The following is a 72,089-nucleotide window of genomic DNA, read 5'->3' as shown; positions in this document are numbered from 1 at the left end:
TCATAGAGGTATCTGTGTGTTTGTGTGTGTAATTTTGGGATAGTGCTGATAAAGTGTTGTGAACAATGCCTGGCACATAGTAAACATAATTTTCAGCTATTGAAATAATCCTTCCTAATGGACCCTAGTTAGAGATCTTAAGTAACCTAAGCCCAGGCTTAGCTCAATGGGATCATGAATCAGGTAACATTTCTCTTGAACCAATCCCCATCCTAACCATTTAGAACTAATTCTGCTTCTTGGAGAAGAGTTCTTCAAGGCCTTGTAAAGAACAGGGTTTTCTCTGAATGTGTTGGATCTGACTCTGCTCTGCACTGTGTGGGGGCCATGCTACCACAGCAGGACCCAAATCAGTCTAATGCTGGGGGAAACATTATCTTTTTTCTTACTATACTTGTTAGAATTTTGTTGGCATCACAAGAGTAAGTGACAATGCAGGTTACTTTTCAACAGCATACAGACAGTGCTAAGTTCTGGCTTAGTCCTTGGCTAACTGATTCCTGGGCAAGAGACCATAGGCACTACTGGTCTCTGGGAAGGAGCTCTTAATGACAGGTTGGGCCTCTGCCATGAAGACCTGAGTACTGGAGCCCTGGATGACTTACACTGTAGAATTCCTTAGGAAGCCACGTAGTATCCTTCTCTCTCTCAACTGTTGTCACAGACCATGGGAGAGGTCTTGGGAAAAGCCACAGACAGCGTGGACCTGAACAGTATCTAATGTATGGGAGTGAACTCATCTGAGATTTCAGACTTCATTTCCATATCTGAGTTAGAATATATTTTCCTTCTTGTTGGGCCTCAAGGGCAGAAATTTAGTTAATAATGTTACTCACATGCAGTTAATACATGTTATCTTCTATGGTTCATGGAAGGCTCATCTCTTGTCCAATTTATCCCCATTCCTCATATCCCACTTCCCTTTGCCTATAAGTAACCATTCCATGTACTTCCTACAGATAATTTCATTGTGCCTGTTCTTATTAAATACAAAATTTTGTTTTGCATGTATGCATTTTTAATTTATGTAGATAGTAATGTGTAAAAAAGTCATTGTGTTTCTTTTAATTTTTGGTCAGCACTGTGACTTTAAGGACCACTCATATCTCCAAATGTATATCTTCTGATGTTTTAACATCTGTATAATATTCCATGGTATGCATCCCTCATGTTCTACCTGTTTATTCTTCCAGGCTAGGGCTGGATATGCAGTTTTTGTTTGACTCTGTTTCCACAAAAGCATCCTTCTACATGTTCTCCTATGCACCTTTGTGAGATCTACCTATTTCTTTTTATCTATCTATCCATCATCTAGTATGTATCTATCTATCCACCTACCTATCATCCATCTCCTAGTGTGGAATGTGGAGTCAGAATTTGTACCTGTATTTAAGTGACTAAAGGCTTCTTAGAACATGTACACCAGACTGCGCTCCAGCCAGCAGAACACCGAGGGTTCTTTTATCTACTAATAAAAAACTCCAAAGCTGGCATTATCCAGATTTCCAAGTTCATTGAATCTCACAGAGGCAAAGTGATATCTCACTAATGTTTTAATTAGCATTTCTCTGATAACGCATGAGTGTGATTATCTCTTTATATGCTCACAAGCTTTCCCGGCTTCCTCACTGATAAGCTGAACTTTTATTAATAGCCTTTATATTTTAGAAGGGTTTTAGATTTAGAGAAAATTGACCCAATAATACAGAGTGCCCATATTCCCTCCCCACCTCGATAGTTTCTCCTAACAATATTTTACATTAGTGTGTTACATTTGTTACAATTAACAAACCACAGTTTATTCAGATTTCCTTAGTTTTTACCTAATATACTTTTCCTTGTCCAGGATCCCATTCAGGGCACCACATTACACTCAGTCTTCATGTCTCCTTAGGCTCCTCTTGGCTGTGATAGTTTCTCAAACTTTTCTAGTTTTTGATGACCTTGACAGTTTTGAGGAGTACTGGCCCAAGATATTTTGTAAATGTTCCTTTGTTGGGACTTATGTGATATTTTTCTCATGAACTGTGGATTTTTAGGAGGAAGACACCAGAAGTAGAATTTTGTTTTCATTCCATCACATCAAGTGTACATACTATCTACATGATTTATCACTGTTGATGTTGACTTTGATCATCTGGCTAAAGAGAATTTTTCAGGCTTCTCGACTGTGAAGTTTATTTTTCCCCCTTCCTTTTCTATATTGTGCTTTTTGGAAGGAAGTCACTAGGCAAAGTCTACACTTAAAGAATGGAGAGTTATGCTCCCTCTTCCTTTAAGGAGGAATATCTTCATAATTTATTTGAAATGCTTTTGCAGGGGAGTTTTATTTCTTCTCTCTCATTTGTTAGTTTATGTAATCATTTATTTATATTAGAATGAACTAGTTTATGGACATTTAGTTTATACTTTGGGTTATAATCCAAATCCAGTGTATCTATTTTGTTCCAGATATAACCACTGGAAACTCTTTACATTGGTTCCTGTGTCCCTTTGACTTTACCCCAGTCTTTATGGGTCTTTTCCTTTTTTTTTTTTTAGCACTTTCATTCTTCGTGGCATTACAAGAGTCTCTACGTTCATTTTCAATACTTCCTCCCCTAGTCCTAGAACAGCCATTTCTCCAAAAAACTGTTAGATCCCTTTGTTGGAGAATGGTATTAGAAACCAAAATCTGAGTGTTGGGTGTGTTCATTGCTCCTGGACTATTATTTCCTTTAGGCCTTCTCAGAGCAAACAAACACAGGAGTTTATACCACCCTCTGTATAGACACACATGTATAAATATTTCTGTGTAACCATCTGTTGTTGTTTAGTTGCTAAATCATGTTTGACTCTTTGCAACCCCCTAGACTGTAGTCCTACAGGCTCCCCTGTCCATGGGATTTCCCAGGCAAGAATACTGGAGTGGGTTGCCATTTCTTTCTCCAGGTGATCTTCCCAACTCAGGGAACAAACTTGCGTCTCCTGCATTGGCAGGTAGATTCTTTACTGCTGAGCCACCCGTGTGTGAGCTTAGTTGCTCAGTTATGTCCAATTCTTTGTGACCCCATGGACTGTGGCCCACCAGTCTTTTCTGTGGAATTCTCCAGGTCAGAATACTGGAGTGGGTAGCCTTTCCCTTCTCCAGCAGATCTTCCCAACCCAGGGATTGAACCCAAGTCTCCTACATTGCAGATGGATTCTTTATAATCTGAGGCACCAGGGAAGTCCCTAAATTAAACATGTGTCCTACTGGTATCTTCAACTCTAATCCAACACTCATCATTTCAGCCTCCTCCTCATTTGCTTGTAAACTTTCACTCCAACGGTGAGAAACCTCATTCCTGCTAACATCCATCTACTTATTTAATTGTTCACTTTCAGAACACCTGTATTGCAGTATCAGAATTGTTAACTCATTGGTATATCCCCAATGGGAAATAACTTTATCAATGCAACTACAGTGCTTATGTGAAATTCCTTTTGCCTTTAGTCCTAAAGACTTCATTAATTCTAAAGTTATGTAGGTGAGTATCTTTTCCCCTTATCCTTTAAAGTGGAGTTGTTTCATACATGTGTAATGCAGTCAGATTCTCTAGTCACAGTCCTTATTCTTTCTCATGATCCTTGACCTCTTAAGTGATGACTTTAGAATTGTATATGTTATGGTTCATTATTTGTATTTTACAGTTTTATGAGTTTTGAAAAATATATTAATACATCATTTATTCACCACCACAGTATCACACAGTAAAACACTTTCACCACCCTAAAATTTCCCTGTGCTTCAACTATTCAATTGATGTATTTTTATTCTCTGTGGATTTTTGTCATATTTTCTAGATTTTAATGCCTTTTTGGTTATAATTTAATTTAATAATTTAACGATTTTTTTGATGGTAGATCATTTTTAAAGTCTTTATTGAATCTGTTAAAATATTACTTCTGTTTTATGTTTTGGTTTTTTGACCATGAGGCATGTGGGATCTTACCTCCCTGACCAGGGATTGAACCTGCAACTCCTGCCCTGGAAGGTGAAGTCTTAACCACTGGATCACTGGGGAAATCCCCACCTTGTTGGTTTTAGATTTGCAGATATATTATTCATCTGCATATGTCTGTGAAATTTATCCTTTGTTGAACAGAACTCCTTAACACTGATTTGGTAAAATACATCAGCATTTTGCCTATGATTTGTTTTTTTGAATCTTTATTAGGTAGTTCCTGACCCCATTTTACAAATATATTTCCCTACATTTTTATTGACTCCAGAGAATTATCTTTTACTTTAAAGCCTTTAGACCATTTGCATGCAGTCTATCTTTGCGTGTATAATTGGTAGGGTTTCAATTCAATTTTCCTACACAATTTAAAAATTCTAAGCCATTTACAAAACAATCCAACTTTTTCACATGGATTTCTGGTGTCATTACCATCATGTTTTAGGTTTCCATATACATCCTGGATTCCTATTTTATTCTTTCTAACTCTTTGTATGTTATTACACTGTTAATTATTTGTATGGTTTTGTACTATGTCTTTGGAGAAGGCAATGGCAATCCACTCCAGTACTCTTGCCAGGACAATCCCATGGATGGAGGAGCCTCGTGGGCTGCAGTCCGTGGGGTCGCTGAGGGTTGGACACGACTGAGCGACTTCACTTTCACTTTTCATTTTCATGCATTGGAGAAGGAAATGGCAACCCACTCCAGTGTTCTTGCCTGGAGAATCCCAGAGATGGGGGAGTCTGATGGGCTGCCGTCTATGGGGTTGCACATGACTGAAGTGACTTAGCAGCAGCAGCAGCAGCACTGTGTCTTAACATCTGGTTATGCACATTCCCATGCACTATGCTTTCTTTTTTAGACTTCTTTGTTGTAGACTTTATATTTCTACATCCATTTTCTTTTTTTAATATCATTTTCTCTATTATTTATTTTCGGCTGCACTGGGCCTTCCTTGCGAATATGGGCTAATCTCGTTGCGGTGCCTGGACTTCTCATTGTGGTGCCTGGACTTCTCAGTGTAGTGGCTTCTCTTGTTGCAGAACATGGGCTCTAGGTGTATGGTCTCCAGTGGTTGCAGCATGTGGGCCCTAGAGTGCACAGCTTCAGTAGTTGTGGTGCTCAGGCTTAGTTGCTTTGGGATCTTCCCAGACCAGGGATTGAACCCATATCCCCTGCTTTGGCATGTGGATTCTTTACCACTGGGCCATCAGGGAAGTCCACCATTTTCAAATAAGGATTTGGAATGACTGATAAAAAATTCATTGGGAATTTTAATGGTGATTGCATTTAATTTATAGATAAATTTGAAGAGAATTGATATTTTTATGATAGCAAGTCATTGACTCTGGGAGCATAGACTGTCTTTTCATTCATTCAGGCTTTCTTTTATGATATTCTTGGAGTTTTAAACTTTTCTGAGTGCATGAGCTGAGTTTAGAAGCTTTCCTCTGGCTTTCTCTGCCCAGGGTTGAAACCATTACAATTCAACCTCCCTCTCCTCTCTGTCCCCAAGTTCAAGATAGCCTTTAGGGGATCCTCCAGCCTTCAGACTCTCCAGGATTCTCATAATTATCATTATGGTTGTTAGTCCCTCAAATCATTTTCATTTTCTTTCACAATTTCCAGGCTTGATTCTGGAAGAGAGAGAGCCAGTAGCTTGCTTTAAGTCACCATCCTGATAAGCCTGGGTGTAACTTGTTGTTGTTAAACCTGTTTGGGTGAGACAGCTGGAAACTGCTTTTAGGTGGTGGGGGAGAAAGGGAAGAAATCATTTAATTGACTCATTTTAGTAGCTGCAAAATACAGAGTGGACCCAAAACTGCAGGCCCAGGTGTAAGAATCCAAATGGAGGCCCACATAGCATATGTCTAAATATTTAAAAGTTTGAAATTAAGCTAACAAACTGTTAAATAAATAAAATATGTTCTATCCTCCTAGTTTGGCAAATATGTCTTCATAACAACCTGAACATCCGGGTTTAAGTTTAAAATCCTTAGAGTCCTCTGAACTCTATGATTGAACTTGGCAGAAGGCAGAAAGCCAGCCTCCAGCCCATGACCTGTCACTGTTTCCTTGCCAGGTCCCATCTGTCCAGGTCTCTGATGATCTCATTTACACGCATGTTCAGTCCTCAGCCCACGTGTCTGAACCCTGTCCACATCTTCTGCAAACAACTCCCTCTTGGCCCGCTGACAGTGCGGTCAGCCTGCAGAAGATGCCTGTGTAGGTGCTGGAATTTTGCAAGTCATTCTGCACCCTGTGTCCTAGAGCAAGGTCTGGAAGGAGGAAAAATGGATTCTTGGGTGTGCATGTCCCTTTGGCCCTATGAATGCCTGGCCCCACGGGGAGGGCCCCGGGCTAGACGAAGGACAGATACATTGAAAAGTGTCAAATATATATAAAGTATTATTATCACTGTGATTTGAACACTGGAAACCCTGTGGAGAGTTTGAGTAAAAAGGAGAATTAAGTAACAGGTACGAAAGAAAGTCCAGAGCTGGTTATTGATGACCTTGGAAGACATATTCTGTCTCATTTCTGTTTATCCAGAGCCTGATTGTAGGTGTGGCAGCATGACTTATTTTAATTACTATTTTTGGTGTGTCATCTTCCTACCTATCACTAAGGTAAACAAACTAACAAAATAAAACCAAACAATTTATGGTGATTTTTCAACTAAAGGCTGATGATTGATGTATCATTCTCATTGTCCTTCTGAACTTCAATTGCCAGCTGGAATTTTCAGGAAAGATGACTTGGCTGGTGAGATGCAAGAGAAGAAAAGACAGCATGCTTCTTGCATGGGCAAGGGGTATTACAAGGTAACCTGCCCTTGAGCTGACTTAATTGCAGAGAGCAGCATCACCTTCAAGAAACTGAAAAGAAAGAGAAAGTGTTAGTTGCTCAGTCATGTCAACTCTTTGCGACCCCATGGACTGTAAACTGCCAGGCTCCTCTGTCCATGGGATTCTCCAGGCAAGAATACTGGAGTGGGTTGCCATTTCTTTCTTCAGGGGATCTTCATGACCTGGGGATCGAACCCAGGTCTCCTGCATTACAGGCAGATTCTTTACCATCTGAGCCACCAGGGAAGCCTTCAAGAACCTGTGCTGATGCTCAGATGTGGAGACTCGCCACTGACCAACCCTTACCTCTGCGATTTCCTTTCTTTTGGGGATGTCATTTACTCTCTAGTTTATGGGTATAGATGCCGATCTTTCCTCTAGAGTGGAAATTCCTCTGACAGTGGGGAATGTCCTTTGTAAATGCTGGCCAGATGCTCAATAAATGTTTATTTAAAAAGTAATATATTCTGCAAAATGTAGCCTGGGTAGATCTGATTTCCTTGTGGAAATGGGATAAAGAGAAATATAAATACAGGCTTTTCCACTTTTTAACTTGATAATTATGGTTGAGAATACCCTTTGGGATATCCTTTGGAATTGTCAGTGTCAATTTCAGTGTCAATAAGATATGTATATAGGTTAAGAGTATAGAATCTGGAGTCAAACTATGTGGATTCAAATTCTAACACTGTAAACTAGTCACCGACCTTGAGAGCAGTTATTTAACCACTCTGTGCCTCAGTTTCTCCATCTGTAAAATGCGGATAATAGTGGTTCCTAGCTCATGGAGGTCAATGAAACTAACAGTGGTTTTAAATATCTACAAATTATGTGATACTCATTCAATTAAAAAAAAAAAATGCTATTTCACCTTCCCTGGTAACCGAATGAGTCTTTTCACTGACTGTAGAATAGAATGTGGTAGCAAGGATGCTGCCTGATTCCTGAGGATCGATTACATGTGCCATCATATCTCGGGAAACTCACTATGAGAACTTTCAGCCCCCTGGTGCAAAGTCTGGCTCCGTGGAGGCTGCCAGGTGCTGCTGTGCTCAGCCGCTCAGTTGTGTCTGACTCTTTGCAACCCTATGGACCATACCCGCCAGGCTCCTTTGTTCATGGGGTTTTCCAGGCAAGAATACTGGAGTGGGTTGCCATTTCCTCCTCCAGGGGAACTTCCCCACCCAGGGATCAAGCCCCCATCTCCTGTGTCTCCTGCATTGGCAGGCAGATTCTTTACCACTAGCGCCACCGTGTGGAGAATACCTGAATAGACCACCTAGAGAGAGAGGCCCAAGGAGTTCCACTATTCAGACTCCAGCTGTTGGATTCCTTTCAGCCCAGGCTAGTTTATATGAATGAAAAACTTGCAAGATGGCCCCAGCCCCAACCACTGCCTGACTGTCACTGTCTGAGAAACTCTGGGTCCAGTCAAACCCCAGATTTGTAAGCATTAATAATGATTGCTATTGTTTTAAGCTGCTTTTTCAGGGTGGCATGTTACTAAGCAATAGAGAAGTGGCACAATTACAAAGCAGTATGTGCCCTAACTGATTTAAGGAAGGTGCTAAGTAAATTTTGTTACTGTTAGATCAGTGTTCGTGATCACTGTTAGATCACCGTTGTTAGCTTGATATTAGTGCATTCATTATCTGTAAACTGGATGTATTAGGACCTGGATTATCTGCTGCATGTGACTATGATGAAGACTGGATGAGGTAATGTAGGAAAGTCCTTTGAAAAGCAATACAGTATGTAAAGAGTGAAGTTTTGTTTTTTGTTTTTTACTATTTTTAACATCTTTTAACCAATCTTGGTGGGAGTTTAATATTGAGAAGATATACTTTATCAATAATGCTATCTTGTAAGAGACAAAATGGGTCAATTTTTTCCCTAAAATTTAAAAAATTTGAGGGAACAAAATGAAAAATCTAGATGAATCATTTGTTGTGTGTGCACAAAGTGGCCAAACTGACACAGTTAAAATCTCTGAGACTAAAAGTTGAAAGTTTTGCATGTCTTTAACTTGCTTCCAAGCTTTTCATGTTGTTCTATAAAGAGCTGTAGCACAAAGTAAGCTCATTCCAGGTGATGGTTGTTCGGTTGCTAAGTCCCATCTGACTCTCTGTGACCCCATGGACTTCAGCATGCCAGGCCTCTCTGTCCTTCACTGTCTCTAGGAGTTTGCTCAAATTCATGTCCATTGAGTCAGTGACGCTATCTAACTATCTCATCCTCGACCGCCCTCTTCTCTTTTTGCCTTCAATCTTTCCCAGCCTCAGAGTCTTTTCCAATGAGTCAGTTCTTTGCATCAGGTGGCCAAAGTATTGCAGCTTCAACTTCAGCATCAGTCCTTCCAATGAATATTCAGGACTGATTTTATGTACTGTTAATATCAATTTTATTAGTATCTGATTTTAGGATAGATTTCAGCACAGTCATCTGAATTTATACCTGTCGTCCACACGGTGGCAGTAAAGATATTGATTTGAAATGGACAAGCCCTCCTGAGACTTTTCAGGGTGCAATATACAAGGGATATGAAGATCCATGCTTTTGATATTAAAAGGGGCTTCCCAAGTAGTGTAGTGGTAAAGAATCCACCTGCCAATGCAGGAGATGAAAGAGAAACAGTTTCGATTCCTGGATCGGGAAGATGGCAATCCATTCCAGTATTCTTGCCTGGAAAGTGAGGACACAGAAACATGATCGACTGATAGAAACTTTCTTACTGGGGTAGAAGCAATAAAGGAATCCCAGCCCCCTGACCTATGGATGAGTAAGTAGGTCCTATCTCTAATTGTAAACCAGAACTTGCCAAAAAAGGCTAAAGTCGTGAAACTAAGAGCTTTGTGATGATGGGTGTCATGGAAAGAACAATTAGGTATTCTTTTGGCCTAATGAGAAGAAGAGTATTTTAGGTCCTGGAAAAAATGGACAAGATAGAAATCGCCTCTGGGAGAGGTCATCTTTTTTTCTTTTTTTGGTTGTTCTGGGTCTTCTTTTCCACTCTCAGGCTTTTTCTACTTATGCGGAATGGGTTTCTCATTGTGGTGGCTTCTCTTTTTGCAGAGCACAGGCTCTAGGTGTGAGACCCTTAGCAGTTGCAGCACACGGGCTTAGGTGCTTTATGGTATGTGGAATCTTCCCAGACCAGGGATCAATCCCGTGTCCCCTGCATTGGCAGGCAGATTCCTATCCATTGTACTACCAGCAAAGCCCTGAAAGGTCATCTTTTGACTTGACTCTCTATGACTGGATTTTCTACAACGGGAGACAAAAATTTCATTCCATACTCAACAGAATTTTTGAAATGCAGTGGCAGATTGAGATAAAGCAGCATTGGAAATTTTCCCTTCTCCAGTACAATCACTTAGCCAAGAGAGGCCCAACAGGTTGGTCTCTGAGGCTTTCCTTTTCCTAATTGGGGAAGGTGCCATGCTGCTGGAGTAGGACTTGCAAGCTTGGTAGCACCATGGCTTCTATCAAGACTGATTAAATCTGAATCTCTGAGAGGGGGCCCTGGGCACTGTTCTGTTTCATTATTTTTCCCCTTCGAAATGCTTTAGATGATTCTAATGTGTAGCTTTGCTTGAGAATCACTTGGTCTATAGGATGGATGGGGGTGAGACTTCTGTGGTGGGGTTGTTGTGAAGTCACTCAGGCATGTCCAGCTCTTTGCCACCCCATGGACTACAGCATGCCAGGCTTCCCTGTACTTCACTATCTGGTGGGGAGAGGTACATAAAAGGGAACTCAGAGACCTAAAACTGAAACTCCAATACTTTGCTGAAACTTGAATACCTTGGCCACCTGATGCGAAGAACTGACTTATTGGAAAAGACCCTGATGCTGGGAAAGATTGAAGGTGGGAGGAGAAGGGGACGACAGAGGATGAGATGGTTGGATGGCATCACTGACTCAACAGACATGAATTTGAGCAAACTCCGGGAGTTGGTGATGGACAGGGAAGCCTGGCGTGCTGCAGTCCAGGGGTCGCAAAGAGTCAGACATGACTGAGCGGCTGAACTGAACTGAGAGGCCTAAAAGAACAACCTTCTAAGCCTTCTTGTTTATTGTTAGCTGCCTGTTGGTGCATGCTCAGTCGTGTCCAACTCTTTACAACCCCATGGACTGTAGCCCACCAGGCTCCTCTGTCCATGGGATTTCCCAGGTGAGAATACTGGAATGGGTTGCCATTTCCTCCTCCAGGGGAATCTTCCCGACCCAGGGATCGAACCTGAATATCCTGCATTTGCCAGCAAATTCTTTACCACTTGAGCTACTTGGGAAGTCTTTATTGTTAGCTATTTATCACCAAATGGAAATAAACAGTTAAGTTGATTTAATTCTTGCTTCCATAGAGTGTATGACTGTTGAATTAAATGACATAATTAGATAGCTTTTTCCTTGTTATGTTTTTATATTCTAATCTCCACATAAAGCACCTTGGGCTTCCCTGATAGCTCAGTTGGTAAAGAATCTGCCTGCAATGCAGCAGACCCTCTTTTAATTCCTGAGCGGGGAAGATCCCTGGAGAAGGGATAGGCTAAACTCACCAGTGTTCTTGGGCTTCCCTTGTGGCTCAGCTGATAAAGAATCTGCCTGCAATGCGGGAGATCTGGGTTTGATCCCTGGGTTGTGAAGGTCTCCTGGAGAAGGGAAAGGCAACCCACTCCAGTATTGTGGCCTGGAGAGTCCCATGGACTGATAGTCCATGGGGTCGAAAAGAGTAGGACATGACTAAGAGACTCTCACTCACTGATTGCATGAGGCCCACACACATTATCAAGGGTAATCTTTTTTACTTAAAGTCAGCTGGTGGGAGAGTTCATCACATCTACAAAATACCTATAGAAACATCTAGACTAATGTTTGACTAAACAAATAGGCACTATAGTCTAGACAAGTTGACACCTAAAATTTAACCATCACACAAGCCTTCTGTTATTGCTGCTGCTCTTTACAAAGTTTAAAGTCTTTCAAACTGCAGGACTAATGTTCTGTGTTTTCCTGCCTAAAGTATCCCACAGGCAATTCTTAAACCCTTGCCTGAGAACCATTACCGCTAATGGTCTGCACAGGATTCCTGTACTAACACATTATTGACTGGGGTGGGGGGTGATTTTTGTAGAAACTAGTGCCTGTGGTGTTAATACATCTCAGGTCAAGAAGGTGTCAATACCTCACCTGGAAATTCTTGAGAAACAAAAGTGCTTCAGTGAAAGTCGCTCAGTCGTGTCCGACTCTTTGCGACCCCATGGACTATCAATCAACCGCAGGTCTTAAAAGCAAAGACAGATTTCTCAGGGGAGAATTCCACCTTAAGAGGGCAACACACGTGAGTTTCTAGACCGTTGGCTTGCCTCACGGACTTTGGACTTGCCAGCTCCAGGACTGTGTGAGTCAGTTTTAATCATAAATCAGTCTATCTCCTATTAGTTTTATTTCCTTGGAGAATGCCCGGCTGATAGTTTGTGAACTTCATGCTCAGAAACAAAGCATTGTTTGGTTTGTTTCTCTCGTGATGATCAGTGTTTTTGAAGGAAGGTGATTTGGAAGGTATAAAAAGTTGAGGACTACTTATATTATAGACATTAACCAGTAAAATCAGCCATGGTTGATCGTAGGTGGAAATTCAGAAGTGTTCCTAATATTGGGAAGCTCTTGGGATATAAGCATAAATTATGGCAATTCTTCTCAAAGGCCTGTTTTTTCCTACCAAATGGAACAAATACAGGCATAATTATATCTATAGAGTCTAAACTTGGAAACTCTTGTACAAAAATGATGGACTATTTGGGTCCATGATTCTTAATATTAAAAAATGGGGAAAGGTGTTGAGAGTTGGCTAGAAAATATATACAGGGGAACCATAAAAACACTACTTCAACCAATCATGTAATATTTACTTGAATACTTAGTGGTAAAAAGATGCCCATTTCTACCTGGTCGGGCATAAAAATACTTCGCCTAAAGGAACCAGTTTGTAAGCAGTTCGTGAATAATTTGTAAATGCAACTTCTCAAATAAGAGCAGAGCAGTATTTTTCAAAATTATTTTCAGATTTTTGAATTTTTGAATAAGTCTGGGTCATATTTGAAGGAAAAGAGGTCAGTGGTTGAATGTAGACAGAATAAATTTTATATTGTAAGTTGTGGTTCTTCATGGGACAAATATTATATTGTAATTCCAAAACTAATTGGATCAGGGAATATATTCTTCAGGTAGACCCATGAATCTTGCATGGCATGTTGGAAATGAAATTTAAGTTTTATTATTTTTTTAATACTAACTCTGCTTGCTACCTTGGGCTGCTCACCCACCTTTATGGAGTCTCATTTCTCTCATGTTGTTTGTTTTGTTGAACTCATTTATGAAGTCTCATTCTTCTCATTCTTTATATCAGTGCTATTTTCTTCTCCGAGTTTGTTTTGAAGCTACAAGCTAATTTTAGAAGTGAAAAAATAACTTTAAAAAGTAAAAAATACTGCCTATGTATGTAGTGGGTAGCTTTTTTTTTTTTTTTTTTTAATTTTTATTTCATGGCATCATCTAAACAACTTCCCTGTTTGAGGTTAATTTCTCCTTTTGGAATCTGTGTGAGGTAGAACTCCACATTCTACTGTAGGAGCCAGAAGGGGCAGGCATTTGCTGTCTCAGTTCATAGGCACCTGATCTTCCTCTAGCTAATGCAGTGCAGCCTGCTGGGACTTAGTATCTCGAGAGGGGACCAGGGATGGTTTTGGTTACTATGACTCCAGTTATATTTGCTATAACATATGCTTCATCTGTACCATAAAACTCTACATCTACCATGAGATGAATTCCAATTCCTTGAAGCAGTTAACTATAAATATAGAAGACTTTCCTTGGCTTGTATTGGTTTCCAAGGAGTCTTTATTCTGAAAATATGATCTTTTTTTCAAAGCAAAATCTGTTAGAACACTTTCAGTTTCCCTGGGCAAAGTAAGCATGTAGAAAGAATATCATATAGGGTATATATGGTAAATGGAATTAAGCAGAAATTATTATTTTTAGAACTTTGACTTAATCAATTGCTCCAAGGAGTTTTCTTTAGCAACAATAAACTTGTTTAGGTCACAAAGTTTTTTTTTTTTTTTTGCAAGGCAGATACTGCCTAACTAAAGCTGTACGTACATCTTATGGCTAGAAGCAAGAAAGTATCCACAGGAGGTTATATTTTCTTTAATTAAAAACACATTTTTTTTTCTTTAAGAAGTGAGCTATTCCAGGCTCTTTATGGTAGAAGGCTATTAACTTTTTCTTAATGGTACATATTAAGACTGAAATGCAATCAAGCCACGGAGCTCAGTGTGCTGGGAACTGTAAAGTGGATGCTTCTGCTGTGAATCTTTTAGAAGGCCACTGTAGATCTAGAAGAAAGCAAGGGCTGGTGGGCTGGAGTTGCCTCCTATCGTGTCTTTGTGGAGGTCAGAGAAACAGTGCTGGAGACTGACACTGTATCATCAGGCAAAGTAGCATTTATGGTTTGCATTATATTTCAATTTATTTTGGTAACAAATCATCACGCTTAACATCAGACGAGGATATTGTAGCTGAAAACAAGCAGGGAGTATCCTAGCTGTGTCCCCAGGAGCTCTGGTGTTGCTGAGTTTAGGCCAGCAGTTGTCATTCCCAGAGTGCTTCCAGCTTGAGGTCTGTGAGAACCATGGAAATACATGTTAGGAAAACAGAGCTAATGGATACCAATCATCCTCCAGTTCAACAGACGCACATAAAGTCAGGTTATTATGTATAGACGTAAACTTGTCTAGTGTGACCTGTATATCCTCTATGGCCCACTTGATGGGTCTTGAGTAAATGTTAAGAAATTCCCAAGACCTCAATATAAAGCCATCACTGTTTGGCTAAGTACATCATACAGTGTTTTTTTTTTTTTTTTTTTTTTTTTTTAGTTTGAACTAATTTATGTATGTAATTTTCTGATGTATGAATATGAATAATCACTGTCAGAGGGAAAAGTAGCAGCAGCCAATGGCACATGAGGCCCCTCAGTCATGGGGCTGAGATAAAAATTCAGTAGTTATTTTAATAACTCACTGAGTGTGATGTTTAGTTAATAAATTGTTTCCAACTCTGTGACCCCATGAACTATAGCCTGCCAGGCTCCTCTGTCCACAGGATTTCCCAGGCAAGAATACTGGAGTGGGTTGCCATTTCCTTCTCCAGGGGATCTTCCCCACCCAGGGATTGAACCTGCATCTCCTGCATTTCAGGCGAATTCTTTACCAGTGAGTCACCATTGATATGAGTTTTTATCCAATCACCTTTTACTTTGTAATTAGGCAAGAGTGTCTCCTCCATGTCTATTTTCTTTTCCTAGACACTACAGCAGAGTTGTATCATAATTCTCTGCATGGTGCAAGAAATGCCATCTTTCATTGTCCACAGTGAGTGTGTGCCTTGGAAGGAGGATGAGAAGGGAGGCCCCTCTGTGCTCCTTTCTCACATTTCTCTCATTGTGTCAGCACCGGACGTTGCTGAGTGTCATTCTAGTTGTAGTTTCCCTCCCCCCGGATTTTGCAGCATGAGCCGACTCCTTTACCAGTTGGCAACCCAAGGCACACTAATTGTTCCCAAAACTGGAGGGAAAAGATAACGGACTTTTTGGGACTTATTAAAAGACAGCAAATCCCTCTCCAATGGGGCATGCAAATGTGATCACAGTCCATTTGGAGGCTTGAAGAAACTGACTAAGGGGACCAATAACTGTCAGGATGATGAGTCAAGTTTATAAAGACTTTAGTTAAGATAAAATAGCATCAAACTATCGAGTGGAAGACATGAATTGTACATGTACCTAAGGAGAAGAACACCTTGAGACAAAAGCTTCAGCTTCTACATGTTTTTCAGGTTTCTAGAGAGGGGTAGGTTCTTACTGAAAAATACATAGCCAGCCAAAGTTAAACAGTTTTAGGAACTGCTTTGCACTAAATAACATGCCACCGCTGTCACCCAGAGCATACTTGTTTTAGTAAGAAAAACTGTAGAAGGAAATGGATGTGTTCTAGAAGAAATTGACTAAGGGGACCAATAACTGTCAAGATGACAAGTCAGGTTTAAAACATGAAGAAAAGGCTGGTCTATGGGGAGGGAGAGAGATCTGACAAGTGCTCACTACTTAGTTTGGAATCAAAGTTGAGTGCTGGATTCAGAGCAGCTCACAATGGGAACTGTTGTTTTTGGGCAATGCTGGTGATAGTTGAATGTCTCCTGGTGGCTCAGTGGTAAAGAATTTGCCTGCACTGCAAGAGACATGGGCTTGATTCCTGGATGGGGAAGATCCCCTGGAGAAGGAAATGGCAACCCACTCCAGTATCCTTACCCTGGAAATCCTAAGGACAGAGGAGCTTGGCAGGCTATAGCCTGTGGGGTTGCAAAGAGCTGGACTTAGCAACTAACAACAACTATTGTCCTACAGAGTTACAGAATTCTCCCTGAAACCCAAGAACCACAATCTGCTGGCTGTGTTCTGGAAACTAATAAAACTTTTAGAGTGTGGCATCATTATTTTTAGACATCAAGTGCTCTAGTCTCACAACCTTATGAGCAAGTTATAATTTGCTCTTTCAAGGCCACATAACTGCTCCTAATATAACCCTATATAATTGCAGATTGTGATTATAATAAATATGCATTAAGTAAATAGAGCCCGAAAGAATCAATACACGTTGTGGAAGCAAATGAAGGAACATGTGAGTGATTTTTTTTTTTTTTTTAGGGCTTCCTTCTATATGATCAAATGGTAGCTGGGTGGCCAGTTGGATGACACAGAAATCATAGGGCTAATCAAAGGCAATAATAGAAAAAATACTAGTATGAGAGAAATGATTGAAAAATTTTTTTGTAGACTATCGAGTTAATGACTAGAACCAGAGTAATCAGTATACTAGAACCTTCATCAATCTGTCACTGAAAAAACTTACCCTGTTGATTTAGCTAGCATTAAGTGTATTTTGGAAAGTTGTCAGGTTAAAAAAACACAAAACTCTTAATTCTTCAAATTAGGGTTCCCTCTCTTTTCCTTAGAATACCCTCTTTTTCAATTTGTGCTCCCGGAGACTGAAAGAACGTGAATATACATGAGACACCAAGAAAATGCACTGTGTTCTTACAGAAAAATAATTCAGTTAAAACAAACTCAAAGGCAAAGCTTTCATATACAATAGCTAGAGGTACCTTGAAGGGTGGGAGTTGAGGTGGCTGTTGTGTACTGGGATTTTTAACTCTATTGAGATTACGTGTGGGTTGAAATAAAGGGATACTGCTGCTGCTGCTGCTAAATCGCTTCAGTCGTGTCCAACTCTGTGCGACCCCATAGACGGCAGCCCACCAGGCTCCCCCGTCCCTGGGATTCTCCAGGCAAGAACACTGGAGTGGGTTGCCATTTCCTTCTCCAATGCATGAAAGTGGAAAGTGAAAACTGAAAGTGAAGTCGCTCAGTTGTGTCCAACTCTTCGAGACCCCATGGACTGCAGCCCACCAGGCTCCTCCATCCATGGGATTTTCCAGGCAAGAGTACTGGAGGGGGGTGCCATTGCCTTCTCCAAAAGGGATACTGGATTAATTTAAATGAGGGAAAAAGATTAGTTTAGCAGCAATAGAGACCATATACTATTTTTAACTCTAGAATATTTACACTCAGGTAACCTGGATTTTTCTTTTTTTTCATTGAGGTATAAGTGAAATTGAGTTGATTGATTCAATGGACATGAATTTGAGCAAACTCCAGGAGATAGTGAGGGGTAATGAAGGATGGTATGCTGCCGTGCACGGACTGCAAAGAGTTGGACATGACTGAGCGACTGAACAATGTAAGTGACATAACACATTAGTTTCAGGTATGGCTTTTAGCCTTTTTCTCAGAAATTATTCAGTGAACTTACTTTCCCTTTAGGACATAATATTCATATGCTAGAGCACAAAGAATATATAGAGAGGGAAACTTGCTTTAGTTTCGATTCATATTTTAGACAAAGAATGTTGCCTGCTATTCTAGGAAACAATAAATATTGCCCACCATCAGACACTTTAGCTGTGCTAACGGTGTGCCCTGAAAAGGATTTAGAATGGAGAATAACCGAAAACTTTCAGTGTTTTGGATTCTGGCCATTGGTCATGGAGAGTTAAGATGTATATCTAAAGGGAAAACTTCAATGATCCCAGATTGTTGCATCTTCTCATACAATAGAGAGAACTAAAATCATTAACTTGAGATGTCTATTCTTTGTAAATAGCAGTCATCTTTGATGTTCTACTATATATTTGCTTTTTCAGCAAAAAAAAAAAAAAAAGCCTATGCCTATATATTCTGGCTCTTCCCTTACCCCTTCAGAGAAGTTCCTTTTAGCTATCTGAGAGGCTATCTTCCTGGACTATAGTCCTTAGTAAAGTCCCCAAATAAAACATAACTCACAACTTTGTCAGGTCGTGTGTTTTTCTTTAGTCAACAGTTTTATCAGCAGTAGAAGCAACAGCAGTAACTTTTGCTAGTATTTATGCTACTATTTGCTGGGACTTACATAATACATCATCATTTCAGTTAATCATTACGACAAGGCTGAAAGGTACATATTACACTTTTCTTCTTATGGAAAATGGAACTTAGCTTTAGGGATTGTAACTTGCTCAAGTTTACAAAGACAGAATTCTAAACCAGATTGGATGAGTCCAAAAATGAGTTCCCTTGATTAATCTCATTGCACCACCTCTCAGAATGTTAATTTTCTTTTTTGCTTTTTCTAATGATTCAAATTGTTGAGAGTTGGAAGCTTGGATTTCATTAGTTGATGGCTTTTCCTTCCATAAGCATTTTAGGAAACAGTGTCAGGAAATCAGAAAAATTAAAATTTTATATAATTGAAAAGCCTCAGTTTAATTAAGATCTGAGATAAACCATTGTTTTTAGCCATTTTAAAAAAGTCTAAGAAGCAATATCTTTAAAATGAATACAATTAAATTTGAAGAGAAAATGTGTTTTGTAAAAATGCAGAGTTAAGGTCACCTCAGTTTAAGGTATTGGGTTCTATCTAAATTATTTTATACTCAATATCTTCATCAGACATTTTTTTAATGGTTGAGAATGTACTATCTGAAAAAGGCAAGTGGCAGTATTTCAACAGTGTTGCTTTAGCTTGAGGAATGTCGTTTTCCTCCTGAGAATACTGCCATGTTATTGAAGACTTGATGGATTCTGTCTTCAAACTCAGCTTTTTCTGCTGAATGCATCAAGACCCCTGATCTCTATGAGGTCATTATCTTAGTTGTGGGGTTATAATGGATAAAGTAATGGGCTGGGGACTAGGACTCTAGTCCTAAATATGTCAGAAGTTGGTTGTATATTCTTGTTTAAGTTCCTTGACTTCTCCATATGCTTAATATTCTCATCTATAAAATGAGTTTGACTAGATAATTGTTAGAATAAATAATTTGAACAAATAGTCTCCTTCCTATTATGATTAAAAAAATATATAGTACAAAGCTAGGTTCTTGGCTGCCTTTAACAACTATACTTACTTAAGATGGTACACATGCATCAGGACTGTAGGGTATTAATTTCAGCATCAATCTGAAATGAAAAATATTATTTAAATCATGGAGTATTTTGTTGCAAGATAACATCATTCAGAAGGAATAAAAATTTTTTGAACCTTGCTTATATGAAATGATTCTTGTCAAAATACAGTTTTATATTAAATTCTTAATTGACCATCCTTCATATTTATTTGGAGAAGGCAATGGCACCCCACCCCAGTACTCTTGCCTGGAAAATCCCATGGATGGAGGAGCCTGGTAGGCTGCAGTCCATGGGGTCGCTGAGGGTCGGACACGACTTCACTTTCACTTTTCACTTTCATGCATTGGAGAAGGAAATGGCAACCCAACTCCAGTGCTCTTGCCTGGAGAATCCCAGGGACGGGGGAGCCTGGTGGCCTGCCGTCTATGGGGTCGCACAGAGTCGGACACGACTGACGCGACTTAGCATAGCATGCTGCTGCTGCTAAGTCGCGTCAGTCGCCATGCTGCTGCTGCTAAGTAGGGTCAGTCGTGTCTGACTCTGTGCGACCCCATAGACGGCAGGCCACCAGGCTCCCCCGTCCCTGGGATTCTCCAGGCAAGAGCACTGGAGTGGGTTGTCATTTCCTTCTCCAATGCATGAAAGTGAAAAGTGAAAGTGAAGTCGTGTCCGACCCTCAGCGACCCCATGGACTGCAGCCTACCAGGCTCCTCCATCCATGGGATTTTCCAGGCAAGAGTACTGGGGTGGGGTGCCATTGCCTTCTCGGAGCAGCAGCATATTTATTTAGTTTTATATTACAGTATTCCAGGAAAAAAGACAAGAAACAATGACATGAGTTAATAGGTGCTAATTATTGGGTGTGCACAGAATATTAATTCATAGCAGATGAGCTTGGGTGTCAGGGAAGGATTCCCAGGGGAGCTGATGTTTAATTTGAATCCTGAAGCTTGTGGAAGGATTGAGCCAGTTATAGTGTGTGAATAGGGCAATCTGGGTTGAGTTAGTAGGTGCAAAAGCCTTGAGGTAAGAGCAAGTTTTATGTACTTAGGAAACTGCAAGTAGTTTAGGAGAGCCAAAGCAATAAGTCACGACCAGTTTGGAGAAGAAACCAATGGTCCAAATTCTTTTGATTAGAAAAAAAAATTGGACATAATTTAGAAGTGATGGAGAGCAATTAAAATGTATTTACTATTTTGTGCATCACAAAGGTTATTTTGACCTCAGTATAGAGAGGGGATTGGGTGTGAGACACTGGAGGAAAACTAGAGATGAGAGACCAATGGGCAGCTTGTAATCTAGATATAATGTTGCCTAAATTGTGCTGTGCTTAGTTGCTCAGTTGTGTCTGACTCTTTGCGACCCTATGGACTGTAGTCCACTAGGCTCCACTGTCTATAGGGATTCTCCAGGCGAGAATACTGGAGTGGGTTGCCATGCCTGCCTCCAGGGGATCTTCCCAATCCAGGGATCAAACCTAGGTCTTCCACACTGCAGGCAGATTCTTTACCCTCTGAGCTATCAGGGAAGCCATTGAGTATGAGTTTTTATCCAGTCATTTTCTACTTTGTAATTAGGCAAATGTGTCTCCCCCTTGTCTATTTTTCTTTTCTGAGACACTACAGCAGAGTTGTATCATAATTCTCTTTGCATGGTGCAAGAAATGCCATCTTTCATTGTCCTCACTAAGTACTGATAATATAGAAGAAGGTATTTACTGAGAGATATTGAAGAGTTAGAACTCATAGGATTTGGAACTGAGTTGAATGTATGTAGAAGTCAAAGATTACTGTTTCTATTTTAGACAATGGGTGAATGGCGATGGTATTTATAAATGTAGGGAAATAGGAGTATTTTAGGGGAAGACTTTGGGCATGTTGAGTTTGAATTTCTTGTGAGATGAGAGCCCCCATGGACAGTTGGATGAAAATCTTGGTCCTGAGGGGAGAGATTCTGCCTGGAGGTGGAGGTTTGAATATTAAACACATGTCCAAGGACAAGAACGCTCAGGGAAAACGTAATGTCATGAAAATTGAAGATCAAGGAAAAAAGTCTGGAAGAAAAGAAGTTTAAATTGTAGGTAGAAGAAGGGGACAAATAGGAGAAAAAGGTAGAATATGATAAGATGAGAACTGTTGCAAGAAGAAAGAAATCATTGTGGGTATCAAGTGTTTTACAGAGAAGGCCGGTAAGGACTGAAAAACTGTTAGATTTACCAAGAAATTTTCAATGTGACTTTGTCATTAGTGGTATAGTAGCTTCAGATACCATACTGCAAAGGGTAGAGGAATTCATAGGAGGTGTGATGAATCAGAGCGTATACTATTCTTTCAAGAATCTTGGCTTTAAGGGGAGGAGAAAGAAAAGTAGCTAGGGAGTAGTGTCTGAATTACCTTATTTAAGATCAGGAGATAAAAAACTTTAAATTAGAATCATTCAAAAGGTATTGTTGAAACAGAAGCATATAACTAGTGAAAAAAGAGTCCAAGGAACTGGGATGAATGGAATTCAGAGTGATACTATTAACCTGGTATCAATTTTACTATTTTAACAATCATTTTGGACTTCCAGTCAGTAATTAATAGTTTTCTGGTATTGATAATTTATTTTCACCATTATTAGGTAAATTAGGGCTAAATTCTGACAATCTCATGGGATAACAGACTCATGTGAAATAAACTTATGGTTTTTTCTAACATCATCTAACCTCCATATATCTACTCAACCCACTCATAAAAGGGGAATTAAAATGGTACACAACATTTTAGAATTGCTTTAGATCACTCCACAAATACATACATGTAAAGCTATTAATATTCTGCTTAACAAATAGTAATGGCTTAATAAATGATAGCTTTGACATTGAGGATTATAAAAACTACTTATACTGAGAGATTAACATTTTTCCTGAAGTGTGAGAGAAAAGGAAAGAGGAGGCAGAAGGGGAAAGGGATGGGAAGAGAAGAATTGGTCTCCTCTTTGCCCAGCTGTTCATGAAGATTTGAAATTGATTTTTTAAAAAATTTTAATGATCAAATCCATTATATGACAGTGGCTTTCTGAAAACTTGGGAAATCTGTTGGGACATCTTAGGCATAATATAGTGATGAGTTTTCAGAAGCTATATTATCAGGTCATGAATAGGAATGACCTGCTTGAATGATGGAGAGAAAAAATCAAGCCTAATTTTGCAACTGTAAGTTTTTCTGCAGTCAATGGGCCTCTATAGAATAAAAAGGAATGACTTCTGAGTGTTGTGATAAAGCTGAAAGAAAGCTACACTGACTGTTCTATTTCTTGGTCATTTCAAGATCAAGGTGAGGGAGTAGATAGAGGTAGATGACATAATTAAACACTAATTTAGTATGGTTCAGAGGCCCTTTCTGCCACTCCTCTAGCCACTGTGCCATGCATGTGTAGAATGGCAGATAGAGGTGGATCCTTGGATATAAATGACTCAGTGTGCATGTAATGCACAGGCACCGCTTTTAAGGAGAAAACTTTCAGGCAAATATAGGACAAGGAGATTTGATGATAAACTGTAATCCAAATTATAGGGTGAGGGGGACAAATACTTACACTAAGCATTGAGAATTAAAGTCTGTTCTAACAGATTTTGTCTTAACTTGAAGTCAGAGGTAAGCTCATTTACCTAGCTATGATATTAACATTAATGTAGAGACCATCAAAAGGCTAACAGAAATACCAGAGAGTCTAACCTCCCAGGGCTCTAAAAAATCATTTATCCATGAGTTGCTCAACTTCATTCATCTCACTGTCCTTTAGCAATTTCTGAAAGTTTGGCTATTCAGCTGCAGCACTGCTATAAATTTACTGGTTATAAAGCAAGAAAATAGAACATCACAAAACTGTGTTCTCACCATGGTTGTTGAAAATAAGAAAAAAAAGTCTTAAAATGGCAATGTATTATAATTAAATATACTGAGAAGCAAGTTAAAGAAATGAAAAGGAACAGGCTTGAAGGAAGTATGTGCTTCATGCATACAGCTCTAGTTGCCTTGTACAAGGTCAAAAAGGAAAGTGGGTGTGGATGAACAGGTAAAGGGACAGGGGAGAATGTAAAAAAAAAAAAGGAGTTAGGCTTTTTTCTTTTTTTTTCTTAGTGACTGAATGAGACCCTCATAGCAAATTCTCCTGGTAGAAAATAGCTTCTAGGAAAGGTAATTTTTTTTTACTTCGGGTAAAGGCAACCTAAATTCAATTGTCATATTACCCAAAGCCAGTTGTTAGTAAAGGAAGAAAAACTGTTGGATTTAGTTTCTTTATGATAGATGTTTTAATGCCAGTAACGATCAAAATTTCCTAATAATCCACGTTTTTTAGAACCTTGTTTTGAACTTTAATGAAAGATGAACATGATATGTTTCTCAGCAGAATTTTAAGAATAGGCTTCTTTTTATTTTATTGTACCCTTTTCATTCCAGAATTCTGGCTTTACAAATTATTACTAGGAAGATTGACAGATAGGTTTGGGATTTAAAGAGTATGCATTGAAACTGGAGGAGAAATTATAATTTCCAAGGGTATAGAGCACAAAAATGAGTAATGTGATGTAGCTCAACTTGTTAAATTGATAAGGTAAAAAGGCTCAGATGGTGAAGAATCTGCCTACAATGCAGGAGATCCAGTTAGATCCCTGGGTGGGAAAGATCCCCTGGGGGAGGAAATGGCAACCCACTCTAGTGTTCTTGTCTGGAAGATTCCATGGACAGAGGAGCCTAGCGGGCTACAGTCCATGGGGTCACACAGAGTCGGATACAACTGAGCAACTAACACACCACACACACACACAGAATAATAAAAAATAAAACCACCAAAATATGTAAAAGAATTAGTATGTATAACCAAGACTTAAATACAAACAAAACTTTTCACAGCCTAACTTTCAGAAAACCAGTTGAAATATAAAAGAACCTCTACCAGAGAACCGAGAAAATAACATTTTCTAGTTGGTAAAGAAAGCCAGACCAGACTCAGCAGAAATTATGAGGGGAATATCATGTTTTAGAGAAAAAAAATGTTATCATAAATCAAGCTACTAGGCAGTGAAATAGGCTGCCTCTAGGAGAAAACAAATTTCAGATATTTAAATGGAGGCCGAATGACCTCTGGCAGGGATGAACTGAGTGAAAAATTACACTAAACGACCTTTATAGTTTTCTTCATATAAACATTTCATTTCTTATTAAGTTATTAGGTATCTTCAGATGTGCTCTACTAGTATAATAATAGAAAAATGAAGTGAAAGTGTTAGTCACTCAGTTGTATCTGACTCTGCCACCCCATGGACTGTAACTTGCCAGGCTCCTCTGTCCATGGAATTCTCCAGGCAAGAATACTGGAGTGGGTAGCCATTCCCTTCTCCAGGGGATCTTCTTGATCCATAAAATTAAATCAGGCTTTGTTGCTTTCATGGTTTAATTGCATACAAATTCATATAAATTCTTAAAAAATCCTTTAATTTATAGAAAAAGACTTCTAATTGACCTGAAATCCCTGGCATAAGTAGTATTAACTTTAACACTATAGTAAAATTATTTTTATGTATAGACACAGAAAGGGTCCAAAATGGGCCATAAGTATTTCCTTCCCAATTGACTACAAAATAAACAATAGTATAATCCAGTCAAAAGGAATACAACTTAATATCATGAACTTTAGAAAGGTGAGCCAAGGAAGAATCTGTTTTAGCATGGCATAGAGCTGCTCTTAACCCTGCCTCTATATTCCAGAAATATAACAGGTGAGACATCAAAATCCTTGGAATTGGCATTACTACTTCTGAATTAGCCATAAAGTGAAATGAAATGACCTCCTTATCTTTTTTGACTATTCTAATATAGCATTCTGAAATGACTGCTGGAAAATAAAGAGTCAAATGGAGTATATGAACAAATAGGATACCTGCATCTGAAAAGACCAACAAGACATTTCCCATGAATAGGACAGGCAATCAATAACAAATGAGCAATTCTGACCATACAGGTTCTTCATACTATGCAGTGATAAGTAGAACATTAAATTTTCTTACCTCTGAATTGCAGTAGAGAGGAGGTGAGTTTACAGAACAGCACTTGGAGGCAAAGTCTGAACGCTTGGCAATCAGCTCTTGGAGATCCGTCTCCGTGGCATCAGGAAATTTTCCTCTTAGTCGCTCTGCCAGTCTGAAAGGCCAATTTTATGTAAAGTTGTAATAGATGTACTCTATAATCATGTCCAGTGCAAAATGGTAGCCACTTCAGATCTTTTGCAACAGCAACAACAAAAAAGGAAAATAGTGACCCTTAAGAAAACTTAGTATCTGTGGAATGATTTTTGATGCCTCAGTTGAAGAATAGGAAGTGAAATCTATGTCTTTTTAGATCATGAAAGTAAACATACAACCTGCTGCTGAATTTGAATTCCTATTATTTCCCTTTCATTCACTCAGTTACATCAATCACATGGATGACCTCCTCCTCTTTGCTCCCTAATCTTTCATCTTCTCTCCAGTTCTAGATTTCAAACTCCTCAAAGAGTACGTCCCTTATAGGACTTTGTCACCTTAATGTACTTTCTCTCATATGTAATCTCTTCTGTTTGCCTACTAATCAACTAGCTATGCTGGAAGGCACAACAAGGTCTTTGTGTTTTTTAAGCCCTGCTTTTTATGAACTCTCCATCTCCATTTAAGATGGTGCTAGGATCTGACTTTGCTGATTCCCTCCTGGTTTGAATGGTCCCTCCCAGTTTAAATTAACTCTCTCTTCTCATAATGGATAACTCAGCCTGGTTTATGACTTTTCCAAGAAATATTGATACTTGCCAGCCCAGTAGTGGGCATTGGGACATAATGGAGACCCAAGTTTATCTGGAGTTGGGATTAGTATAATGGATGCTGGGAAAGGATAGAAGGGTGAGGGGGATTAGCTTGGTTATTAAAGAGTTATTGAAAATAGTAGGTCCCAGCTGGGAGGGAAAGGAAGTCAGACTAGATGCAACTCAGAGGATAGGGAGAAAATGAGGGTGCATGGGATTTTAAAAACCTAGATTCAGTAGTTTCAATCTTCTCTACTTTCAAAATCCCAAATATCAATTCCACTGCATTAACACTTCTAATGTACTGAGATTATATAAATTATCACAGAATTATCCCATGTAACCCCAGGGTTCAAAACAAAACTGTTGACAGGGAATATAATTTTGTATTATCCATAATATTCTATGCCACTTACATAATTTATTAATTATATAATCTCCTGATAAATGGGAAACAATCATTTTGAGCTTAAGGCTTTCACATTTATTTTTCTTTTAGACTTTGTTAAGGTCTACATAGGGGTCACTGAAGGTTTCCTCCTTTTGGGATTCTTTAAAAGGTTTTTTTTTGTGAGGTTGTATTTGTGCTTATTTGAGGGCTGTGTTGTTGATGGTTTGAAATAGATCTAAGAAATTTGCTTAATGAAATTGAGAATGACATAATCTCACAGAGATATTTTCTAGGAAGCCAGTAAAACTTTTGTTATGACCTGTTATTTTAGTATTAACGGCTATTTATAAAGACATGCTTCCTTCTTTGACTTGAGAAAAATGGCTATTGTACCTTATTGATTAACATTTCTGTTTCCAGTTTATAGAGAATATATACTGGTAATGGATGACACTGTACTTGATTGAAAGTTTGGGTTGTCTTATCAGACAATATGCCATGAAGTTAGATAATATTTTTCAGCAGTTTTAGTTTCTCAGTTATGTATAGCAACAACTACAGATAACTTTATGGTAAGAGTGTTGATATGAGTTAATTATATATTTTTTAAATCATGTCCCTGTGGATCTTGGAATTTATGTTTCTGTGACTGTGTTCTAACTGACCTCTCATCTGATATACATGACATCTCCCCAGAAAAGAACTGTTTTTTCTTATATAGGTATTAGATTGACTATTCTTTACAACTCTTAAATTGCATATCCTCTTTTAACTGCTCACTTAACACATCTGAAGTCTTCAACCCTGCTTCAAATCACAATACCAGGCTATTATTATTGATAAATTTGAAGGAATCAGTCAGAACAAGACCCTTACTTTTTCTTGTACTCAGTAAATGTGTTTTCTGAATAATCGGCACATAGTTCTTGTCCTTTTTGAATGAAAGATGATAATTCCCTTGTCAATTGAGGGCCCTGTAAGAAAATAATGATTACATAACAATTACTTGTCTTGAAACGCTCTTCAGAGAGATGTTAAATCAGAATTCCAGGCAATGTATCAATGTAAGTGTCTAACCTATGGACACCTTATCTTTGACAAAGGCGGCAAGAATATACAAAGGAGAAGAGACAATCTCTAATAAGTGGTGCTGGGAAAACTGGTCAACCACTTGTAAAAAATGAAACTAGAACACTTTCTAACACCATACACAAAAATAAACTCAAAATGGATTAAAGATCTAAACGTAAGACCAGAAACTATAAACCTCCTAGAGGAAAACATAGGCAAAACACTCTCTGACATAAATCACAGCAGGATCCTCTATGACCCACCTCCTAGAGTAATGGAAATAAAGGCAAAAATAAACAAATGGGACCTAATTAAACTTAAAAGCTTTTGCACAATGAAGGAAACTATTAGCAAGGTGAAAAGACAGCCTTCAGAATGGGAGAAAATAATAGCAAATGAAGGAATTGACAAAGAATTAATCTAAAAAATATACAAGCAACTCCTGCAGCTCAATTCCAGAAAAATAAACGACCCAATCAAAAAATGGGTCAAAGAACTAAACAGACATTTCTCCAAAGAAAACATACAGACGGCTAACAAAAACATGAAAAGATGCTCAACATCACTCATTATCAGAGAAATGCAAATCAAAACCACAGTGAGGTACCATTTCATGTCAGTCAGAATGGCTGCTATCAAAAAGTTTACAAACAATAAATGCTGGAGAGGGTGTAGAGAAAAGGGAACCCTCTTACGCTGTTGGTGGGAATGCAAACTAGTACAGCCACTATGGAGAACAGTGTGGAGATTCCTGAAAAAACTGGAAATAGAACTGTCTTATGATCCAGCAATCCCACTGCTGGGCATACACACTGAGGAAACCAGAAGGAAAAGAGACACGTGTACCCCAATGTTCATTGCAGCACTGTTTATAATAGCCAGGACATGGAAGCAACCTAGATGTCCATCGGCAGATGAATGGATAAAAAAGCTGTGGTACATATACACACATGATGGAATATTACTCAGCCATTAAAAAGAATGCATTTGAATCAGTCCTAATGAGGTAGATGAAACTGGAGCCTATCATACAGAGTAAAGTAAGTTAGAAAGAAAAACACCACTATAGTATATTAATGCATATATATGGAATTTAGAAAGATGGTAACAATGACCCTATATGCGAGACAGCAAGAGACACAGATGTAAAGAACAGTCTTTTGGACTCTGTGGGAGAAGGCGAGGGTGGGATGATTTGAGAGGGTAGTGTTGAAACGTGTATATTATCCTATGTGAAGTGGGTCGCCGGTCCAGGTTCGATGCATACGACAGGGTGCTCAGGGCTGGTGCACTGGGATGACCCTGAGGGTTGGGATGAGGAGGGAGGTGGGAGGGGGCTTCTGGATGAGGAACACATGTGCGCCCATGACTGATTCATGTCGATGTATGGCAAAGACCACTACAATATTGTAAAGTAATTAGCTTCCAATTAAAATAAATAAATTAATTAAAAAATTATGAGTGTCTATTATCTACATTGGATATTGGATAACATTTTCTACATAAGGCCAGATTGTAAACATTTCAAGCTGTGGAAGTGTCATACAGTCTCTGCTGTAACTAATCAACTGCCAACATGGCACAAAAGCAACTGTGAACAATGAGCAGGACTGTCTTATGATGAAACGTTATGAACACTGAAGTTGGAGTTTTATGTAATTTTCATGTATAATGAAATACTATTTTTAAACCATTTAAAAGTGTAAGCCTATTCTTAGATCACAGGCACCAGGCCAGACTTGCTTTGTTAACCCTTGAGCTATACCAACATAAATATAGAAAATTGTACCTTTGCATTTAAACAGGCAGTAGAAGATTCAGAGTGGCAGCATTCATCAAGGCTTTTCAGAGTTGACTCAAGTATTTTAGTGAGGAATACTTCTGGAATCTGAGTCTTCCTGCTTAGTTCAAATATATACCTGGCAGAAGAGAGAAAGGAGATAACACTCTTTAACATGGGTAGATTTGCATATATACGTCATGTTCGGAAATTTAATATCTGTTATCTGGCTTAGTTAAAAATAAAAGATTGAACTAAAAATGACTCCAACACATTTTAAGTTAAAATTCTCATTGAAATACAAGTTATTGATAGTTGCTTTGAAGCTATTGTGACTAGTTAAATTAAAATTCGATATGTACCAAATATACATTTGTTTATAAATTTATGCATTAACAGATCTATCAATACTTAAAATATATATGGAACTGCATTTGTGCAAAGATAATACAATAAATCCAATATAATGCATCAAGTGGGTACCTTAATGTGAAAGCTTTTCTGTGAAAGTAATTTGTGTAAACGCTTCCATTGTCTCATCCCAATATTTATGTATTTTTAAAAATGATGAGTATTTAGACAAATGTAAATTAGAGTTTCAGTCCAAGTTCAGTCTAAATTCTTATCTCTAATATGAGTAATTGATTTTTTGGGCCTGTTAATTCAAACTGAGATATTTTGAGGCCTTAAGTATGCACATACTTGTAGCGTATGCAACTCAATGTAGCCCATGGTGTATCTCAATTCTTAGTGGGAGGAAAACAGATAAAGGCTTACCATCTCTTTCAGTTTTAATTTCTTTTGTCACTTAATGCTAGTGAATGTCAATATTGTCAAATTAAATCAACCCTACTTACTGATCCAGGACCTTGGTGTTTCCTTTATCACACACGTCTTTGTTAATGGGCAACTTGACATCTGGCAGTTCAGGGTTTGGGGAAGCTGGCATGAAGTAAGTGCACACAAATATCTCCATGGGTGTTTTTTCTTGACAACAGTCCTTAAATTTCGAATTTTTAGTGGATAAGTTGTCACAGAGTTTTACTGCGTATTCAGGAAGCTACAAGAGAAATTGTGTTTGTGCATTGTTAGTTTCTAGTTAGTCTCATTAAAAATAAGGAAAGCTTAAAAAAGTCAGCATGAATGCTCTTACAAGGTACTGCTGCTGCTGCTGCTGCTGCGTCACTTCAGTCGTGTCTGACTCTGTGTGACCCCAGAGATGGCAGCCCACCAGGCTCCCCCGTCCCTGGGATTCTCCAGGCAAGAACACTGGAGTGGGTTGCCATTTCCTTCTCCAGTGCATGAAAGTGAAAAGTGAAAGTGAAGTCGCTCAGTCTTGTCCGACTCCTAGCGACCCCATGGACTGCAGCCTACCAGGCTCCTCCATCCATGGGATTTTCCAGGCAAGAGTACTGGAGTGGGGTGCCATTGCCTTCTCCGTTTACAAGGTACAGCGGTAGACTATTCGTGAAGTGCAATTTGTCAATATGTTATTGTTGTTCAATCGCTGTGTCTGACTCTTTCATGACCCTATGGACTGTAGCCTGCCTGGTTCTTCTGTCCACGGGATTTTTCAGGGAAGAAGACTGGAGTAGGTTGCCATTTTCTCCTCCAGGGGATCTTCCCAACCAGAGATTGAACCCACACCTCCTGCACTGGCAGGCAGATTCTTAACCACTGAGCCAGTAGGGAAGCCCTTGTCAATATGTACTAAAAGCCATGAAGTATAACAGTATGATTTCCAAGAATTTACTCTCAGAACATAATTACGAATGAAGGGAAGATCTAGCTAAAAACTATTAAGGGCAGCACTGCTTACCATGTTAAACTGAAACACCCTAAATCCAATAAAAGGGAACTAGTTTAAAACATGGGATATCTAGGTAGCTAAATGTCTCTGGAGAAGGAAATGGCAACCCACATCAGTATTCTTCCCTGGAAAATCCCACGGACAGAGGAAGCCTGGCAGGGTACAGTCCATGGAATCTCAAGAGTCGGACATGACTTAGCGACTAAACCACCACCACCCAGGTAGCTAAATGTAGTATATGCAGTAGATATAAACACTAAAGTCCCACTTAGCCATTATAAGTCAGGTTATAGAGAAACACCTATCACTGAGATGTATCCTTAAAGAAAGACCAGATGTCAAATTATCTGTTTCTAAAGAGGTCCACAGACATGGAGTGACTTCTATCTAAAGTAACAGTACAAATTTGTATGTACTTGAATGGATGATATAAATGAAAAATGGTGAAAAAGTTGGATGACTATCAAATTTTAACAAGTATAACAAAACATTAGAAGCTTTTAATAATGAGTTCAGTGTTGTCTAATAGAACAGGTGAATGATATAACAGGTGATGATGAAATATTCTCTATCTGTATTGTCCAATACTGAGCACTTGAAATGAGGCTAGTGTTTTCAAAGAACTGAAGTTTAATTTAAATGTAACCATCTATGGCTAGTGGATATGCTCTGGGCTCTGTAGGTAGAGTAAGGTCTTTGGAATCAGAATCTTGGCTTTGTGTGGACTTTGCCACTTACTAGTTGTAGGACTTCAGTTTATTAATCCTTGATAATCTTGTTTCCTCATCTGTAAAATTGAGTTAACAGTGTATTTAAATTTCATAGGACACATAGGAGAATTCACTGAGATGATGCATGTAGAAAGCGGCTTAGGAGAGTGCCGGCCATTCAGTAAGTGGTCTACGATGATGAAGATTTTCTTACCTCCTTGATGCAGTCCTCAGAGACAGAGTCACAGCACTTGGAGAGGATTGTTGTAATATCTTCAGCAAGTGGCAAAACATCTTCCAGATGTGCAGTAGGCACTTTCTGGGCAAATTTGATGAGATGGCTGAACAGTTAAAAATGAATGATTAGTTTACCTATATTTTCAGTTTTCTTGGTTTCATTATGAACATGGTCTGGAGGAGTAATACCCAAGTTTTACTTCTTTGTCCTCAACATTTGCATAGAGCATATCTGTCATGTAGCAGATCCTTTGTGCAAAAGTCACTATTGAAAATTCAGCCATTCCCAATGAATCTCTTCATGTTTTCAGTACTGATAAAGAGCTTCTCTTCTGGCCAGATTTTTGTAGCTGAAGCAAGCCTTTAAAATGTTAGATCTAGGGACATCCCTAGTGGTCCAATGGCTAAGACTCTGTGCTCCCAGTGGTTCTGGGTTCAATCTGTGGTCAGGGAGCTTCATGCCACAATGAAAAGATGCTGCACACCACAACTAAGAGCTGGCCAATAAATACAGCCAAATAAATACATTTTAAAAATTAAAATGTTAGACCTAAAATGGTCTAAAGTAAAGAAATGTCTAACATCTATTCATAAGGCCAATGTTGTGTTTTGTGGCCCCTCCTAGTCTTTAGAATTGTTCATAAATTTACTTAGAAACTACAGATAAAAGAAATAATGAAGACTTGTAGCCCTAGATCACAAGTTAATGTTGATGTATTACCCTGAAGTATATTACAAGGTTTACAAGGTATATTGTAAGGGATTTTACTCTGCTATACTATTTACCTATTTGCCTTTTCCACTTTCTATATCAGGAATAGGTTCTATATCTTTCTTTTAAAATTATGGCAAAAAACATAAAAAATTAAATTGGCTATCTTAGCCATTTTTAACTGTATAATTCAGTAATGTTAAGTATATTTGCTTTTATGTAACAGTACCATAGTATTTTTTATTACTGTTGCTTTGTAATATCTTTGAAGTCCTTTGATATTCCATAAGAATTTTAGGGTGCATTTTTATTTCAGCAAAAAAAAAAAAGCCAATGGGTATTGACAGAAATTGCATTGAATCTGTAGATTGCTTTGGATATTGTGGCTATTTTTACAGTTAATTCTTCTAATCCATAAGAATGGAATTTTTTCTATTGTAGCTTTGATTTCTTTTAGTGATGTTTTCATTAAATATTCTTTTGAAATATAATTCTAACTGTATGGCATTCTCTCATATGGATACATTATAATTGATTTAAACATGCTCTATTCTAGGCATATTAGGAAATGTTTTTCCTATTTAAAAAAATGTGGCAGCAATATTTTTAGCTAAACTTTTGTTCACACGCAGCTCTTCAGAGTAAATTTCTACACACTAATGCAAGTATAAGTTTATGATATATAAATTATATCTTATATATTATTTATGTTATATATTTAAGATATATAAAGCCATTTATATATGTACATCTTTATAGGATGTTTTATTCTATGAATTACTGTGCTCTACACACCTAATACTCTTAACACAGAAAAACTAAAGGGAATTTCAAAAGAAAACACAATTTAGTTTTTCAGTAGTTCAAATGGAAGATTATCTTTAAAGAATTCAAGAAAGTAGCTTCTATGCCCTTTGGGGGAACCTTAAGATCTGGTGCCAGCATGAATTATTTCATTATCATTAGAGGAAAGAATTTGTGAATCAGAGTAAGAAGAATTAAAGAGACTGTAAATACTAAAGATATAAAGCTGGCAAATATAGATGTCTGATAAGCTATGAGAGAATTGTAAACATAGAAACTGTCAAAATTAAAGTGTGACTTTAACAAAGCCATACAAAAATCAAAGTGAAGGTTAGAACAAAGTAAATAATTAAAATAAATTCATGGAGCTTAAGAGATATATAAAAAGAATTCAGGAAGTTTTCTTCCCAAGGAAAAAATGGGCAAAGCAAGTAATGGGTGGTGAATAAGAAAATGATTGATTTTGCTTGTGTGTTTGCAATATACAGCATTATGAATATTGAGGAAATAATTTCTAGTGGTCTACCAGTCTTATGATGAGTATATGGAAAATGTTGATTAAAAGCAAATTAGGTTTTATAATAGTCTTGTTCCTTTGGTTCATGTTCTGTGTAGAGAAAATAAAAAGTAGCTGAGCACTATTTTTGAGGATTGTAGAAACTTAACACTATAGTTTGTATTTTCTATTGCAAACATTTTCTTAGAGACTTCTAATACAGATTGATAGCACAGAAATAGCTACACATACTGATTGTGCTTAATTTTTACCTGAGCCTTGACTTCTCCTTCCCATAAACAGCGTATTGTGAGCAGATTCTGTTTGTCATAATGGTGAGAAGTGAAAAATGTTTAAGCTGAAGTCTCTAGAAAATAAATGACAAATATTTCATTAGATGGTCAGGATACATTGAAAGCAGTGTGCAGAGTAGCAGAAAAAAGGGACATTCTGACTCCTTTAATGACTAGAAAACTGAATTCTGACCAAAGGAACATTTCCCCCAGAGTTGCTTATGTGTGTTTTTCCATTAACAAAATAAAAAAGAGGCATTTAAAAAATATTTTCAGATTCCAGAATCTGAATCTAACATTATTTAAAAGGAATGGCATTAATAGAAGAAAAAAGTACATTAGCTCTGTGATGAAATGACACCTACCTCTTTCAAAAAGCATACTGTTGGGTTTGGTGAAGTACAGCAGGACCCTACCATAGAGAGATAACTCTTGGTATAACCGACTAAAAGTGTCAGAGGAGCTTGTCCATAATTAATGGAATATTCATACATAAATCTGTAGGGGAAAAATAGTAGGATTAATGAAAATATTTGTGGGAAACAAATCACTTTTTCAAAAGTGTTTTGATGGGAAAAAAAAAAGGATGCATGTTACTTTACAGTTTTAATATCTAAAAAGCACCCGGGATATAGAGCAGGGGTTATAATACTAGTCACTTTTTTTTTAATTGTATGATTTTATTTGGAGAAGGTAATGGCACCCCACTCCAGGACTCTTGCCTGGAGAATCCCATGGATGGAGGAGCCTGGTAGGCTACAGTCCATGGAGTCGCTAAGAGTTGGACATGACTAAGCGACTTCACTTTCACTTTTCACTTTCATGCATTGGAGAAGGAAATGGCAACCCACTCCAGTATTCTTGCCTGGAGAATCCCACAGACTGGTTGGAACTCAAATCTGCAAGTCAAGAAAAATTAAGTAAATGAAAAAAGAATGTGGCAAAAAATGTGCTCCAGGTACAACAAACCAACTTTTTTCTTCAAGAAAGAAAATGTGGTCACTACTTGAATTTTAAAAAGGAAACAAAGCACATAAACAAAGCACATAAAAAAGTTACTGTACATGAAATGAGACAGTCTAATTTTTTACCTTCTATCACACATGTTCCTATAAAATAAGGGATGAGGCTAAATTCCTTCCAGATAGACAGTTGAGAACACCAACAGATTAACTATCCAGAAGGGCCAAGTCTCAAGTATTTCTCCTTGGCTGCCCAGTCTGATCCATTCTGAAGGGTTTTAAGTTCATGAGAAACTGGCTACATGATCAGGTTATAAATGGATATTAAGGCAATTTACTTATCACCATCTTAAGACATTCGGGATTGTCTTGAATAAGTGGTTCAGCTTGTACTGTTTTACTTAAGAAATTCTTTGATATAAGAGGAAACCTGACTTTAGCAAGGATGTCAACCATAAAAGGTTATTTCAACCATCTGACTGTAGCATATAAACCTGACCCTCTCTCCGACAGAGGGTCCTGGTTGAGGAGATGTGTAACTTGCTTGACAAGTTGTAGAAATTCATCAGTTTTAGAAACATCAGTAAAATGCTGATGAATAAAGTCATCTGCAGTTGCTTTCCATTCAGGACAGTCTAGACACTCTGCTAATACAGTTATGTCAAGACAGTTTGAAGCATCAATTTGTTTTTCCAAAAAATCAACACACATTTGCTTCACAGGTTCAATCTGGTATTAGTTTGCTGCATCTAACAAGGACTGAACACTGTTGCTATTCACTGAAATTCTAGCGGTATAAGCGAATTCCACAAGTTGTTCAATAATGTCAGGTTCGGCATCTTTGAGTTTCACTTGAAAGGACTTTGATTCAAGCATGTTAGTTGTGAACTCTAGGTTAAAAAAAATGACTGGCTGCAGCAAGACAACACGATGAGCAGGTATCTTTCTTTCCTGGACCGTAAGGATCACATCACACAGTATTTTCTGTTTCCGCATGTTATTCATGACACCCATGAAACTTGCCAACAATTTGGCTTCCTCTCCAGTAGCAAGTTTCTTCTTGGTCTTCTTCTTGCTGCTCTTCTCCACCCCAGAGGCTGCCACTCTCCCTCCGTCAGCGCGGTTCACGCCCGGGACTCGCCGGGCTCGGCGAGAAGTGGCACACTCCAGGCACGCTGGGGCTTGTGTTCACCAAACGCCAAGGCTGGGACGGTAGCTGCAGCACTCTGCTTTGGAACGCGCGGGCAGTGCCACTGCCGTAAGGCAGGGCCGGACAACCCGCTCAGAAGCTCGCTGTAAGGCAATGTAGTCTCTGGGCTGTGTCTCCAGCAGAACTGGAGCTGGAAGGAGGTTCCTGTGGCACTATATACTAGTCACTTTTAATCAATATTTTCATTAAAAAAATCTTTCCTAAATTTCCATGTAGATTACTTGAGAGAGGTCATTTGTCACTTTATTCATTTAGCTTCTACCATATGCATGGCCTGGGGTGGCTGCTTATTAACGTTAATGAAACAAACTAAAATGAATGTAATGCAATTACCTTTCATTACCTGTTTAGTTTAGATAATTGTTATGTATTGGCTTGTTTATTTGTTGAAATTCATTTTTAGGAGTATAAGCCCCTAAGGGTCTAAAGAGACTCTCAAATCCTGGGCAAAATCTTCTCTGACAATTTACAGGCATCGGCAAACCAACCAATTTTTATAAAATTATCACCTTGACTTATTTCTAAAGCCAGTTTTAATGACATTTCTTTTGACTTCTCTGTGTGTGGGTGTGTGTGTGTATTCTATTATCACAAATAAATATTTTCAATTTTTCATTTATATGGTCTTCTAAGTCTAAAGAATCAACATTTAACCTCCTCAAGAATATTAAACAATGAGAAGAGAAATGTAATATGTTTGCTTATGGGGTGCAATATGTATCTTGTTCACAGCTGTTTCTGGGGATGTACTGTAGGAATGAGAAAAAGCTATTTATTTCTTATGCTCTAAAAATGAAAGTGAAAGTGAAGTCGTTCAGTTGTGTCTGACTCTTTGCGACCCCATGGACTGTAGCCTACCAGGCTCCTCCATCTATGGGATTCTCCAGGCAACAGTACTGGAGTGGGTTGCCATTTCCTTCTCCAGGGGATCTTCCCAACCCAGGGATTGAACCCAGAGTCTCCTGCATTGCAGGCAGATGCTTTACCCTCTGAGCCACCAGGGAAGTCTTATGCTCTTTTGCACAGCAATAAAATCCTATCGGATGGAGTATGCAAAGATTCCTAACATAAGAGTGATCATAATAGCTGCTGTTAAATATTTGAAAATGTCACAAGGATGGGGGTGTTCCAGGTGATTCCGCTTCAGATACTAGAACTAGGCTGACAGAAGGTGGGGGTTTGGGAAAGTTGCTTTCATCTTCATCTGAGAAAAGGCATTTATAATAATCAGCACTGACAAAGATGGGCTGTCTTGGGTTACAGCCAGTGTTCTGTTATTGGAAATTGTCTGGGTTATGGTATGGTATAAAAAGTGTCTGTACACAGTAGGGAGTTAGCTTAAACATGTTTGTTATTTTGTACCCTGAAGTTTTACATGTGATGAAAGCTGCTTACCGATCAGCAAACTCCTTGGGATCTTTCCTGAATGCCTCACAGATCTCGTCATTTGTTGGCTCTACGTAAGTTGGAAATTCTTGTGGCTGGTGCTTCAGGGCAGCCATACAGAGCTTCTTTTCAAGGCCCTCGTGGGTGCAGCACTCAGGAGTTCCGGGGTGCACTGGGAATGGAGAGTTGCTTTCACAGGACTTGTCAGACAATGCTGAAGTCTAGGATGAGAAAAGAAAAACAAGTAAACTCACATACATACAATTTCTAGGCTTGTAGTTCTCCACCTGGTATAGCATCTTAGCTCTAAATTTGAAAACTCTCATTGGAAACAAAGTTGTCTATGACAAGTTGCATAATTCTAGTTACAGGCAAGTACAGAGTCTTATGTTAAGACTCAGAGTAGGACCTAAAGAAAACCTTCATTAATGAGTGGATGGTGTGTGACTACAGCCTTTAGAGGTTGGATCCTCTAGTTTAGTGTTTCTCCATGGGGATAGTAACATCTCTGAAGATGAGGGAGGTCCTTTTAAAAAACTCCATTGATTCTGATATGATCTGCCATCTGCATTCTGTTCTAAATACTATGCTGAGAATGGTTACCTCTCTCTGCTTTCCTCCCTTCCCTTTGTAACTTGAACACACTCTTAATTCTTGACTGCCTTGGTCTTCAACATTGATCTGTGTTCTGGAACACAGTGGTTCTTGAACCTGCTTTTGCATCATATCACAGATTGTATAAAAATTGGAACTGCCTAGGCTGCATAACACAGAAATTCTGATTCAGTAGGTCAAAGATGAGGCCTGAGGTTCTGTTTTTTCCCCAAGCCCCAAAGTTTATTTTCCTGTGTATCATAGCTGAAGCAGTGCTACAACTTAATTTACTGCCTCAACAATGGTAGACTGATTCATGTGGGCAGATTAAGCCCATGGTAATACCACCAAACAATTGTATCAACAAACTGTTCTTTTTGGGAAGAATTTGATATCTGGAATAATTTGATGCATGGAATAGAAATAGTCATCATGGAAAAAATTATTTGAGGATTTACATGGGAAAAAGACTTTGACATCTTTACACTTACTTTATAAGTTATCTTTTTAGGACAAAACTTCTGAAGATCTTTCCTGTCAGTGAAGGGAACCAATGTGATATTAGTTTTGTAAACCAGAAGTAAACAGTGAAACTTTCACCATTTCTTTGTCTGGCAACTTCCCTATTTTTCCTTTATTACTTTCTTCCAAATAAGAAAAGTTTACAAAGAAAGTAACATATTTATAGAAGAAAATTGCTTTGAACAACAGGAGAAAGAAAATGTAATCCAAAAAACATTAATGCCATTTCTGTACTTAGGATCTGTCTCTAACAATATTGGAGCCCATCTTTGGTCAATGGATGGGCTAGCAAATATATAAAATAAAATGGAAATTAAAAATGTGCTCTGTTTTGATTACAATTTGTAGCTTGCTTGTTTATTTTAACATAGTGCAGAAGGTAGGGTTGAAATAATGTGCTTTTGTGGTTTATGGGAGAAAATGTTAAAATTCTTAGAAAGTAGATAAGGGCCAAATAAAGCAATTAATGGGTAAGAGTCACTGTGTAGAATATATTCTAATCAGATCTTTGGAACATTGCTTCTGTTGGCTAACTGCCACAGCTTTGAACAGGGAGATATTTGCCTGTAGAGGCATTTATCAAGATGCAGTTAAATGCCATTTTTATTTGGCCTGATGACAGTACCAGTAAATTGCTAGAAACACATGTAGTCCCACCTCTTTTAGCTACTGTCTATATTTTGAAAACTGCCATTTCAGCATTTTAAATTTCTGCAGATATACTCTAATGGAGAACATGCAGAACTTATTTGTGTATATATAGGGCAATTTTTGAACCTCAAAATAGTTTGAAACCAGTGCTAAGTTTTTCCAGGGCAGCTGGTACCAGTCTTGGCGTGATACAGGTATGCGTATTGGTAGGCTTCTAAGATATACAGAATGTTAGAATTATTTCAGGAGGTTCATGAACTACACCCCAGTTTTCTCATTTGAAACTTGTAGGACCAACGGGCAAATTGATTCACTATACTAGAATAAATTTTAGTTCTGAGATAATAGGTTTCAATTTCCCCTAAACTTGGAGTAGGTGGGTTGGTGTCTAAGATTTCCCCAAGATATGATGTAAAGGCCTATTTCGACTGTGTTCTATGGGCCACAACAGATGAGGCCAACCACATATCCCTACCCTGTTGTCATAGCAGTTAGGATCGGCCCCTTCTGCACAGCAGGTTACTGTTAAGGAAACAACTTCGTTCACAAGATGGCTGATCTGTTCAAAGGTGCCACTGGGAAATTTTCTGCTGTATAGGACCATTGACCTGAGGAGAAAAATGAACATACTCAGAATTTTTAAAAGTCTTCATGTTTGTGCATATTTTAATATGAAGTCTCTTCCGTTGTCTTTTTAGTGGAATTTTGCACACATGTTCTTGACCAATAAAAATAGGACATTGACTTTAAAAATAGGTTCACTTAGAACAAAACCTCATCTTGTAAAGCAGTAGAAGATGGAGTTGAGGGGTTCCATCAAACCAGCCTCATGTTCTTTGCTCTCTCAAGCTTCTCTGAATGAACCTGTTCTTGCCCTTGTTATGCTGTTTGCCATGTACTGCTGCCTTTTAATTCACCTTAGAAAACTATGCTTGCTCTCAACTCATTGGTAAACTTATAACAAATTCTCAGACCATGGTAGTGGTAGGTCAGCTTGAATCTTTGGATGGCCTCCATATGCCTAACGTCTCTGCCCACTTTGACCCTGGGACTCTATCCTCTTAATCTCAGTGGAGCTCAGGTTAGCCCCTGAAGCTGAATTGAAGTTACCTCACACTGAGCTTCATTCTAGGTCAGGTAACCAGGAAGAGTGAATGAATTCATCATACTTACAAAGATGTGAAGTCATCTCTTCCAAGGCTGGCAAGTTCCTTGCAGACTTTATCTTTCTCATAATCTCGGCCTAACAATCAGAAATAGAAAAATTGAATCTTTCCTCTTTAAATGAATGGTCCATTAAATGTGTATATACAAAGGGACATGATTCATTGATACAAAACTAGCATTTTCTTAATATCTTTGTACAGCTTCATTTTGGGGGTGCCTTCCTGTTTCTCACAATGGATCAGAATTTGATAACATACTATTTGATGGCATTCTATAAACTTTAATGACAATTAAGTTAAGAAAAAGAATGAAATAATACTTAGAGTAGGTGAATCAAAATATATATGCTAACTAGTAAATTGGAAGTGTTCTTTTTGATATTAGGTCACTCAGTCATGTCTGACTCTTTGCGACCCCCTGGACTGCAGCATGCCAGGCCTCCCTGTCCTTCACTATCTCCTGGAGCTTGCTCAAACCCATGTCCATTGGGTTGATGATGCCATTCAACCATCTCATCCTCTGTCGTCCCCTTCTCCTCCCGCCTTCATTCTTTTCCAGCATCAGGATCTTTTCTAATGAGTCAGCTCTTTACATCCGGTGACCAAAGTATTGGAGCTTCAGCTTCAACATCAGTCCTTCCAATGAATATTCAGGGTTGATTTCTTTTAGGATGGACTGGTTGGATCTCCTTGCAGTCCAAGGGACTCTCAAGAGTCTTCTCCAACACCACAGTTCCAAAGCATGAATTCTTCAGCATTCAGCCTTTTTTATGATAATGTTAAAAGAAAAGCTTTTTATCCCTCCCTCTTTTCTTTGCTTCAGATTCATCCAAGGGCTCAAATGAACCAAGAAGAAAATAAATGGAGAGCATGTCTACATTACAAAGTGAAGTACTGGGCAGAGGCATGCAGGCCTTTCAGGGAGGGGTGTGAGACCTGGTGTTGCCACTCTTGCTTCATTCACACCTCCAGACTCTCTAACAGAAGGCTGGGTAAGCTGAGGGAAAAATTGGAAATTAGGCAAAATAATTTTTTGGGAAAGTTGTCAGTCCATGTGATGAGTTCAGGAGAGTGGTAAGAGAGTGCTTCTCTTCACTTCAAGAATCGTAAGAGGGGCTTCAAAGAACACATTCAGACCTTGATAGGTGATCCTTGGAAGATGCGGTGGCATGGTCAGGTATCTGATTCAGCCTTGAGAAAACTGTACATTTAGAAGGGCAGGTTAAGTGGCGTGGGGCAACAGAGGTTGGGCTGTGAGTGGGAGACTCTGCTGTGGCCTGTGTACCTGATGCTGATTGGGCAGGAGAGCAAAACTGGCCTGGAATCATCCTATCTCTTTTTTTTTTTTTTTGGAGTGGGGAGACATTTATGTAGAAGGCAGTAGGCTACCAAGAGTAGGATGTCTTTGTGCAGATGCAGACAATTTGAAAATCAAAGGGCCAGAGGGAGCTCTTAAGTTGCCAGATGATGCGAGTGATCACCAGGGATGATGGGGAAAGAGATCTCTGAAGAACCCACAAAAAGAATGTGTTAACTCTGAACATCTGTAACCAGAGAAAGGAACGCTACCTCACCAAGCTGCCCACTGAGTGAGATTTATTGCTGCTTATCTTTCCTGCTGGCTTCTTTTTTCCTTGTGTTAGCCCTGGAGGAACTAAAAGCAGCCTAGAGAGGAGGATGAAGGAGAAGAGAACAGGCAGAGGAATGTATATGATCCCCTTTGCCACTAAAGGCAACAAGACTGAAATAAAAATGACCTGGGGGAATCAAACTTCCCACTTTAAATGAATTTACAATTTTTAAAAAATTTATTTTTAATTGAAGGATAAGTGCTTTACAATATTGGTTTGGGTTCTGCCATATGTCAACATGAATCAGCCATAGGTATACGTATGTCCCCTCCCTCTTGAACCTCCCTCCCACCTTTCACCCTTTCCTACTCCTTGATGGATGAATGAATAAAGCTGTGGTACATATATCCCATGGAATACTACTCATCCGTAAAAAGGAACACATTTGAATTTACAAATTTTTGATGATTAAACTAACCAGAAATTTCCATGACTGTTATAAGGTGGTTATTTTGAGGTTTAAAAGGACCATAAGACCTTATTTGTGTGATCAGAAAAATAAAAGCCTTACTTTCAAGTCCCTCGACATGGTTGGGAAGAGCTTGTTCCCACAGGGAATGAGTACTTTATTGATGGTGAGACCCATGTTTTCAACATACCTATTATATACACAGTAGGAGAACACAGGGAAGGCAGTCAGTATTTGTCCCTGATTCATCGTTCATTCAAGCAAGTCTAGGAAATTTCCCAATATTTTGATGCTATATTTAAAAAATTAAGTATATAAATGGCCCAGTTCCTATTATAAATTGTTTTGATGTTGAATAACTCATCCTCCTGGATTTAAATATTGGGAAATCCATCTTGGGTGATATGATGGCAACTACTGGCGTGCCTTTTACCACCTAGATGGCCTTGCCTCAACTCCATGGAAGAATAAATATATATAACACAGGGTAGAAATTCTTCTTATTTTTAAATTGGAATATAGTTGATTTACAATGATGTGTTAGTTTCAGGTGTACACAAAGTAAATCAGTTATACATCTATTTACTCTATTTTTAGATCATTTTCCCATATAGGCCATTACAGAGTATTGAGTTCTCTGTGCTATACAGTAAGTTCTTATTAGTTATCTATTTTACATCATGTATTGCTTATATGTAGGCATTCTTGTTTTATGATTTGGAGTGGAGGTGGTAGTGGTTGGATACTGACCAGGGAAGATTGTTTTTTTCCCTTTTAAAAAAACTCTCTTTAGGATTTGTTTGAATTACTGGTGAAAATGCCTGATTTCGGTGAAAACTGCTCATAGAGGAAACTGTTGCACCCTAAGTCTTTCAGGTGAACTGTTTAAAGTATATATCCAAGGTGAGAAGTCAGAATTGAGGGACAAAAGCTTTCTTAAGTGTCATTTTGTAATAAGGGATTAACTCAATACCATCAACATGACAAAGTGGATAAAACCCTACATAATCAAATATCACATTATCTTGGAAACTAGGATGAGACAGTAGGATTGACAACAGCTTTTTGTACTCTATTGACTATCTGAGAACCTTCATGTCTAGTACATTTCCTGTAATTTATTAACTCATTTACAAGGTTGGATATTGTCAGTTTCAAAAGGTCAAAATAAAGCAGGAATTTTCTGTTAATCATTAATGGTATCTGGTGGGACTGAAGATTAGGGCACAGAGGGAAAGATTTTAGGATACAGCTATCCTCCTGTAAGGACAGAACAGGTAGTATGAGGATGTCAGCGACATTTGTTACTTCTGGGTAGAGCTGAGAGAAATGGTGGACAGTAGATTTTAGTTCAGTGTGAGAGAATTTTATAGCTGTGGCTAATTAATAACTGAAATGATGAACAGCTTTTTGAAGCAAGTTTGTTTTGTCCTAGAAATATTCAAATAGAGTTTAAATAACAGTATATTGGGGGCTTCCTTGATAACTTTGTGGGTAAATAATCCACCTGCAATGCAGGAAACACAGGAGACTCAGGTTCGATCCCTGGGTTGGGAAGATCCCCTGGAGGAGGAAATGGCAACCCACTCCAGTATTCTTGCCTGAAAAATCCCATGGATAGAGGAGCCAGGTGGGCTACAGTTCATGGGGTCACAAAGAGTCGGACCCAACCAAGTGACCAAGTATGTGTGCATACATACATTATAGATTCCTGGATTTAGTACACAATTGTATCCTCATGATCTTCCAGGTCACTTCTAAAAGTTACAAAGTCACCCTTTTTGAAATAGTAAGAGCAAGAAATTATATAGAATCTTTTTTCCAAAGCTTATCGTTTGAAGCTACTCAAAAACATAGCTGGAATAAGAACTCATTTATTCTCAATGCAAATGGGCTAACTTTGTTTAATAAACTCTTCCTATAAAACTTCAGAGGTCACTTTTATTTTATTGTGACCAGTCAACAAAATGCAAAATGAGAGCCTGCATTAAGTGGGGACACCTCTGAATATTTAAGGAACTATTTTGTTTCTAGCTTTCCAGGTTTCTCAATTCACTAAGGAAGCAGAGTTTCACTCAGTGTGTTGAGAATGTGATTGTATGTGAATGTAGTGCAAGAGGACATTACTGTTTAAACAGTCGTTTAAACAGCTTTAATTAAATCAACTGTGTCTGTACAGAAGCACATTGAAATCCATGTGTATTTTTAGTTAGAATGATAACTATTATTAGTTAGAATGACAGAAAACTGAGAAGCTAGATCAACTACACAAGACTTAAAATGGTTTTGGAAGCATGTTTTCTTGGAATATTCAGCCTTGGGCAAGACAGAAGCAAGGGAAAAAGCCCAAAAGAGGCACTGAAGAAATTTAGAATTAAAATATAAGATAAAACTGTTCTTACAAAAGTAGCCCGTAGAGGAAGCTGTTATACCGTGTATCTTTTAGGTGGATTACTTTAAATATTTCTGACCAGAAAAAATTCATTTATTCAAAGAGAAGATCTGGAGCTTAACTGGCTAAGTGAGTATGCTAATCACTTTTTCATCTTCTAAAAAGTAACAAATACTGAAGTTAATTTGAAATGCAATTTATTAGAAATCGATTCCTTATTCCATGGAATACTGCATAATGTTTTCACAGCAGTTGAGCTCACTTTGATTCATATGATTAAACCCTATATCAAGTGAATTTCAAATGACATACTCTGTTCTTTCATGTGTCATGTGGCTGGGAAGAGGACAGTCTGGACTTTGAGGCAGCTTTGGTAAATATTGGCATAATCCTGGTTGACACTGGAAAATCATTTTCACATCCTGATTCCTCAGCACTCTATGTTTACAAATGTCCTTAACGGAATTGCTTTTTGCAGTAGCACGCCCCTTTTCTATCTGTATTGCAAAACATTTTGGTAACTTGTGCCTCATTCTGGGATTCTGAAAACATTTGGTTTACTTTTGAGAAATCTTTACTGCTTCATGCATCTCTCACTTCTTGCCACACAGCTGACAGTACTTGTTCATACATGGGACAGACATGTCTTGACGACTTACTCTGTGCCAGGCATTGGGTTCAGTACTAAATATACAATAAAGAGCAAAATAGACATGACCTTGCCCTTGTGGAACTTTTACTCTAGTGGGGATAGACAACATGATACTTACTGTGGTGATACAAACTTTAGGGTATTTTGAATGTTTTAACTATTGTTATAATCTTTCTCTAAAACCATATGGATCCTCTAGAGAAGCTGTATAGCAGTAGCTATGGTTAGAGCCTAAATAATACTAAATTGAATTAAAAAAAAAAAAACAAGCAGGATGCTAAGAACTGTCTTAAGTTGCTATTTTCCTGTTATGTTCTGGAGAATCATGGGCTTCCAGAGCTGTTGGGTATTTACATTTTTGCAGTTTTATTTGTTTGACATTTTTATTTCCATCCTGCACTGACAGACTCATCTATGTCAGAAAAGGTCAGTATACTCATGCTTTTATTTTATTCTTTTAGACTTAAAGAATAAGGTTTGTACTATTCGTTTGGACCAGTAGGGCTAGATATTCAGAGTAGTGGTTTTAGTTGAGAAATTAAACATTGTTGGGCTAATTTAGGAAGTTGCCCTGTTAATCGAAACTAAAGGAAAAAAAAAAATCACAAAAAACTGAGATGTCACTAAAAACACTGTCAATGAAGAAGTGGTAATCAAATTAGTACTTTTATTTCATTTTTTCCCCAGTTTTCCTGGGAGGGGGGGCTCATTTCCATTGACATTTTAAATCATTGTTATCTAACCCATTGATCTGGTTTCATACTGGTATCTGCTGGCAGGTATGTGGTTTTGAGTTTAAGTCAATGGGCAGAAATTAAATTCTTTTTAATATTGAGTTCTTTTTAATATAGAGTTCTACATGACTTCTACTGACTAATCTAAAAGAAATTAACTGTACCTCTTAGGCTGCCATCAATGGAACATTTCAGATGTTGAAAATTCACGAATAGTAGAAGATAGGATAGCAATAGGTCAGTTGCCCAGATATTACAATTGCAGTAGAGGATGGCCTCATAGACTCACTCAAATGTGATGTCTTTGGGTTCAACATGGGTGGTAGCCTATATAGATGCTACAGTCACCAAAGTCCCAAAGGAGGCATTCTTCCTCCATGCATCTCATTTCACCTCTCCTTTGCTTCACAAATTGAGCACCTTGTCATCTACAAAGCCTTTTGCAGAGGTGAAGATAAAGGAGCAAGTTTCCTTCTCCCACCTTTGGCATGAGTGACAGTGTTGTCTTTGGTATCCTGACTTGGAAACTTAGAATGCATTACAGGTCTTGGTTTTTAAAACAGCATAAGAATAAATAACATGATAAAGCACCATATAAGAAATTTGAAAGCCACCAATACTTAAGGAACTGAGGTCTAATAGATAAGAATAAGACCACAACACCAATAGCAACAATGGTGATCATTGCCATAGAAGATATTGAAACAAAACATATGGACTCCTAGAATGGAAGACAGCCTTTAGAAAGACTTGTGGAAGGAACTACCACTTGAAGTGGACCACGAATGATGGGCAGGATGTTAACAGGGATAAATGAATTGGGAGAGGAATTTTAAGTAGAGAGAACAACATGAAAAAAATATATGAAGTTAGAAAATCAGTCGTATCTGGAGAATGAATAATCCAACAAAACTGAAGTGAGGGACTTAAATACTAGAAAAGGTGATCACCAAAGTTTTACTTATTTTTTTTAAGGTAATTGGGTATTTATTGAAATAACATTCATGTACAGGCATGAACAACTTGGAGTTGTATTCAAGGAAGGGTAATTTTAGAATCTAAGTGAAACAGTACCTTGTTATTGAGGCTGTTCTATGAAATATGTTGATCTATGTAAAAATATATAGCACATCTCCTGCCCAATATGGACTGCAAGGGCATCAAACCAGTAAATCCTAAAGGAAATCAACCCTGAATATTCATTGGAAGGACTGATGCTGATGCTGAAGCTGAAGCTACAATACTTTGGCCACCTAATGCAAAGAGCTGACACATTGGAAAATATCCTGATGCTGGGAAAGATTGAAGGCAGGAGGAGAAGCGGGCAACAGAGATTGAGATAGTTGGATGGCATCATCGACTCAATGAATATGACTTTGAGCAAACTCTTGGAGATAGTGAAGGGCAAGAGAGGCCTGGCATGCTGCAGTCCATGGGGTTGCAAAGAGTCGGAGATAACTGAGCAACTGAACCATAACAACAAAAAGTGGTTAAAACTCAATGAATGTTAGCAGTTCTCATGGTAAAAATCTACTGACAGTACATAGTAGGAAATAGAATTTATATGCCTTGTGATCAGGATCCCATGTAACTTGCTGCAGTCCTTCTCTCGGGTGGTAGGCTACATTACTTTCTGGTCAGAGGAAAATGGTAGAGAAGGTGAAACCCAAACTCCTAGGAATCAGGGAATTGAGTTAACATGTATCCCAGTTACCTCCTGGCCAACTCCCCCTGGATCTGGTCAATAAAACTGTAATCTATCAAAAGTGAGATGATTTCACTCATTGACTCTTTCCTTTGGGAAGTCCCAGCCTGTCACAGGGCCCGGAAACCTACAGTGCTGTATTTCTATTGCTATGGTAATAAATTCCCACACATTTAATGGCTTACACTTACTACCTAATATTTCGGTTGGGTAGTCTGACACAGACCTCACAGGGCTCAAATCAAGGTGTCAGCAGGGCTCTGTTCTTCTGGAGGCTCTAGTTTAGTTCAGTTGCTCAGTTGTGTCCAATTCTTTGAGACCCCATAGACTGCAGCATGCCAGGCTTCCCTGTCCATCACCAACTCCCAGAGCTTGGTCAAACTCATGTCTATCGAGTCAGTGATGCCATCCAACCATCTCATCCTCTGTCGTCCCCTTCTCCTCCTGCCCTCAGTCTTTCCCAGCATTAGGGTCTTTTCAAATGAGTCAGTTCTTCACATCAGGTGGCCAAAGTATTGGAGTTTCAGTGTCAGCATCAGTCCTTTCAATGAATATTCAGGGTTGATTTCCTTTAGGATGGACTGGTTGGATCTCCTTGCAGTCCAATGGACCCTCAAGAGTCTTCTCCAACACTACACTTCAAAAGCATCAATTCTTCAGTGCTCAGCTTTCTTTATGGTCCAACACTCACATCCATACATGACTACTGGAAAAACCATAGCTTTGACTAGATGAACCTTTGTCAGCAAAGTAATGTCTCTGCTTTTTAATATGCTATCTAGGTTGGTCATAGCTTTTCTTCCAAGGAGCAAGCATCTTTTAATTTCATGGCTGTAGTCACCATCTACAAATAATTTTGGAGCTCCCCAAAATAAAGTCTCTCACTGTTTCCATTGTTTCCCCATCTATCTGCCATGAAGTGATGGGACCGGATGTCATGATCTTAGTTTTCTGACTGCTGAGTTTTAAGCCATCTTTTTCACTCTCTTCTTTCACCAAGAGTCTCTTTAGTTCTTCTTCACTTTCTGCCATAAGGGTGGTGTCATCTGCATGTCTGAAGTTATTGATATTTCTCCCAGCAGTCTTGATTCCAGCTTGTACTTCATCCATCCTGGCATTTCACACAATGTACTCTGCATATAAGTTAAATAAGCAGGGTGACAATATACAGCCTTGACATACTCCTTTCCCGATTTGGAACCAGTCTGTTGTTCCGTGTCCAGTTCTGTCACTTCTTTTTTTTTAAATTTTATTTTATTTTTAAACTTTACATATTGTATTAGTTTTGCCAAATATCAAAATGAATCCGCCACAGTTCTGTCACTTCTTGACCTGCCTACAGATTTCTCAGGAGGCAGGTCAGGTGGTCTGGTATTCCCACCTCTTTAAGAATTCTCTGTGCTTTGGAGGCTCTAGGGGAGAATCCATTTCCTTGCCTGCTCCAGTCTCTAGATACCTAGGCTTCTGGGCTCAAGAGCCCCTTCCTCCATTTTCAAAACTGGCAACTTTGTACCTCTCTGTGCCTTTTCTCCTTAGCATGTCTTCCTCTGACTGATTCTCTTCTGCTTCTCTCTTGTGATTGCATTGGCCCTACTCAGGTAATACTTTCTGTATTTTTCTGTTTTAAGAACAGCTGAACCTGCAACCTTAATTCCCCTTTGTGACGTAAGCTAGAGTTTTTTCAGGTTCCAGGCATTCTGACATTGACATTTTTGGAGGACTCTCTTTCTGCCTACCATACATGTTAATATTTAAGCCTGAGATTGTACCCACCATTAGGTGACTCCAAATAGAGACCAGAATTGGTGTGGATTCATATAAGACAGTCTGATTCCTAGAATCCCACTAGCTGGCTATGCATGTTCATCCCTATTGTTTCATTGTTGTTTTTCATTTGGTAAGTTGTGTCCAACTCTTTGTGACCCCCATGGACTATAGCACTCCAGGGTCCTCTGTCCTCAACTATCTCCTGGAGTTTGCTCAAATTTATGTCCAGTCCATCAGTATCATTTCATTAGCTGCTGGGAGCCACCACAGGAGATCCCACCCATGACAAAGGTCATGCGGAGAGAACCTGACAGGCAAAGGCAGATCAGGCCTCAAGGGACCCCCTGGATCTGCTCGAGCATCTACCCCAAAACCAGAATCTGTCTGTCTTACTATTTTGTGCCTTTCACCAACTCTTCTGACATTAACAGGGGGCTATCCCTGACCACCTTTCTCTTGAAAAAGTCAACTTAGGGCTTTAGTTAATAAGTCTCCTGGGAATGAAAGGAATATTTCTATTTTAACCCCTCTGTTGGCATTCTAGCTTGCCTGACAGGTTTATCCATACTCTTGCAATTAACACACATGATTGTTCACAACTCCCCAACCTTGAAAGGCACAGGAAGCCAAAACATTCTAAAAGTCCTTTAAGGGATGAAAAATTATTAGAATAGATAGTACTGGTAACTGCTACTGCTGCTAAGTCACTTCAGTCGTGTCCGACTCTGTGCGACCCCATGGACGGCAGCCTACCAGGCTCCCCCGTCCCTGGGACTCTCCAGGCAAGAACACTGGAGTGGGCTGCCATTTCCTTCTCCAACGCATGAAAGTGAAAAGTGAAAGTCAAGTCGCTCAGTCGTGTCCGACTCTTAGTGACCCTATGGACTGCAGCCCACCAGGCTCCTCCGAGTACTGGTAAAGGGCTTCATTATTGGGCCAATGCTTGCTGCCAAGTACCCATATCCCTTATCCATTGTGCATCTGGGAGTGCATTAGTTAACATAGTTGGAATGTAAGAAAAACAAGTAGCAGTCTTGGAATTAACCACATCAGACCTCTGAGCTAATTGTTTCTTTCTTTGTTGTAACTCACTGCACCTTTGCTCTGTGAGAATGTAACTCTGTTTAGCACTTTCTGAGGCTGACATAGATTAGAAATATAAAGAAAAAACACTTCAAGGGAAAATAAGTTTTCTGGTTGAGCAGCCTTTATCAAAAAGGGTCATAAAATGTCCACAGGCCTCCAAGGCCAGAAGATAATGTACACAACATTGTTTATGGGAAAGGTATGCAGAAAAAATCCTGGTTTTGATAAAGACGTAATGTTTGGGCTGACTCTGTATGACTTTGCATCTTTAATTTCTCTCTATGTACAGCTCAAGGTATAAAAGTTCCTTTTGAAAATAGGGCCTCGCTCACCGAAGCTTGGTCTCCCCGTGTCATTCTTTTTTTCTTTTCTCTCCTTTTCTCTCTCTGTTCTTTCAGGATGCCTCCTTGGAACACAGGAGCTTTATTGGCTTTCTGTGTAAACCAAGGAAGATCAAGCCTCTTTCTCTTCCCTTTTTACTTTCCTTATCGCCTATGCCGTCATCCTGAGGGTACCCCTGGATCCTGCTGGGGCTGGACGCCAGCAATTAACCTCTCAGTAGTGATTCTACTTTGGATATAATTCAGTTTTGAATTCTACTTACCACATTATGCCAAATTTTGCACTGTTTTTAAGTTTGAATTGTTTGGGGAAGTGATGGGAGGTAGGGTTTTGATTAGGGAAGCCTACAATAGCTGGATGAAGGGGAGCAAGAACCTGCACAAGGAGAGTATAAGGAAATGGAACTGTACTGGTAAAGAAGCTGCCTGCCAATACAGGAGATGTAAGAGATGCGGGTTTGATCCCTGGGTTGGGAAGATCCCCTGGAGGAGGGCATGGCAACCTACTCCAGTGTTCTTGCCTGGAGAATCCAGGCAAGAGAAACCTGGTGGGCTACAGTCCATTGAGTCACAAAGAGTTGGACATGACTGGGAAGCAACTTAGCATGCAGATAGGAGTGTTCTCAGGTGTTAAGAACTAGAGCTATGCAGAGGGCAAGGGCTACAGACAAAAGGGAACACTGAAGAGGCTCTGTGCAAGGCTGATGTGTTTCAGGGCTAAAATATTTAGAATATAGAAGTGATTGAGTATAGATTAACAAATGGATAGAATAAAATCCAACAATGCTCTATAAGACTGAACATAGATGGCTTAGAGGTGATAGTGCCCTAAAAATAGGGAAGTTTAGAAGACAGAGCCGGTTTCATGGGATAGGGATGAACTGAGGTTTGGATCAGTTGTGGATGACCTTGGAGAACAGAATGAATTTAACTTACTTCCCCCTAAATCAGTGGTAATAACTGGTTCTCTTTTATACTTGTCCTAAGATTAGTTAAAGACTGTTTCAGCTTTGTGTCTCATGAGAGGCAGTGAAGCAATGATTGTGAGCATTGCCTTTGTAAACCCAATGAATTAATGTAAAATTCCGATTCTGCCAATTACTAGCTCAGTTATTTTGGATAAGTTACTTAGCCACTCTTCTCCTCAATTTTCCCATTTATAAAATGGGTATAATAGTACTGAGCTCATCATGGTGTTGAAAGGATGAAGCGAATGTATCTAAAAGATTTTAAAAGAATATATCTAAAAGATTTAACCTGGCACATTGTAAATTATTAGCTATTTTATTCAGTGCATAAAATCTAGTGTCAGTGCTTTATAATGAAAATAACAAGAGACTTAAAATTTACTCCTTCCAGGATATCTGTGATGTGTCTTAGTTGACATTTCTTGTTGTTGCTGTTTAGTCTCTAAATCATTTCTGACTCTTTTACTATCCCATGGACTGTAGCCCACAGGCTTCTTTGTCCATGGAGTTCTCCAGGCAAGAATACTGGATTGGGAGACCATGTCCTTCTCCAGGGGATCTTCCTGGCCCAGGGATTAAGCCTACATCTCCTGCATTGGCAGGTGGATTCTTTACCACTGAGCCACCAGGAAAGCCCCTTAATTTTCCTTAAATACTCAAAACTGTCTTATGAGGTAGGTACTCTAATAAACTTAATTTTGCGATTTTACACACAAAAAAGTCTACTAACTGTACTATGTGGCAAGTACTGTTCTAAAACTGAGGATTCCAGCCGGGAACAAAAAGTCCTTGATTTCATGGAATTTACCTTTTACATCTTACTTTCATTACAAAAAAAATAAATGAACAGCGGGTGATAATATGACGAGTGCTAAAAACAAAAGCAAAATGAGTCTAAGATGGGGTAAGGGAATAGAGAAAAATGTAGTAGGTGCTATTGGTAGGTAGGTTGGTCAGGGAGGCCTTCTCTATATGTGAACTTGGAGCAGACAGAGGGGGATCCATACGAAGTGACCATAGATACTAGAGGGAGGCCAAGCAGTTCCTTTTTAATGATTTCAACTTCTTCCTATAGAGATCAACCTTGTGACCTTTTAACGTGTGTGTACACACCCCCATAGCCCAGCTGTGACGGTGAGTGCATACCTGACATTGGACTTGACAGCAATGAAGCATAACTTGGCTATTGATTTCCATGGAGGTTAGCATTGCTTTCCATGATCGAGTTTAGATTCTTCTCTGACTTCAGTTCTTCCTCCTTTCCCTTATCATCTAAGCCTCTTTAAGCTTTTACTTGGGCTGCTTTGTGAACTTAGATCAGGTCCTATTTGTTCCTAGCCTAGGACATTTGCGCCTGGCTTCCTTCTGCTTGAAACATACTTCTGGATATTTACACAGCCGTCTTCTTTTCATCATGTAGATCTCAAATCCTGTGTCATCTCCTCAGTCACCATTATGTTTGCTTTGCAGAGATAATATATAGACATATCTGGGAAATTAGAATATCTACTTGCTCTAAATTACTTCTCTTTAGCATTCAGTATAGCTATGTTCCTTAATCAAACTTAGGACAACTTTGATTTTCACATGGCTACTGAAGAAGTGGTGGTCAACTTGTAGAAAAGAGAAACAGAATGATTCAGCAGTGGATAAACCATGTTGTTTAACCATATTGTCTGAGGACTGTTCTGACAGCTAACTGGGAGAAAGGAAAATACAGCTTACCCAGCAACCTGAGGGAAATTTACTTTCTTCTTGCTGTTTGATATCATGTTTAATAAAATGGACTTCCCTGGTGGCTCAGACAGTAAAGCATCTGCCTGCAGTGTGGGAGACCTGGGTTCAATTCCTGGGTCAGGAAGATCTCCTAAGAGAAGGGAATGGCAACCCACTGCATGATTCTTTGGATTTCTCTGGTGGTTTAGACGGTAAAGCATCTGCCTACAATGTGGGAGACCCAGGTTCGAGCCCTGGGTTGGGAAGATCCCTTGGAGAAGGAAATGGCAATCCACTCCAGTACTATTGCCTGGAAAATCCCATGGACAGAGGAGCCTGGTAGGCTACAGTCTATGGGGTCGCAAAGAGTCAGACATGACTGAGCGACTTCACTTTCACTTTAATAAAATTATGCTGAGAATGAAATGCTTAAAGCAAAAGGAAAATGTTCTTGCCAACAGCGCTTATAAACAGCAGTGGTTTATTTCTTGTAGCGTTATTTCTGTGGTGATTGTGAGGCTGTGTCAGTAGCCTTCTTGCCTGTTTCTTAGAAGAGGGAAAGATACAATTTGGGTTAGTGCTTTTATCGAGTTTTGAATACAGAAGCCAAGTGGAGGCAATTGGTGGACATAATTTTCTTGTCATTCACAGGGTAGCTAAAGTGGATATTATATCATTTAGATTTAGCATATTTGGTAAGCCCTTCTCTCACAAGATGTATACAAGGGCTTATGAACTGAATCCTCAGTACCATTTGATATTCGAGTATGGGCCTGACTGGAGCTAATGTTTATACTGTATACATTTTAGAGCTGATGTTTTCCAGAGACTGTTTCTACAGGATATAGGCATTTTAGGAAAGAGCCCATATGTCTGGGAAACTCTGGCTTAAATCTTCTTGTTTTGTTGTCCTATGAGTTCTGAGAAATCAAAAACATTGATCATAAACCAGCCAAGAAGGACTAATGTATGGCTTATTTCTTAAATATATTTGGATATAGAAACTTATTTATAAAATGAGTGTTGAGGGACATACACTTTGGAAAAGGGGTTCTTTTCTGGGTGGGTGATCAGTCAACTCTCAAGAACTAGACAGAACTGTAACCTAACCAATCCTCCAGCATCCAAAATTCCTTTCAATTACTTTAATATGTGCACTTCCTGCCAGGAGTGAGCACACCTCGCTTTCAGGTAAATCAGTGACTTGGTATTTGGGTCATGCTCAGGTGTTATAGAACCAAGGACTGATGGCTCAGAACTGCAGTCACCAAATATTGGACATTTATTAGGTAATTGTATTTTATGTCTCAGGTGTCATCCTCTGAGCTATGGCACATTGTTAACCAAGTTCATTGTGAAGTTCAGTTCAAGGGAGCTGGCTTGAAGCTTTTAGCATCCGTTACATCACGGGCTGAGAGAATGCTAAAGGATGTCAAAAAAGAGGTCGCCAAATACTGGTATTCTCCAAAGCACTATAACTGTTTGAAGTTAATCCAGTGTACACTTACTGAGTCAGTAGAACAAAATGGCACATTCTGGCATTCACATGTAGTCCCAGAACTTAACCATTACTGGAGTTTCTGTGTTGTGAAGATCCAGATCTGAAACTAGTTCAGGAGGACTTTCCACGCTCAGATCTGCCCCAGGGAAACCCTGGGAAAAGCAATAGGCTTTCAGGGTTCCTTGGGACCTGGGCTATTCAGAGGTCTTGTAACAGACATGAATAAGACAAAATTTAAAAATAATTTGAATGAGAAATGAAGATTATTTTCTTAAAAAGTGAATGTAAAAGAATAAGAAAGGCAGGAGTAAGATTATTCTTGTCACAGTTAATAACTGATTCCTGGGGTACACACATTTTATTCCACTGGTTAAATGTTGTTCATATGAATTCTAATATATGACTTGGGTAAAGCTGTTAACTGGCAGCACTACATGAAAATTTTAACTTTTCAAAGCAGGATGAATGCAGATTCCTTTTATAAGCATTAAAGAATCACCCAGAAAGTAAACTGAGACAGATTATGAATTTTGCAGCTTGGGAACTTGCCACAAAGTTGTATATTGCTCAAAGATGAAGACACTAGTTGATAAATGAACTCAATGAGAAATATAGCTCAAGGATCTTAATAGTCATATTTCATAGCTGTTAAGTTCTTTTTTTCTTTTATTTTTTTAAAATTTAAATTTATTTATTTTAATTGGAGGCTAATTACTTTACAATATTATATTGGTTCTGCCACACATCAACACTGGGATGACCCAGAGGGATGGTACGGGGAGGGAGGTGGGAGGGGGGGTTCAGGATGGGGAACACGTGTTAAGTTCTTTTATGTGAGATATTTTAGAAACTATAATGTGGTTTCAAATATTACATATAGAGGATTCCTTGAAGAAGTTAAAAAAAAACTCACTTGACTTCATACATCATTGATATGGTACATCGTGCTCTCAATGGCAGTGAAAAACAAAGCTTAGTGATGGATCACAGCCTCCCTCTGCATTCTCTTCTAACAAATAAAAACATTCTAATTTTGAATCATTTTCTTAGATCTTGGTTATTAAGAAAGTAGGGAAAGATAAATGACAAATCATATAGCTTTTCTTTCTTTCATGAGATTCTTCTTGGCTATTCTATTAGAAAACTGTAAGTCACATCTGAGTTTAAGGTTAACCCACTTTTATTCTTCCCTTTCTCCCTCTTTTAAATGGTAACAAAATTAAACTAGTGAAAGTTCTTGCAAATGGTCACAGCACTGGAAATCTTACCTCTCTCTAGAGCATTCACAAAGGCTACAGCAAGGAGGAAAACCAGGATCCTCTTCATTTTTCTGCCACCACGTCCTGTATCACCTCCTTCTCCTGCAGGTTACCCAGTTGGAAAAAATGGCAGCCCAAAGTAACCAATTCCCTTTTACTAAAATTCCGGGCTATGCACTAATCAATTATTAATCTCTGCGCAGATGCAAGGGCAGTCATCCTTGGGCCACAAGAGATAAAGTATCATCAATCAAAGCAAATAGACAAGCTGGAGAAAATGTAGTGGAAAATCTAGGAGAGTTCAATCATTAACTTTGTCAAACTGCAAAAGAATCAAGATATATATAGATACCCCCCACCCCTGCCATTGCTGCTTTTCACTGAAGCTTATCTAGTGTATTTATGGGTACATTTTCCCTCCCTCTTTATGTGTTGTCTTTGAACATTCCCTACTCTTCTCATGTGTACAAATGGAAACTTGAGGTCTCTTTGTTTAAACCTACTTCAAGTAAAGAGTATCTTAAAATAGTGCTGACTAGATGTTTAAGTAATAAGTGGGAAAAGTGAGAACCCAATTTATCACAATTGCTCAAATCCATAATCTTAACGCTATGAATTTTATTGAGGATGATAGGATGGTACTTTATATTTATGTGCTATATTACACATATATTTCGAAAGCACTGAGATACATATTGAAATAACCCTTGAAGTGAGGTAGATAATAACTGACGAGGTTAAATGGTTTGCCCTAAATCACAGTGGCAAAGCTTGGATTCCTTAGAGCTAATTTAAAGTTCTTGTTACTAATACTATACAACTAGTATATTTTAGGATAACATAACGAGAGTTCATTATTGGCCTTGTAAATGCAGAATCCACTATCTTCATTTTGCAGGTAACAGAACTAAACCTCCAGCTCTGTGACTTGCCCAGAGAGGCACAGGCAGTTACTGTTCATTCCATCATTGGAATCAGGTCAGCGTTTGGTTCTTGCAATAGTCCTCTTTTCAGGAAATGGGGTCAGATAAGGTTTGGGTGGACTTCCCTGGTGGCTCAGACTGTAAAAGCATCTGCCTACAATGCGGGAAACCCGAGTTCAATCCCTGGGTTGGGAAGATCCCCTGGAGAAGGCAATGGCACCCCACTCCAGTATTCTTGCTGGAAAATTCCATGGACAGAGGAGCCTGGCAGGCTGCAGTCCATGGGGTTGCAAAGAGTCGGATATGACTGAGCGACTTCACTTCACTTCACTTCACTTCAAGGTTTGGGTACACCAGCTCTGGAATAAAATCCCTACTCAGCTCTCATTTGGCTGTATAACCTTGGGAAATCATTTTGTCTCTCTAAGCCTTACCTCTCACCTATGTACGTAGTGATAACTCTTAGCACTTTTGTTACAAGAGTGTTGTGAGTTTAATAAAATGATGTGCAGTAATAACCATACGAACAAACACAAGTAGCATGCATTAATGCTGAAGTGAAGGTGCTTAGTCGTGTCTGACTCTTTGCGACCCCACGGACTGCAGCCTGCCAGGTTCCTCTGTCCATGGGATTTTCCAGCAAGAATACTGGAGTGGGGTGCCATTGCCTTCTCCAGGGGATCTTCCTAACCCAGGGATTGAACTCGGGTCTCCCACATTGTAGGCAGATACTTTTACCATATGAGCCACCAGGCAAGTCTGTTAACCACTTAGCATTAATGTTAACCACTGCTATTATTCTAGCTATTCTCTTCAATGGCTCTCTAAATTTATAATAACTGAGAAGGCTAATGAAACTAATGTGGCCTGGAACTCAGTAGAAAATCTTAAAGCCAGCCTATATCCTGGACTTAGGACCATCACAGATAAGTAGTAGAGAATTTTGATACCAACTTAGTAACTAAGGATGAACTGCATGGGTATATTTCATGAAAATCTCAAACTGCATAACTAGTTACATTTTTAGTCAGCTTCTCCATCTATATTGAAAATTGTGGAGTGTTAAGTTCAGAAAAGGGAATCCAGAAAGTTCAGAAAATGGAAAAGATAACTAAGCAAGATTAAAGTTGAGATATCTCAATAAAGCCAATGGAAATCCACGTTCTAGAGGATACTGAAAGATACTCATTAAATATTTCTAGAGGCCAGATGGGAAGATTGTCTTACTGGTCAATGAACAATTATATGCTTTTCAAAGATCGACCGCCTGCCTACCACAAGTCTTCTAAACTTTTCCCTTGGCTAAACTCTTCATTTCATGGCTTCCAGTCCCATAACTTTATGGCAAATAGAAGGGAAAAATGTGAAAACAGTGACAGATTTTATTTTCTTGGGCTTCAAAATCACTGCAGATGGTAATTGCAGCTGTGAAGTTAAAAGACACTTGCTCCTTGGAAGGAAAACTATTACAAACGTAGACAACATATTAAAAAGCAGAGATATCCCTTTGCCAACAAAAGTCCATATGGTCAAAGCTATGGTTTGACTAGTTATGTATGGATGTGACCATAGTTATGTATGGATGTGACAGTTGAACCATAAAAAAGGCTGGGCACTGAAGAACTGATGCTTTAGAATTGTGGTGATGGAGAAAACTCTTGAGAGTCCCTTGGACTGCAAGGAGATCAAACCAGTCTATCCTAAAGGAAATCAGTCCTGAATATTCATTGGAAGGACTGATACTGAAGCTGAAGTTCCAATACTTTGACCACCTGGTGCAAAGAGCTGGCTCACTGGATAAAATCCTGATCCTGGGGAAGATTGAGGGCAGGAGGAGAAGGGGTCGACAGAGGATGAGATGGTTGGATAGCATCACTGACTCAAGGGACTTGAATTTGAGCAAAATCTGGGAGACAGGTAAATCTGGCCTGTTGCGGTCTATGGGATTGCAAAGAGTCAGATATGACTAGTGACTAAACAACAACAAACTCAGTTTATTTTGCAAGTTAATTTACAAGTGTGTTTTTGTCTTACTATAGATTATTTGGAAACAGAAAATAAACAAGTACCGAAGCACTTAAAAATAATTAAGAGGGACTTCCTTTCTAGTCCAGTGGCTGGGACTCTGTGCTCCCTATGCAGGAAGTCTGGGTTCAATCCCTGGTCAAGGAACTATGTCCCACATGCAAAGAACTGGTGCAGCCAAAGTAAATAAATATTTTTTTAAAAAATTACTAAGAATCCTAGAACTCAGAATGACTATTAACATAGTTTCCATTTTTAGGATAATATCCATGTCAAGCGTGACTGCCTCAGTGGTAAAGAATCTGCCTGTCAATGAAGGAGACATGGGTTTGATCCCTGGATTGGGAAGATCCCACATGTAGCAAAGCAATTAAGCCCATGCACTACATTTATTGAACCAGTACTCTGCAGCAAGAGAAGTCACTGCAATGAGAAACCCATGTACCACTAGAGAGTACCCCGCACTCTCTACAACTAGAGAAAAGACTGAGCAGCAATGAAGATCCAGCATAGCCAGTAAATAAATAATTTTTAAAAAGATAATACACATATCTACTTTTATAGAGTTTTTTATTTAACAGTATTTCATCTTCTGATGAGTTTACTCAAAGGTACATTAGGTTGTTTCCCATTTATGTTGTTACAAGATAAGATCAGCCTGTCATTTCATTTTAAAAAATTTATAACTTTATCTCTGCTTTTGCAATAATATCTACCACTTTTGTCTAATGATAAACTACATGGAGCAAGAGTTGCAAAACCCCATTTAGGTGTCCTCTTGAGAAATCTCTACGCAAGCTGCCAAATACATTCTCTTGTCTAAGTTTATTTTTCCAACTGAAAATTGGCACTCATGTGCTAATAGAAAAATACATGAAACTTTTCTCAGTCTTATTTATATAACTCTCCTTAATTCTTTTAAATGGGGATGGCTTATGGTGATTCTGCTGGGAAGAAATAATTGGCTTCAATGAGACATTTCAAGTTGCCATGACTACTCTATTAATTGAGGGCTGGGGGAGGATAAAAAAGACCAAGTGAAATCTTCTGCCACTGTTGCAGCAACTCAAAATCATAATAAAAATTATTATTAAAGAATTATTTATGAAATATTTAAGCAGTAGAATTTCAGAGGAATTTTTTGCCCATTAAGAATAGAATATACAAGAGTTGAAACAAATTGTTGTATGCATGACATTGATGTAATATTATAACCAGTTAAAAAGCCTATTTGAAGAAATCTCCTGCCTCTTTATCTTAACACTGGCTTAAGAAGAAATGTAAGTTTTTCCCTAAACAGAGCTAGTTCTAGGCAAAATTGTGAGTTAAAGCCCATCTTTAGTTCTTTCGCTATCATATTTTCTTTTTTTAGTGAACTCTTAGATCTTATGCACTTAACTAAAGAGAATTTTTAACATTTTATGCTGTGATAGTCTGCTTAAAACTCTCACATTATAGTATTCCAGAAGAAATGAACTTCTTCAAATTTATTTCATTTGCAAGGAAGTTTTCATGTGGATTCTCTTAATACTGTTGAAGTGCATTGTCACTATTTTTCCCTGATAAATGACCTGATGAAATGGATGTTGGTCAAGTGATGTCCTTAAAGCTAATGTGCAGAATTGGCACAGAGCACAGTCTTGATTGCAGGGTACTCTTAAACCCAACCATCTTGCTTTTCTCAACTCCCATGAGAAATTCCAATACCCTGATAAGTCCCTTCTTTAAGCTTACTCAAGCAGTATTTATTTGCAATTAAAAGCATCTTAACTAACATACTTTTAGACCAATCTTTCCTCTGTTGCTGTCATTATTTATCTGAAATGCAAAGCGATCCATGCTATTGCTTTCCCTACTTAAAACGCTTCAGCTAAATGCCTGTGTTTAAAGTTGGTGACTTCATCCTACTTACCTCTGTAGGGTACTTTTCACATATTAAAATTTAATGCAGCTGACCTGCTTGTGGTTCATGGAACACATTGTGCTGCTGGGCTCCCAAAGGTCTTGTTCACAGCCTTTTCCTTGGACGACTCCCCTATGGCATTTTGTGTGTTTGCTTTCAATAGAAGAAGGTTTTCACTTATTTATTTAACATATGTTTAATTGACACCACTCTGCACTGGCTGTTATGCAAATAGTTGGTGTTACAGTGGCATACATACCTACCTGGTCCTCATGAACCTTCTAACCCAGCTAGGAAGGCAGATGATAAAAACAACAAATGGAGAGTGTGTGAAGGATGGAAGGGGGCTGCAGAGAGACCAGTCTGAAGGCTGCTTTGAAGTTCAGTCGAGGAATGACAGTGGCTCAGCCTATGGTACTGGCAATGGACGAAGAGACTCTACTTAGAAGACAGAATTAGGGGGTGATAGCTAGAAGTTGTGGAGAAGGAAATGGCAACCCATTCCAGTGTTCTTGCCTGGAGAATCCCAGGGACGGGGGAGCCTGGTGGGCTGCCATCTCTGGGGTCGCACAGAGTCGGACACGACTGAAGCGAAAGCAGCAGCAGCAGCAGCTAGAAGTTGGGAGGGAGGAGTCACAGGTGATTCCCCAGGTTTCTGGCTTAAGCAGGTGGGTGAGTATTAGTGCCATGTTCCGGGCTAGAACACACTGGAGGAGACACATAGTTTGGGGGAAGGTGTGTTAGGGAGAATTTTAATTAGGTGCATGAATATTACAATTGGTTTTCTGTACCTGCAGGTTCCACATCCTTGGATTCAACCAACCTTGAGTTGAAAACATTAGAAAAAAATTCCAAGAAACAAAACTTGAATTTGCTGTATATGGCAACTATTTACATAGCATTTATGATCTATTTACAACTCTTGACATAGCATTGCACAGTGTTTACAGCTATTTAAATAGCATTTACACTTCATTAAAAGATTTGAAGTATACCAGAGGATATGTGTAGTTCATATGCAAGTACTGTACCATCTTATATAAGGGACTTGAGCATCCTTGGATTTTAGTTTCTGTGGAGATTGTGGAACCAATGCCCTCAGGATATTGAGGGATGACTACTACCCTTGAGTGCAGAAGAGACCTGAATTTCCAGGCTACACAGGCCTCCTTTTCTGAACCGTGTTTTTTGTTTTTTTTTCAAAGTATTTTATGTTTTCTTGAGTTTTAAAAATAACTTTATTGATTTATATTTTAGTTTTGGCTGTGCTGTGTTTTTGTTGCTGTGTGGGCTCTTCTCTAGTTGTGATGTGTGAGTGTGTCACTGCGGTGACTCTCCTGGTGCAGAGTACGGCCTCTAGAGTGTGGGGCTTCAGCAGTTGCGTCTCCTGGGCTTCAGAGCATAGGCTCATAGGCTCAGTAGTTATGGCTCACGGGCCTAGCTGCTCCACAGCATGTGGGGTCTTCCTGAGCCAAGAATTGAAGCCTTGACCCCTGCATTGGCAGGCGGGTTCTTTACCACTTGGGATGCCCCTGAGCTGAACTCTTATTCTAGCTGAAACTTGTTCATCTAGGTATTCCCAACAGTTTGCACAAAAACTCAACATGATAAATCCTGAGTAATAATCTGCTTAATGGAGGAATTTATATATCTAGTGAGTTTGTCAATCCTGTTTTAAAAATTTAAGACTATGATAGAAGTCTCTCTCTCTATATATGTATATTTGCTCATTGAAATCCAGGTAAAATTTGAACAAATAATTGTTTTGATGAAAAAGCTAGTTCATTTATAATTTTACTTTGGTTTTTATGCAAATCTGTGAATGATTTTTGTACTTAAAACAAAGAGGCTATTACATAAATATTTTCAACAGAGTGCAGAAGTTAGAAAGTTTCACAAACATAAATGGTTTATTAAACAAGATGGCTTCATTTATTTTAAGAGGAAAATTTGAGCTGACATTAGAGAAAATTGTGCTTTCCTATGGCTCCATCTACCAAGACAACAGTAGTTTAAGAGGTCTTATGTGATAAACTGGCAAATCATCAGTTTCCCAAGAACATTTTCATGAAGAAATACACAACACTAAAAAGAGCCATAGATATTTAAGAGAAATGCTTGTTCAGACTAGAAGAAAACTATTTTATATTCAGCTTAGAAAGACACAGAAAGAATGAAAAAGAAAATAGAGGAATTCGGGAACAAGGTATATCTGAGCTTTCATCAATAACCTTAGACAAACAGCTCCATCTTTCTGTCTCTGTTGTTTGATGGAATGAAATGCTCCATAGTCACCCTTGTTACAACTAATAAACTGTCAGCTAAGTATTCTCAGTACTGTTGGGGAAAAAAATGTCTAGTTTCAGTTAAAAAGAAATTACTTTATAGCAATTTCTTCAACTATTTTTGACTCTGAAACCAAGTAATCTGTGAAAACAGGACTGGATATTAAAACTGAAGTTATTTTCTAGATCATTGCCAATGGTGGTATATTTTTTGTATCACTTATAGAGAAAAAGACAGAGGTTGATAAAGACAAAATGAGACAATGGGGAAAATAAACTATGAAAGAAAATGAGAATGTGAAAATGAGTCTTCTTATAGTAAAATATCTTCTATGTGTAGTAACAGATTGTTGTGCCCCAAATGAACATATTTCTCTTCCGCATTTTAAAATACTTTCTCAGAATAGAATAGGAACCACAAAGATAGAATGTGTTAATATTCATAGCCTATGTGAAACTTCATTAAGAGTTTCTCATAATGCTGTTTCCTATGTATTCTCTAATAAGCAGGACTCTAAAGAAGGAAGACTGGCAATTTAAATAAAAAGTGATATTTAAATCAGATTATATGGGTTTGAAGTTTTCAGGGACATACTATGACACTAGTTAATATTAGATTATCAAATAGAATCTACCTGGGGGGAGTTGTACTATCTTGGTTTTCATGAATTTCTATTCAAGTGAATCTAGAAAGTCAAGAATTAGTGAAATTAATTGTGATAGGCAGAACAATTCCCTGCAGGCCTCTCTGAGCCCTCTGTACCCCAGCTCCCAAATGCCCATATCATAATCCCTGAAAGTTGTGAACATTATGCTCTGTAGCACGGGGAAATTAAATTGCTAATTGGATTTCTATAAAATATGAAACTTTTCCTGTATTATCCTGGTAGGCCCAGTATAATCACAAGGCTCTCTTAAATGTGAAAGAATAAGGCAGAAAATTGGAATCAGAGAAAGATATGAGGTGGAAAGCAGAGATGGAAGTGATATGATTACTGACTTTGAAGATAGAAAGGGGCCAAGAGATGCAGGCAGCCTCTAGCAGCTTGAAAGTGCAAGAAAACAGGGGTGTTAAGATTTTCAGATTTTGAGGACTTTTCCATTTTTTCTTGTATTCCTGTACTGTAGTTTTTTGAATTTTTAAACTATGTTATTATATACATATAGAGTTTTGTTATCTTTCTAATACACTTCCCCTTTTACTCCTCTTTATGTAATAGTTTGTCTTGAAGTCTCTTTTGTCTAATATTAATGTAGCCAAGACAGCTTTGTTATACTTTTTACATAGTATATCTTTTTCCATGTTTTTATTTTGAAACTATTTGTGTCTTTGTAAAGTAAATCTGTTGATAAAGGCATATATAGGTGCATCTTTCCAACTAAGACTTATCTCTTTATGTTTAATGTTATTGAAATAATTGAATATATCATCTTGTTTTATGTGCTTGAATGTTTTCCATTCTTCTCTTCCATATTTTGTTCCTTTGTTCTTTTCTTGCCTCTTTTGTATCAGCTTATTAATCTTATTAATAATCTTCTTAATTTTTGGCAACTTCTTAGCTTTTATTTTTTATTAATTGCTCTAGGACTAATAATACTCATCTTTAATCAAAGTTTACTGGGTTTATATCTGAAACTTTCCACTTTCTATTTCACCCTTCTCACTTTACATCTGATAGTTTTCATTTCCTACTTTCCACCTTGTATTTTTATTCCCATTTCATGCATTTTAGAAGCTTAGACAGTATAAAACCATTTATCCACCTCATCCTTTGTACATTGTTATACTTTGTATTTCTTTGTTTTATAAACCTTTCTTTCAAAGCTATTCTTTTTGCTTTATATATAAGTCTCTGGTGTTTTGTTTTGTTTTTTTTTTTCCTTCCAGTTGCTTTCAAGATTAGCACTTCACTTTTGGTTTTCAATATTTATCCTCTCATGTGCATGGTGTGGTTTCTTCCCTATGTATCTTGATAAGGATTTATAGACCTTCTTGTTTCTGTAATTCAGTATTTTTCATCAAATTTGTGAAAGGTTCACATATTATTTTTGAAGGACATTTCTGCTTCATTCTCATCCTCTTTAGCACTATAATTGTATGTGCTCCCAGTGGTGTTTTAGACTATTTGATATTATCTCCCATCCCTGAGCTTCTACTCTGCTTCTCTAACCTTTGCTATCTCTGCTAGTCAGTTTGGAAAATTACTATTTATTAGTCTCAAGTTCATTACTCTTGTATCTCCAATCTCATTCAATAAATTTAGCATTTTTCAGTTTTAGAATTTCTCTTTGGTTTTCTTGTTTCTATTTTGCTGCTGAGTTTGTTTACTCAAGACCATATTTGCTTTTAATTCTTTAAACATGTTATCCTTTAAATCTTTCTCCATATTAATAAAAGCTGCTTTGTTTGTAGACTTTGTCTACTAAATATTATGTTTGAGCCATATTACCTGTTTATAGTATAAAACTGAGTGACTTTGGGGACTTCCCTGGTGGCTCAGATGGTAAACTGTCTGTCTACAATGCGAGAGACCTGGGTTCGATCCCTGGGTTGGGAAGATTCCCTGGAAAAGGAAATGGCAACCCACTCTAGTACTCTTGCCTTGAAAATCCCATGGATGGAGGAGCTTGGTGCAGGCTACTGTCCATGGGGTCACAAAGAGTTGGGCACGACTGAGAGACTTCATTTTCTAAACAACCAACACCCTAATCTTAGAACATTTTCATTACCCCAAGGGGAAGCTCTATAGTTTCCCTTTTGGTATGATAGTATGAGGAGCTCTATGAACTTACTCCCCAGAGAGACTGGTAGAAGTCTCTGGAAATAGTTTTAAGGGCACAGAGCAAATGAAACTTAATCAAGAAAATCAACTAAAGTTAGTAAGAAAAGTGACAATCTGTGGTATCTGAGCTAAGACCTACTCACTCCCAGCTCCAGCTCAGCAAGACAAGTATAACTCAGTACTCAGGGGTCCCTCTCACCCCAACTTCCAGTTAGAGGTCTGTCTTCTTGAGAGGGTAGGATGCCAGCATTTCTCCTCCGACCTTTGCCTACACTGGAGCTTAATTCCAGGCAAGTTCAGCCCCAAAGTAGATGCTCTTTTTCCTTTCATACCCCACTTGTGGGATGTAGACTCCACCGTGGACCTGGCATTACTGACTGCTCTTGCTTCAGCTTATGGGCAGGAGCTCTAAGACAAGAGAGGCAAGCCAAGGAGGAGCTGGGATTGATGCCTACTCCCTCCACTGGGTGCTCAACTCAGCTGACACTCTGCACTTCTATTTTGCTATTAATTTCCAAGAAAAAAGTATGAGGATAATTTTCCATGATCTTAAATTTGTCAGTGGATTCTTATATAGGACTCCAGAAGGATGAACCACAAAAGAAAACATAGATAAATGGACTTTGTCAAAATTAGTATCCTTTTGAAGTGTGATTTTCTTTTCTTTTCTTTTTTATCAAGAAAGTGAAAAGACAACCCACAGAGTAGGAAAAAAAATATTTACAAGTCATATCTGTTGAGCGTCTTGTATCCAGGGAATTCCACAGTGGTCCAGTGGTTAGGACTCAGTGCTTTCACTGCTGAGGACCTGGCTTCAATCCCTGGTCAGGGAACTAAGATCCCACACGCTACACGGCAAGGCTAGAAAACAAAAAGTCTTTGTATCCAAAATACATACAGAACTCTTACAACTCAACAACAATGACAATCCAATTACAAATGGTAAAGGATCTGATTAGACATCTCTCCAAGGATGGTATACGCATGGCTACTAAGCGCACGAAAGGTGCTTAACCTAACTAGTCATCAGGGAAATGTATATCAAAACAGACATAAGGCACCACTTCATACCCACAAGAATGACTATATTCTCAGTCAGATAATAATGTGTTCTTGAGGATGTAGGGAAATCTTCACCTTCATAAACTGCTTGTGGGGGTGTGAAATGATGCAGCCACTTTGAAAAATCATCTGTAAGTTCCTTAAATGGGTAAGCTTAGTTATTGTTTGAGCCAGCAATTCTTCTCCTAGATTTCTACCCAAGAGAAACAAAGCCATATGTCCACATGAAAATATAAATGAATGTTAGTAGTACCATTCATAATAGCCAAATAGTGGAAAAACTCCAGTCCATCAGCCTATGAATGGGTAAACAAAATGTGGTGTATCTTTACAGAATACTAAGTGTAGATACATGCTTAATATGGACAAACCTGAAAACCATTATGCTAAGTGAAAGAAGAAAGTCATGAAAGATAACATGTGATGTGATTCTGTTTATATTAAATATTCAGAATAGGCAAGTCTATGGAAACATAATAGATTAGTGGTTGTCTAGGTTTGGGGGAATAGGAGAAGGCAATGGCACCCCCACTCCAGTACTCTTGCCTGGGAAATCCCATGGACAGAGGAGCCTGGTAGGCTGCAGTCCATGGGGTTGCTAAGAGTCAGACACGACTGAGTGACTTCACTTTCACTTTTCACTTTGATGCATTGGAGAAGGAAATGGCAACCCACTCCAGTGTTCTTGCCTGGAGAATCCCAGGGACGCAGAGCCTGGTGGGCTGCCGTCTATGGGGTTACACAGAGTCGGACATGACTGAAGTGACTTAGCAGCAGCAGCAGCAGGTTTGGGGGAATAGGGGATTGGTGTGGTGATAGCTAAAGGCATTTCTTTTGAGGTGATGAAAATGTTTTAAAATTAATTATGTGATGATTGTGTGTATCTGTGAACATAGGTAACACTTTAAATGAGTGAATTATATAATATGTGAATTATTTCAATAAAGCAGAAATTACTTAAAAAAAAAATGCTTAACTTATTAGCAAACCTCATGTATCTTTGCCCTGTGAATGCATAGCCCAGTCTTCGGTGTAGATCCTATGGGGAAGCTGTGTCCTCTTGAGTATATTTTCTCCCCCTGCACACATTCTTCTCCTCTGGTATCCTACCCTGAAAATTCCACTTGTTTAAGCTGCCCTAAATTCTAGTCTCTGCCTCCCCAGGTCCTTGTGCTCTGCTTTTGGATTTCAACTTTGTACACTGAAGTCAAGACATTTTCCACAAAGAGAGGATCAAGTTTACCTTGGGGCTCACCTTTGTAAGGTTCCTTACTTAAGGGGATCTCAAACTAATCTATTGTCCAATGTCTGAAAGCAGGTACTTCAATAATGTTTTATTACAGCATGAACTCTAGTGTGGTACTTGACTTTCCTGTTATTGCTTTATACCCATAAGAGAAAATACTCTAAATGTGTAGATACAATTACATTCACCTAAAATATAAAATTTAAATGTTAATGATAATGAATAATTACTTAAGTACTTTACTAGCACATTCCAAAAATTTTAAATTACTAGACTTTAGTTTTTAAACTTTCTGTAACTTCTCGACTTTCCTGTAACTTCATGTAATTTTCCTTTTTATCTATTCTGAAAGTCTATTTTAATTCTAAGATGGAAATTAGTCTTAGTTCTTGAAATATCAAGTGTTTGAAAAAACCAACCTAAATGTTCTGTAATATTGTGGAAGTGAACAAAATAACTTTGTGAACTAACTGACTTTAGTATAGTCTTAAATAATGTCTTTCTTTGCTTTGCTTGAACAGCTGTCTTGACTCTAAGTATTGGATATAAGCCTTTAGTCTAATACCTTCATATATTCACCATCTTAAATATTTTTATTAACTATTCCAATGAACATTTCATTAATAGTCTTAGTTTCCCCAGTGTTTATTTGAAGTTTAAGCTTAATATTATGTTTTTACACACATATATATGTGTGTATGCATATATTTCAATAATATATATATAAATATGTATAAATAATAATATATATATGTAAATAATATGGCTTTCCAGGTGGCTCAGTGGTAAAGAATCTGCCTTCCAAGTAGGAGACCTGGGTTCGATCCCTGGGTGGGAAAAATCCCCTGGAGTAGGAAATGGCAACTCACTCCGATATTCTTGCCTGGAACATCCCATGGATAGAGGAGCCTCATGGGCTACAGTCTTGGGGTCACAAAGGATCAGACATGACTTAGCGACTACACAGGCACACATGTATTTTATATATATATATATATATATATTTTTTTTTTTTTTTGACATTTACCTTCCAGGAGTATTCACATGCAAAGTCATTAGGTGAAGTCAAGATGATCTTTCACAAGAAAACAAGACCCTTAGGATGGAGAAACTAATTAGTATCTGTAGTTTTTGTGATATAAATAGATTAGTATTTGTTGAATCTTAAACTCAACATTCAAAAAATTAAGATCAGGGCATCCAGTCCAGTCCCATCACTTCATGCAAATAGATGGGGAAACAATAGAAACAGTGAGAGACTATTTTCTTGGGCTCCAAAATCACTGCAGACGGTGAATGCAGCCATGAAATTAAAAGATGCTTGCTCCTTGGAAGAAAAGCTATGACCAAACTAGACAACATATTAAAAAGCAGAGACATTACTTTGCCAACAAAGGTTTATCTATTCAAAGCTATGGTTTTTCCAGTAGTCATGTATGGATGTGAGAGTTGGACCATAAAGCTGAGTGCCAAAGAATTGATGCTTTTGAACTGTGGTGTTGGAGAAGACTCTTGAGAGTCCCTTGGACTGCAAGGAGATCCAACCAGTCCATCCTAAAGGAAATCAGTCCTGAATATTCATTGGAAAGACTGATGCTGAAGCTGAAGCTCCAATACTTTGGCCACCTGATGCTAAGAACTGACTCACTGGATAAGACTCTGATGCTGGGAAAGATTGAAGGCTAGAGGAGAAGGGGATGACAAGATGAGATGGTTGGATAGAATCACCAACTTGATTGACATGAGTTTGAGCAAGTTCAGGGAGATGGTAGTGGACAGAGAAGTCTGGCGTGCTGCAGTCCATGAGGGTCACAAAGAGTCAGACATTACTGAGAGACTGAACTGATGTTAATAGGAAATTTAAAAAAAATTAAACCATACAAAATTGTCAAATTGTTTTTACATTGCCCTTCTCATTCTCGATATCTCAGAGTTTAATTAGTTCTTTTCAGACATCATTTTGATTGAATTAATTGGATAACAGTCAAATTGCTGCTTGATTCAGTCAAACCACTATTTGAAACGCTTAAATCTGTGACGAGGACAGAAAGGGGTCTGATGAACTCAGTTTGATATCATACTCAAACTCTAACTGGGATGGAGATAAAAAGTACTAGCAAAGAAAAGTTGTTTTCTGGTAACAGAAAAAATCTGATTCTTTTTTTTTTTTAAATTAATTAATTATTTATTTATTTTTAAATTATTTGTTTATTTATTTATTTTTAAATTTTATTTTATTTTTAAAATTTACAATATTGTATTAGTTTTGCCAAATATTGAAACGAATCCGCCACAGGTATACATGTGTTCCCCATCCTGAACCCTCCTCCCTCCTCCCACCCCATACCATCCCTCTGGGTCATCCCATTGCACCAGCCCCAAGCATCCAGTATCGTGCATCGAACCTGGACTGGCGACTCGTTTCATACATGATATTATTCATGTTTCAATGCCATTCTCCCAAATCTTCCCACCCTCCCCCTCACCCACAGAGTCCATAAGACTGTTCTATACATCAGTGTCTCTTTTGCTGTCTCATATACAGGGTTATTGTTACCATCTTTCTAAATCTGATTCTTATTCTGTATCTAATCCAGTGTCTTTTTAAAAAATGAAGTCTCTGACTACCTACTAGAAAGTTCACTCTAACTTCAAATGTGAAAACTTTAAACAGGAGCTTACTGTGTGAT

At 38.5% G+C, this 72,089-nt stretch overlaps 1 protein-coding gene across 1 annotated transcript; it reads right to left on the bottom strand.

Moving 5' to 3' along the window:
• Window positions 1–14,340: 14,340 nt before the first annotated feature.
• On the bottom strand, window positions 14,341–57,373 carry GC (GC vitamin D binding protein). The gene is made up of 13 exons (XM_006069348.4): window positions 57,182–57,373; window positions 41,019–41,088; window positions 40,321–40,453; window positions 38,088–38,299; window positions 34,886–35,018; window positions 34,500–34,594; window positions 32,193–32,319; window positions 30,316–30,518; window positions 29,468–29,597; window positions 27,484–27,581; window positions 25,450–25,582; window positions 19,397–19,448; window positions 14,341–14,517 (listed from the first exon to the last, which is right to left on the bottom strand). Exons 1-12 carry the CDS (start codon window positions 57,237–57,239, stop codon window positions 19,416–19,418), a joined length of 1,425 nt encoding a protein of 474 aa, XP_006069410.4. The 5' UTR covers window positions 57,240–57,373; the 3' UTR covers window positions 14,341–14,517; window positions 19,397–19,415.
• Between the last annotated feature and the right edge of the window lie 14,716 nt (window positions 57,374–72,089).

This window comes from Bubalus bubalis, chromosome 7 (assembly GCF_019923935.1).
Source record: "Bubalus bubalis isolate 160015118507 breed Murrah chromosome 7, NDDB_SH_1, whole genome shotgun sequence".
NCBI classification, from domain to species: Eukaryota; Metazoa; Chordata; class Mammalia; order Artiodactyla; family Bovidae; genus Bubalus; species Bubalus bubalis.
This window is presented reverse-complemented; position numbering and strand designations above follow the sequence as displayed.

What these genes read in the sequence shown, in the direction of transcription:
- GC (XM_006069348.4), bottom strand. Translation starts at nt 57,239, where the DNA reads ATGAAGAGGATCCTGGTTTTCCTCCTTGCTGTAGCCTTTGTGAATGCT. An exon ending in AGAGATGACTTCACATCTTT is followed by an intron (nt 40,454 to 41,018) that starts GTAAGTATGATG and finishes TTTTCTCCTCAG; the next exon opens with GTCAATGGTCCTATACAGCA. An exon ending in CTGAGGACTGCATCAAGGAG is followed by an intron (nt 30,519 to 32,192) that starts GTAAGAAAATCT and finishes TTTCTCTTGTAG; the next exon opens with CTTCCTGAATACGCAGTAAA.